We start from the raw sequence: 54,286 nt of genomic DNA, 5'->3' as shown, positions 1-54,286 counted from the left end.
AATGGGTTGGCGAGTCTGCTCAATATTCACGAGCTAGCATGCACCCTCATCATAGCTTTTAGGTTAAGGTCATTCGAAAGTCCAGCTTTTGGAACGCATGCTAAAGATAACAAGAGGGTGAAGTCATGGGGTGTTATTCTGTTATCAAAGGTGGAAAACTCACGCTGGGGACGCGACGACCCAAAGACCTCCCGAACATGTATAGGATGGCATGAGAGTCGTAGCCTGTAAATTAATTTGGAACACGTAGCTAGCTAAAATTATCACCAAAAGTGTATTTTAGTTGTGTGCTCTATTGCAATATTTTCGAAGCGTAGCTCTGTTTCTGTGAAAAATACGAACATGATTACCCTACGGCCAGGTCGCAGAGAGCTCTTGGGGTCGACCGACTGCTCTATCCGACCCGAGCTTGCTGCAAAATGATTTCTACTATTTAAAATAGAAGCGAGGACTAATTTCACGACGGACTCAGATCAAATCGAGCGACTGGGTGGTTCTTACTCTCGCCCTGTCTCGGTTGTCTGCGCCAGTGCTTGCCATAGAGATTTAGAGAAATCTTGGAGCGTGCAGTATAAGATACACCCTGGTTGAAAATTTGAAATAGTTACATGCAGAAGCTCATATTTCAGTCCAATTTACAGCTCAGCACTCTATTCGGAAAACTCAAAAAGTGGCGGCTCATTGCAGCACACTGCAAGTGAGACGACTGGCGGTAGCCATTGTCTCATAGACAGAGGAGGGGAAAAGGGAGACGGTTGAGGGGGAAGGTGAGCGATGAGATGGGAAGGAGAATAGAGGCAGGAAGAAAGAGGTCAAGTATGAAGGTCGAAGGCCAAAAACACACGCTCACACAAGGAAGAGAGGAGACAAAAGGAAAAGGGGAATGAGGATGAGAGGCTGAGGGAGCATGAAGAGAAAGATGAAGAGAAGTGGGGCAGGGAGGAGCAAGATCAGACGGAGGAGAGAGGAAAGAGGGGAGGAAGAGCACACAGAGGGAATATGAGACCAATGGGGAATGAGGAGATGGCACGGGGTGGGGCCAGGTAAGACGTAAAACATCGCAGGTCATAGGCCTCGGCTGCATGGACACAAGATCACACCTCCCCGACCACTCAAAATGAAGAGCCATATGCAGCTGCCACCAAAAAGAAAAGGTCAAAGGCCATGAACATAGAATCACTCCAACGAGAGAGAAGGGGGAAGAGGGGAGGAAAGATGAGTAGGATGGGTAGCGGGAAGAGGAAGGTGGACAAGAGAGTAGAGGAAGAGGGGAGGGAGGAATAAGGACACCGAGGAGATAGAAGGGGAGATGGCGAGGAGGAGCAGTCAAGGGTCCGAAGTCGAGATCAAAGGTAACGAACATATAATCCTATGAAGGTGGGGAAGGGGGGGCCACAAACATTAAATCATGCGAGGAAATGAGGAGTGAAAGGTTAGAAAAGGCAACATAGGAGAGATGGGACGGGAATGGGGTGAGATTAAAGAAAAGTGAGTGAGAGGCGGCGGGGGGGGGGGGGGGGGATGGGGGGGGGGGGGGGGGGGGCAGGTAGGAAGGAGATTTAGCATCAAAGGCCACGGATACAAGGACGCACTCCGCCGACCACTCAAAATGAAGGGCCCCAAGGGGGGAGGCACTCACTTTATCGAGTGACGTGTTAGCGAATGTCCACGTTTCACCGAATGACACTTTAGCGAAAATTCGGACGCTGCGAAGCGGCGTTTTCGGGTGGGCCAAGTGGGTTCACATTTTTGTAATGAGCCGCCGCAGACTCGCCGCGCGGCGGATGGGTTAACGCGCGCCCCCGTTATTCGCTAAAACGTCGATTCGCTCAAATGCCGCTGTTTGCTAAAACGTCATTCGCTCATCTAATATGGACCCTAATTATAATGAAACGAGGATAATCGCACACACATTGTTAGCCCCCGTTCACTTCTCGCCAAAGAGCCGTCGACACGAGAACATATTTGAGCTTGAGGCTTCGAAGCTCGCTCTGCGTGGACCACTCTTTGCCTACATTTGTTATCTGGACACATCACAATGGCACAGCACAGTCGCATAGCTACGGTACTACCGTTTCGATGTTAACAGTTCACTATCGTTACCGATATTACGGTCGAGGTCATCCACTGATCACTGCAAGACGTTCAAGATCGCCATCGTCCGCCATGATTGCACACTAGTACGGCATTACGGTTATGGCTGTACGGCTTAGACCAATTTCCAATTTCTCCAATCAATGTAATGTTTTATAACTCTTAAAAAAATCTTATTTTAGTACTGTCATATAAATTTCCACAGTTTATTCCTACTTGAAACTTCATGTTTAGTCGTTTACTCGTTTACGCACACTGTTGACAAGCCAAGATGCCAAGAGTGCAAGTAGCTCAAGCCAAGCAAGGTCGAAGCCAGGTTGACCACGTGACCGTATGTCAACGGACCGTCAAGGCCTGTTTCATCGGACCGCTCTGCCGATCTCTCGGCGTGGAGGAAACGTAAACAAAGGTATGTTTCATTTTCGTTGTTGTTACTACTTGTGCTGAACAATGGAGCGGGCGAAGCGTTCGCTATCAGAGCTATCCGATCGTTAAAAAAGACGTAGAGTAGCCGAAAGTGTTCGCAAGGAACTTGAAAGTTGCGGTACGAGCAGTGAGGAGTCTGTGGCAGAGGTCGGCATTTTAGGTCGCCCTCACTCACCCTCACCCTCACAGCCACACTCACCTAAGCCCCTCACTCACCCTCACCCTCACAGCTACACTCACCTTCAGCCCCTCACTCACCCTCACCCTCACAGTCACACTCACCTTCAGCCCTTCACTCACCCTCACTGAACCTCACGGCCCTCACGCACTCACCGCCCTCACGACCCTCACGCCCCTCACGGCCCTCACGCCCCTCACTCACTCATGGCCCTCACGCCACTCACCGCCCTCACGCCACTCACCGCCCTCACCGCCCTCATGGTCCTCACCGCTCTCACGGCCCTCACGCACTCATAGCCCTCACGCCACTCACCGCCCTCACCGCCCTCACGGCCCTGACGCCACTCACCGCCCTCACACCACTCACCGCCCTCGCGCCACTCACCGCCCTCCACCACTCACCGCCCTTGCGGCCCTCACACCCCTCACGCCCCTCGCGCACTCGTGGCCCTCACGCCACTCAGGCCAGCTCCAGATGGGGCTCTTTCGCCCAGAAACTTTACGTCGCAACACCAGCAACACGGGCCGCCCGCGACCACATGCAGCAACCAATTGCTGCAATTTACCATCGTCATCATAAAAATTTGATTTTTCTTGCACTGTTTAGACAGAATTACGCGTTATAAATGTGTTTTGATGCATTTAAACTTCGTTAAGAATACTAATGCACCTTTCTGAAACAATTTATTTCCAAAAAAAAAACGATCGATTTCAAACCAGAACCAAGTCTTTCGGTGTCATCATCAGCGGCACGAGGTATCACGTGAAAATTTTGCGTCCCTGATTGGATGAAGCCGCTTCAAACGTATTCGAATCGCTCCGAGTTGCTTGCTTATTTCGAGCCGGACCCGATCTCAGCAATTCGTGTCGATCTAGGAAAAGCTAGAGAACAACCCGCCATTAACACCAAAATTGCTGAGAAAGATGCTCGATCTGAAGGGGGCCTCACGCACTCACTGCCCTCACGGCCCTCACGCCTCTCATGCCACTCACTGCCCTCGCGCACTCATGGCCCTCACACCCCTCACGCACTCACCGCCCTCACACCACTCACGCACTCATGGCCCTCACGCCACTCACCGCCCTCACGCCCCTCACGCACTCATGGCCCTGATACCCCTTACCGCCCTCACCGCCCTCACGGCCCTCACCGCCCTCACGGCCCTCACGACCCTCACCGCCCTCACGGCCCTCACCGCCCTCACCGCCCTCACCGCCCTCACCGCCCTCACAGCCCTCACGGCCCTCACCGCCCTCACGGCCCTCACCGCCCTCACAGCCCTCACAGCCCTCACGGCCCTCACAGCCCTCACGGCCCTCACAGCCCCCACCGCCCTCACGGCCCTCACGGCCCTCACCGCCCTCACGGCCCTCACTCACCCTCACACTCATGAATTTTCCTGGTTCAGAAACTCACTCACCCTCACCTCACCTGTGAAGATGAGGGTGAGTGAGGGTGAGTGAGGGCCCTCATGAGTGAGGTTTGCCGAGGTATGGTCTGTGGACACTGAGGAAGCATACCCTCTTGCACCTGTACAACAGGCCGTGGCAGCACATGCAAGTTTTTCCGGAGAGTTTGAATACCAACGAGCTTCCGAGTGTGAATCTGAGTCGAGTGATACGAGTGGTGCACGAAATAACCTAATCTCAGAACACCTGTGTCAAAATCCCCGCTGCGAATTCCCCGCGTTACCTCCCCCTCTTCAAAATCCCCGGCCTTCAAAACCCCCTTTCCTTTATCCCCTTATCAGTTCCCCCGGGCCAGTGGTCCTTAGAAACCATTTGGAAAAGCGCTTTTATGGACACTTCATAAAGCTGAGCTGTGTTATGACCATCCTAGCCAGCCCCAAATTTTCTTTGACACACTGTGATCTTGCAGAATCTCTCTTGAGAGAGTTTGTTTCTGGAGCTGGTACCTTGTATGAGGGGGTTTATGTCTACAACATGCACTCCCTGATCCACCTGACAAGACGTTCGACAGTTCGGCCCTGTCAACACCTTCTCGGCCTTTCCCTTTGGGAACTTCCTTGGGAAGCTCAAGAAGTTGGTGAGGGGTCCTTCCTTGGCGCTGCAGCAGGTTATCAAGAGGCACTCAGAAGTGAATTCCACCACCGTGTCAAGTTCTGTGCAGCAGAAGTGTGCTCTGCTCAAGCAACAACCTGAGCCGCCAAGCTTCAAGAAAACCCAGTGCAGTGAGCTTGTTTTAGACGGAGCACATTTCTCTCTGAAGGCGTCCGACAACTGTGTTCAACTGAAGTATGGCAACATTGCTGTTGTTAGGAACTTGATTGAGTCAGATGGGAACTGTAGCATCTGCGGACAGTTTTTCCGAAATCTCGGCAACCTTTATACTTCAAAGCTGCCATCATCAGAGCTAGGAATTTTTAGAGCTACAGGGCTCTCCATGCAGTATTCAGTGGGGAGTGTGCAGGACATCAGGTGGAAGTGCGTCTGCTTGCAATATAACCAGGGACATGATTGTAAACCTGAGACTGGGGCAGAAAGGAGAACACAGCAGAAGGTAGAAAAAGAGGAGGCAATGTCTCAAACTCAGCTGCAAAGTTTATTTCGTACACGCCTTATATACCACAACTCCAACGCTGTCTCTACAAAAAAAAAAAAAAGATATATGACAAGAGGACAATGAAATTTGGGTAAACCTTCTCTTATCTCCCTTGACCTCTCCTGCAAAACACTCACACAAAGGGTCACATTCCAGCATAACCACCGCCATTCGGCGTTGGAGTTGTGGTATATAAGGCGTGTACGAAATAAACTTTGCAGCTGAGTTTGAGACGTTGCCTCCCCTTTTTCTACCTTCTGCTGTGTTCTCTTTTCTGCCCCAGTCTCAGGTTTACAATCATGTTCAACTTATACCAGCTCGCCTGCACTCTGACTATTTTTTCGATAACCAGGGCTATGCTGTTTTTTTATCTACTTCACTTGCAAGTGTGATCTATGTTTGCAACTATTGTACATTGGTTGTGCTTAATTCGAAAACTGTATTTTTAGTGACTTATGACTGGTCTTTAAGGTAATAACGGCTTTATTTGTTGATTTCAGGAAATGTACTCTCTTGTCCATTTTTTGGCGGAAAATGATGTCGCAGTTGTCCCTACCTGTTGGGTGTGCAATGGCTGCACGGCATGGCCACCCTACAAATCAAATCGGTTGATGATGGCAATTAGAGAGCGTGAAGAGCCCTCGACTGACTGGGCCACATTCTCCTGTCAGGTGATGGCATCATGTTGTAAGTATAGCAGGGTGTCTAGCAACCGGGAATTGTTAGGGAAATTTTAATTATTGGGAAAAATCAGGGATATTGTCAAAAATCAAGCCCAGTCATGGAAAATGAGCTGGAAATGCCATTGAGTGCCCTGAGCAAAGAGTTGAGAACCTTGGGGCAGAGAAATAGGCAATAAATTCTGCTTAGAGCGGAGCGCGGACTCTGCTCACCCAATGTAGAGTGTGCTAGAGCACTGCACGAGCCAGAATTTCTAGACCCGGCCCAGTAGAGGCGCGGCCCGGGTTTGGCCCGAGCCTAATAGAATATTTAATTTCCGGGCCCGGCCAGACTTGGCCTTGAAGAGACACTGCTCGGGCCCGGCCCGGACCCGACAGAATTTTAGACAGAAGCTTGAGCCCAGCACGAGCCCGACAAAATTTTTGTTTTCTTTAATATAAACCTGAGCTGGCCCAATCCTCACAGATTATATACATGAGCCCGAAAAAGTTGGCAGGCTTTAACCTAAAAGCTGTCTAACCATAAAGCGAGCATATTTGATTTAATGAACAAAAGTTTAGGGTGCATACAAGCTTGTGGTGGTTAAACATTTGACTGGTGTGCTCGGCTTTCTTGTTTCAGTGACATGTGAAGATGCAAAGTACAAAGAAAAAAAATTCGGAAGCGACGTCCGACCTAACATTGAATAATGAAGAGCGGGAGAAGAGAAAAAGGAAGAGACTGCAGCATACTCTTTCTTCATTTGAGGATGAGGACTTCTATGACCAAGATGTATGCACCTAAATTTCTGCAACACCTTTGTATTCGGGATTCATTTGCCCTCCTTTTTCATCAAGCTTGCCTCTTATGCAGGAACGACGTAACACTCAGCCAGCCCCTCAACTTCCAGAACGTGCACCAGAGCCCAAGCAAAAACGCACACGTGTATGTTTGCTTTTTGTTGCTGCAATTTCTTAACGCTTTCCAGCATTTAGATTTTTTATTTTATGTGATTAGCCTCAGCTTGGTTAGCCGCAATTGTGATAATGAATGGTATCCATATTGTTTATTGAGCACCTGCTGTTTTGGTGTTTCTTTTAGAGCGCAGCTCTTAGGCGCCCGTTTCCGGCTTGAGTGGTGTCGCCGTCGCCGTAACCGCGGCGACGTTTCGGCAAGGTTACGTTTCGGCACCATGCCAAATTGTCCTCGCGGGGTCACGTGACCCCCGTCAGGAGGGTCACGTGACCTCACGGTTACGGCGACACCGCTCAGAGGGAGGTGTGGCAGGGAGGAGGGGTATACCCTTTTCTCGGGACCCTTCCCTCCTCCTCTAGAGCTGCACTCTAATTTAGCGTTACAGGGAGTTGTAAACGGCTTTCATATTTTTATCTAGTCATTTTTAATTTTACAAAGCTGCTAGTTGTTTTATGCTTCCTCGCACAAGGACAGTTATAGCCTAAGGGATGGTGAAGTGGATATTTTTAATTTGACGGTGCATATGTTTGCTTTGTATTGCTGCAACCTCATGTTTGCATAATTCTGCTGTACTAGTCATTTTTATTTTACAATTTAATTTATTTTGTTTATTTATCTATGCTTTCTGGTCAAAGGATACATTAGAATGCTTGCTGTTTGTGCACTCTAACCCTAGCACTTTTTATGAACCTGTCCTCTGCTTTATATGTGGAATGGTTTGGGCAGCGTTAGGATTGACCACTTCTTAAAGAAAGGTGGTACATTTTGTTTTACACCACCGAGCACTCTTTGGTGTAAGGTACATTACCATATAGCTGAATGACACAATCAGCTATACACGTTTGCAAGCAGTCATGTTTCCAAAAGTAGTCTAGCCACCATGGGTAGGGAAACGTGCTCTCAGGGTACCAATCTGTCAATTAGCTTAGTGACGCTTTAGCAAGCCTTCATAATCGGATTATCTGGGGTGCACCCGAGCTGGAAGATGGCAGCGCGCAAGGGCCCGCCATTTTGCAGACTCTGTCTCATTTTTGTTAGTGAGAGAAAACAAAGGCTTCTTCAGTATCATCTAGGAAAACCACATGTCCAATATTATCTCCATTTAAATCTTTATGAAATGGATCAGCAAACTGCTAACCCTAGCTGACAATGTAGGCACAAACGACAGCGCAGTTGCTACTACGGCTTCAGTGCACCAAACATCAATTTACTATGTCAGGTGCATTGTTACGTTTTCTTTGTTTTTTCCATGCACAGTCAGTCCTTGACTTGAGCAATGTCTTCTCCAAAAGTTGGTTCAGCGGTGTCCACATGATTGGCACAGACCTGGATGTGCACGTTTCTCATGGTTCACCTCTGTTAAATAATAATGGCATTGTTTGCACAATGTTCACATACTCAATGGCTTATTTATGTACTATTTAGTAGACCTCGCTGCATACTAATGTTCCTGAGATATTTATTCCTTTGAGAAAACTTGGCTTTAGCGTAGGTTGCAGTGGTGCGGATGTCGTCCGACACGGAGCTGACAACACTCAGGCCAGTCTGTTTGCGTCGTCCTCGCAGGGGTAGCACATCATCATTTGTACCATGGGATTGGTCATGTCTCCTCCGTCTCTGCCATTGTTGCCTGTAGAAGCCAATGTTTCGGGTTTTATTTGGGCTATGTTTAAAGCAAAATTGCATAGGAAATATCCCACCAATGCATGAAATAAAATAGTTATTTTTATATTTCTTTTTAAATTTATTTTTTATTTTTATTTGAAGTCTTATAATTCCAAAAGTTTTGGAATTAAGCAGAGTTGCCCTTTAACAACAAATGGCTATAGCTAAACAGGGCACACAAGTGAGGAGCTTTTTTTTTTCTAAAAAGGCGAAAACCACATGAAGCAAAACAGATAAATTGGTATGTTTGCTTATCAGTATAGCTTTGAGCCATGTGCCGCAGCCACCTCTGCTGTGGTTTTTATAGCGTACTCTGACCGATTTCACTGTAGTAGCATTTGAGATCGATGGACCAACGAATATAGTTTGAATTCATACAAAAATTTGCTTGGTTTCAGTTTTCTGGATTTGGCTCTTTTAGATGAAAGGAAACTGTGTCCTGGTGAAGCATGTGACAGCAGCCCACATAAGCTCACTACAGTGGAGTTTTGTCCCATGCCTCGCTCCCGAGCTATCTGGCTCATTGACAGGGTGTCTAGCACCTTGGAAAAGCTGGAATTGTCAGGAAATTTCGGATCATCTGGAAAAGTCAGGGAATTGTCAGGGAGATAATCAAAAAGTTAGCTAAATCAGGGAAAATGGCCAGGGCGAGTAATGCGGTGGTGTGCGACGAAGCCAGGAGAGTCGTGCATTGACGTGACTGTGCTAAATACCATTGCCCGAAACTTTGTAAGTCTTTGACTTCTTGAGCAACATAAAGTCCGATTTCAATAAATTGTTTTAAATTGTGAGTGGTGTTCACTTATGAGGTGTTTAGTAGCAGTTCGTACCACATCTCCAAACTTCTGTAATGGACAGGGAATTTAAAACCTGGAAAAGCTGGGGAACTTAAAAGGAGGAATTTGCTAGACACCCTGGCTGATTTCATAGTTACCGATGTCTGCCAAGTTATGCTGAAGTAGGGCATGAAATTGTCTATATTTCACTGTGGTAGCTGACATTGTGTTGTAATTATATACTTTTGAAACAGGAGCTGTGCGCACCTGCTTTAAACAGAAGGCAGAAAACAATGAGCCAGCCATCATCGTGCAGGAAGCCGACGCCAAATGGGCTGCTGCTGAATCGGTCAGGCATGCACCAGCTAGGACCAAGAAAATGGTAATATGATATTTCTACTTTTGCTTAAACTCCCGAAAAATACTTTTGCATCCTAAAACAAGCCCAGATTTCAAACAAAGGCATTAGTCTACTTTACATAAAGACATTTTTAAGTATTAAGAAATTTATTTAGCCAATGAAAGAACACCATGTTATGACATTGTCTGCAATGAGCTTGACATTGTAGAAAATATGAGGCTCATTGACATTGCCCCTGGGTCCGGACAGTTCATCAAACGCCGTTTCATTGAACATTGTTTCATCGAAGCTGTTTCATTGAACGCAGTTTTATCGAACGCTGTTTCATTGAACGCCATTTCATCGAAGTTGTTTCATTGAACGTAGCCTATTTGAGCAGTAGAAATATTTTTCTTTTTAGTGCCGGGAGGATAGCAGTGTTTTAATATTTATTGTAACTTATAAACTTATATATATATAAAAGGAAGGAACCTTTTTTTGTCACCTTCTATTCTTTTTTTTTAGTAAATGATGACTTCTGTTAATGAGGCCAATAAGACACGGTAACACTAACGACACTTTTAAAAGCTGTGATCATCAGGTGCAGTGATGAATGCACGTCCATTCAAAAGCGTATATATATCTTTGTCCTTGAAGAGACCTATTCTGCTTCAAGACGAAGCCGTCCTTGAGGCAATGATCTGTCTCCGTGGCCCATGATACGGGGAAAAGAAAAGACGTGTCTCCTCTCTTTGTTAATTTATTATTTATATTTATTAGTAGAAGAACATCTATGTTCTTAAAAAGAAAGCTATTCTCTTAGGATAAAATGAAAACAAAGTTAAATCTACAGATACAAAATAAAAAAGGTGCTGCAGAAAATAGCTGTTTCCCTCTTAAGAAAGTGCCTTTCACGCATGAATAAATAGAAGGTTGAAGTGGGAAAAAGTGAGTGGCCGAGAACAGCCGCCTACCTTGCCAGAAAAGAATAAGTCGCATATCCACTGTCTTCTGTGGGTAGGTCACACTTTGCGGTAAAAGTCTAAACTGGATGAAAAGAATGGCTTGTGCATGCAAAGAAACTGTGGTGAAACTGCTAGGACAGATGTAGGCATTTCTTTTTTTATCTTGATGACACTCTCTGCCCTGAAATAGGCACCCATTTTCTGAATGCAACCAACTTTTTTGTGTTATTTTTTTGCAGGAGCAGTGTGCCTCTTCTCAGGAGTGACTGAGGGGCTGCCACAAGGGGAGAAGGCAAGCATGTTTCTGATTACAAGGATGGACAGTTGGGCTGGGCTAGTTGGTAAGAATTCATGTTAAAAAACGGTGCGAAAACCAGACAAAGGAAAAAGAACACACAGTGCCTTGTCCTGTGTGTTTTCTTATCCGTGCATTTTGCGCTGTTTTTCAGCATGTTTCTGCCTTGATTTTTCTGTTAGTTTTAAATGTAAGTAGTTGGTTACTTTGATCCCAGTTGGAAGCATGGAATTGGTTAACCGTGCTAAATGCATAGAATTGAAAAAAAAAAAAAAAAAAATTCATGCTACCTAAATTATTTAAAATGCTTTTTTTTTCTAATGATTTCTTTCTCCTTTTTTTACAGCCATCCCATGAGTAGAGTCCCTGTTGTTTGAATTTTTTATGTCAATTTGTAATATGCATATGTTACCTTTAATTTTTATTCATGCATACATTTTAGCCCCAGCTAGTGGTTTGTTTTATTTAATTTATGTACACATTAGTGTGGTATTTTTAGAAGATTTAAAATTTATGTTCTTTTTCTAGTCATTTTTGGTTTATTGCCTCCGTTATTTATTTATATGTCCTAGCCCAAGATCGGGTGTAATTTGAGATATATTTAGAATTTTATTTTAGGCTACTTGCTTTATGTTGCTGGGAGTTTTAATATTTTACATTTTTATTTTTATGCAGATCAGCCTTGTAATTTAGTGTGTTCTTTACAATTTTGTAGATCTAATAGCTTGTAAGAAACAGAAGAATTCTCTGGTACTTGTAATGTTGGTTTCGTTTTTGAAATAAATTTATTCCAATAACTTCTTGTTTTCTTCCGGAGTCCTGCTTCTAGGATTTCAAAATGCTGATTCATTAATGGCCTGTAATGCACATCCATTTACTCATATCAGGCACCAGCTCAAAAAATGACTTCATGACAACCATAAATGCAGTTTCCTGGCAGCGCTTGTCAATGTATTTTCGGATAACATTGTTCAGTACTGTCCAAGTAACACGTGCAGTAATATCTGGCCAGTGCCAGCATATTGTAAAAATGTTTACTGAAAGTTAACAGAATAAAAGCACTGAGAAAAAACAGATGACCGCTCTTTCATTTAGTTACGACGCTCGTTTTTTGGAAGCAAAGACTCGCGCACAGGTCAAGATTAACTGCAAAAGGAAGGCTTGATCAAAGGAACTTTAGGGAGATAAGGGATGAGTCAGTAACACTCCACCTTCGGTATCTAGTTGATCTCGACCTGTATGCGACTCTTTGCTCCTCAAAAAATAAACGTTGTTGCGAAATGAAAGAGTGGTCGTTTGTGTATGTTCTTCACATTTTTATTCCTTCACTTTTAAGTAAGCCGTAATGTCAGTGCAACATTTTGGTGTAACATTACTGGATGGTAGAATTCGTGGCCATTAACAACAACTAGCAACGTTAGCGACGACGTCCGAGTAACATCACTGATCTAGCATCCAGGTAACATAGAGAGCTATGTTACTGCAACGTTTTGATGTGACGTTACTGGAAGGTAGAACTGGTGGCCATTAGCAACGTTTGGCAACGTTATCTAACAACGTTCCAGTAACATTATTTGGGTAATGTCCAGGTAACGTATGCAGTTACGTTACTGTAACATTGTGCTGTAACGTTACTGGAGTGTAGAATCCGCGGTCGTTAGCAGCGTTCGGCAACGTTACCTGACAACATTCCAGTAACGTTGTAGCCACATTTTGTGCTACTTGGGGAATGTGAGGGGGCCCCTTGTTCGGGAATGCCCACTTCATCTGCCGGCGTCTTATTTATTTCTGCGCTCAAACTTTCGTGATGAGCAAAATTAGTACTAGATTTCGAAAGCAGTTAGTAGTTTGAGTAGAAGTTACCTGATAAACGTAGTTAAATTAAACTACTAATCACCCAAATAAAGTTGTAAATGAAAGTTACCAAGTTACTCGGAAAAGTAGTTAAACTACAGTAGATTGAGTACAGTAGTTGAACTACGTCCAAGTCTGGAAAGAATTGGCATCTTTTACTTTTGACATTGTTTATCTTGCCACAAAGGACAGAAAACACACCTGCTTCCTTCGAAATGTTGTGAATCCGCCGCGTAATCGCGAGGCAAAAATTAGAATATCCTTGATCTGCAGCCGCGAGCGGCGGCCATGAGAACCACTCGGCATGACGTCAATGGGGGTCTTGTAGAAAGATAGCAAGTGGTGCGAATACCTGCTCGATAAAAGGTAACTTTTCTATAAACCTTGTCGTTCCAGCATAAACATAAATACTTAAAAAAACCTGGTATCATCGACGAAACATTTATTACACGGAGTTTTAGTGGCGCCATCTATCCTAGGCCCACAAAACCGTCAGCTCTATCTGCTACCACCAAGGGCAAGGAGGATGGAAGGGTAGGAGAGGGCATCACGTCCGCCGCGTAGCCTCCACAAGCCATGCTCCCTTGACGCCTCGCCTCTTTCTCATTTCCCTCCTTACTCTCCTCACTTACCACGCCAACGTGACCACATCACGTGACCGTAGCTCGCCTTCGTCTTGCTATGGGGTACTAGAATACACCGCAGTCTAGCCTTCGATCTGATAAAACCTACCGGACGGAGCGCGCGCAAGCCTGCAAGGAGTCCTTCTACAATCAACCATCCATCTCACACGTGACATGTCACGCGCACCAACCGCCAGAGAGATCTGCGGTCACGCTGGGCACAAAATCGTTTAAACTTTTTATGACTAGGCTTCACCAATATTGCAACGTGCCCCCTCCTAGTACTTCTAACCTCCTTGGCTACCACGAACAGCTGCCGGAAGCCGGAGGGGGAGCCCAGTGTTGCCAGATGGCCCCACAAAAAACCGCCAAATCGCTCAAATATAGTCAAAGCCGTAAAAAAAATATAGCCAAAACTAAAAACAATTATTTTAAAGCCTTTGATAGGCAATTTTCACACACATACAAAACACGTTGCATTCTCTTTTTCAAACCTCAGATGCGCCACATTTTGTGTAAATTATGTCCCTTGTGAATTTTTCAAAAATAGGTTTCGGAAATATAAAAATCCGTGCAGCACTGACCCTTCCTTTGTAGGATTTCAGAAATAAAGAACACATAAAGACAGCTTTATTGTGAAGTCCGGGAGATATGATCATACAGTAAGCTGCGGACTTCTCATTTTTAGGAACTTGGGTGCCTAAGGATTCTCAAATATGGGCACCAAAGCAACGTTTGGAGAGTTCAGTCTATGTTCGGGTAGAAGACGCGCTACCGGGCCTGTGGTTATAGTACAATTTGTTTGGTTTGCTCCACTGCGCTGTGGGGGGACCGCTTGAACTCTGCAAGCATTGCTTCTCTGCGCATTGTGAGAACCCCGAAGTTTGTCCAAGTTTGAAATCAGTTTCTCCTTCCTCTCTCTCCTCTGGACTGGGCAAAAGAGGAACAATTTTCTTTAAAGCCGATAAAAAGTCCGTAAATTAACTAGTCGAACTTCAGAGTTCGACGTCGAACCTGAAGTTTTGACAAAAGTTCGCAGTATCCTTAGAAATAGCCCAAAATAGCCACATAATCAACAACGAAATTTCGAAGCCAACTAGAAAAAAATGTAGCCCAATTTGGCTATATATAGCGCAATCTGGCAACACTGAGGGGGACAGGGGCAGAGACGGACGGGAATGGCCGGACCCGGATGAGACTTTCCTCCTTTCACCATATTGTTCGCGCTGCGCCAGCACGTGGTCACGCGGTCGCAAGCGGATGAGTTCTCGCTGTTCACTGGTGGCTCTAGACAGAGAAAGCTTCACCGGAACACAGCGCGACGCCCATTGACGTCACAGCGCACTGACTCGGAAGTTGGTGAAGGAGTTGAGAGGTGCCGAAAACCTCAATCTTTGTCCATTTTTAAAATAAAAAAAAAACTAGGACATGCAGGCAAAAGCGTTTTTTTGTTTTGTTTGTTCTTCACTTCAGAAACGCCGAGACACCAATTCCGAAATTATTTAATCAAACCTCTAAAACTGTTGCACAGCTCCTTTAAAGTCGGTCAATACTGTTTTTTTTTTTTTTTTATTTTATTATTTGACCCTTACTTTATGATATTTTTCAATATTTTAGAATGAGGACAAATAAGAGAACGACACATGGTCAGGCCTCGATACCTCTGTGTGTCGCCTCCTGCTTCAATCCTAATTCTGAAAAAAAAAGAAAAAAAAGAGTGGTTATTCGGACTTTAGAATAATGTCAAAAAATAAGCCCTGCATTTATATATCCATGTTTAACAGCCACGCATTCTAACAGAAAGTCACCCGCGACATTTTTACAACCTACTTAAGGGTTTTTAAACAGAAGTATGGTTGCAGTTCTAGTCGCCTTTGTAAAAAAAGCCCGCAATAAAAGAATATAACGGCTCTCGATTACACTGCCGTATGCCCCCGTATGTATACAACGCTCTCACAAATCGCAAGCCAGGCAGGAACGTTTCGGAACCAGCGGCTCGCTGCTGACGAGGGAAACACTAGTCCTTTTTTAATTTATCTGATTTTGCGATAGAAATATACACTTAGAAGTAAGAACTGCAAACATTTTTTAGAATGCAAGTGAAAATCAACGGTGGTGGAAATGCTGTCAAAGGCTTCGCCCAAGTCACTGAAGCCAAAGAAGTAGTTAAGGCAGGAAAGTGCGTCCGCAGTGTCTCGAGAATTCGAATAAAATAAGATAGAGCTCAACGACCGCGATCGACCTATTTTACGCATACTCTCTCATTCCTATTTTAGTTTCCATTATAAGCAGTCTTTCTTTTCGTGATCCAGAAAATATAAAAGTGAGAAAGGCGGACAGCTCCAAAATGAGTGTACGATCGCAGAAACCACAGACTGAAAATGCAAAGAAATTCACTCTTAACTTACAAAAAACAAAACAAACAAACAAACAAAAAAAAAACCTTTAGATTTATTAAAATAAAAATACACACCAAAATACCAATACGTTCCAAACAAAATCATCATATACAGAATCCCGATTACAATTGATTCCCGGGGTCAATTACCGCTTAACGCCTACCTACTGATTCATTAATGGTGACAATAAATCCAGGCTCCATTGCTTTTGATACCAGATAAGTTTTGGCTTTTTTTTTACTTTGCCATTTATCTTTTCCTTAATCTCCGATGGTTTTCTCTATCATCGCCTAAACATAAAAATGCAACTTAGCTCTCGATAGGTAATGCGTGGTGTGTTTGCTCTATTCCAGAGTTCAATAAAAAACAATTTTAGCATGCTGTCCGCTATATCTATCTGGGGCTTGCATTCACCCGATCAAATTTAGACTTTCCCAGAAACATCCATCATTATTTAAAAATCGGCACATATGCAAGACATCAGTTGAGAACGGATTCGTTGACAAGCTGGATTTTTAAGCCGGAGGTTGCTCATGACGACTGGGACAAGAGTTGCCCGAATAAACGCAGACGTCGGAGGTTACTCTTTTCTTTTTCCCACTGGATAAATTGCCGTAACCAATGTCCTCTATGAAAAATTTCCTTATATTCCTTGTTATTTTCTTCACCCATATCAGCCAGCGATGACATAATAAAAGGGGGAATAGGTGGCGAGCTGTCAGTCATGTAGGCAGTATGCCACGCTTGAAGGAAAAGCCGAAGCCGGCAGTAACTGGGCGGTCTCTGACGTCCTTCTTCCGGTGTGTGGGGTGGTGACGCGGTTGGTGTTGACGACTGGGTGTGAATTTGGTTCCGCGGAATTGCATTGTCCAAAAGCGAACGCCCGATTCCCTTCTCCCCAACCTCTCCAGAGGGTGACCACCACCGTTCATGGCCGGTTCTTTTGTGAGTCTTCCGTACCAATAATGAGCTGCTCTGATTAAAATAGAGCGAACTGAACAGGGACAAAAGAAGGCACTCGTCGAAGTCGAAAACCTTCCTTCGAAGGCCAAAAGCGTTACACAGTCACGAATGCTTGCATGCATGCTCACACAGGTACACGACACAAAGCGTCAAAAGGAACGTTATTATCAGCCTTAGTTTTTTCGTGTACATGCGACCTCGCGTAAGCACTAGCATCTTTGAAAGGATCAGACTTGAAGGAGGCAAATAATAAAAAAAAAAGATTGTTTTGGTTGGCCCGAGAAGTACATTCGACCAACTTTTTCTAGCTACTGCATGTAGTGTACACTCGGTTCAAAGCTACTTGCTCGTTGGACCAGTTGTGCGTTTTTCTTTCGTCGCGCAATCACACACTCGCCCATACCCTCGCACAGAGAAAGTATTCGGTCAGGTGATGAAAGGTGGGCGGTTGGTTGGTGGGGCGAGCGCGGAACTCGTTGCACTGTCAGCTCAGGGACGGAGCGAGTATGTAGCATATTGCCGCGCGCAAGGCTGAGAGGGCGGCGCTCGGTCACGGTCCTCCAGAAAGTTCCCGTTTGTTCATGTGCCGCACGTAACTTCTATCATTTATCCCTGCTTTTGTTTTCTAGAAAGTGCGTGTTCATTCTCGCCCCGATCACGCGACGCTCGAACCGCTTTCGCCGAATCTTCGAGATGACGACCCACTCTGGATAAGAGGCCGCCCGCGACCTTGTCGAGTCAGTCTCGCCCCAGTGTTCGACTCTGCTGCCACGCCGACTTCGACGCCCGCGACGCTCTATTATTATCTTTTGTACTCTTTTATTTTTGGCACAAGTTCGCCATATTAAACGTTTATTTCTTCTTGTTTATTTGTTATTTTTGGTCACCACCCGTGACATTTTGGTGGAGGTGCGGGGTACACCCGGAATTTGGACCCTTGCCACCCAGGACCGTGCAGTCAAACAGGACGACGATGAACAACCAGTCGCCACAGACCTCGACCGCTCCATCCGTCGTCTTTATGCCCGTCGCCCCACGCAACCCGACGCCATTCCATGGTGAGGCCCATGAGGATGTGGAGGATTGGCTACAGCATTACGAACGAGTGGCCCGCCATAACCAGTGGATACCAGAGCAGTGCCTTCAGAACGTCTACTTCGCTCTGGAAGGCACGGCGCGCACCTGGTTCGAGAACCACGAAGCGTCCATTTCGACGTGGGAAGAGTTCCAGGCCGAGCTGCGACGCACCTTTGCCAACCAGCAGCGACGACAGCGTGCCGAAGAACTCCTCCAAGCAAGACACCAAGGGCCAAACGAGAGCGTCACAAGCTTCGTCGAAGACGTTCTCCGCCTCATGAACCGCGCCGACCCAAACGCTCCCGAAGAGAAAACGTTGCGGGTCCTAATGCGCGGCACCTTCCGGCAGCAGCGACGACGATGATGACGAGTGCTTTCTAGGGGCAGTGAACACCGATGACATGGCACGACGTCAACGAGACGATCCGGAGCTGCGAGCCTTAATCGAGCGCCTGGAAGGGCGCGGCGGTACCGTACCCCGTGTTTTTTCACGAGCCGTGCCGACCTTCGCCATTCGACAAGGTGTACTCTACAAAGAGAACTTCGGGGACAACAACTCGCCGTGGCTGCTGGTTATCCCGACCGACCTTCGAGGGGAGATCTTTCAAGCATGTCACGACGACCCGACATCCGGACACCTTGGATACAGCCGGACACTGGCCCGTATTCGTGAAAAGTATTACTGGCCCAAGCTCCCCAAGACCGTCCACCTGTACACACGATCATGCCACGAGTGCCAGCGACGCAAGAAACCTCCGACGAGGCCGGCCGGACTCCTGCAGCCTATTTCTCCTCCAACTGCACCCTTCCAGCAGATCGGAATGGATCTACTTGGTCCTTTTCCACCTTCGACGTCGGGGAACCGCTGGATCATCGTCGCCACAGATTATCTCACACGGTACGCCGAAACGAAAGCTCTTCCTTCGGGGACTGCTGTGGAAGTTGCCAAGTTTTTCATTGAGTCCATCGTCCTCCGGCACGGCGCTCCAGAAGTTCTGATTACAGATCGCGGATCATCGTTCATGGCACAACTGACCCAAGAAATCCTCCGACTCAGTCATACCAGCCATCGTCGTACAACTGCGTACCACCCGCAGACCAACGGGCTTACGGAGCGACTCAACAAGACAATCGCCGATATGATCTCTATGTACGTCGACGTAGAGCACAAGACGTGGGACGAGGTGCTACCCTATACGTCACGTTCGCCTACAATACGGCGGTTCAAGAGACCACTGGATTCACCCCTTTCCAGCTGGTACATGGTCGGAAGGTAACGACCATGCTGGACGCAATGCTGCCCCATGAGCCATCTGACAACGAGAGCGACGACGCCCAGGCGGTTGCTCAACGCGCCGAAGAAGTTCGCCAGCTCGCCCGACTCCTGATTCAAGACCAGCAACGCGTCGACGCCGGCCGCTACAACCTTCGTCGCAGGGACGTCCATTTCCAGCCCGGAGATAGGGTGTGGGTATGGACGCCCATCCGTCGCCGCGGCCTCAGTGAGAAATTGCTGAAACGGTACTTTGGACCATACAAGGTACTTCGTCGCCTCGGCGAGCTGAACTACGAGGTGATGCCCGACGGAACAAGAACATCGTCACGCCGCCCACCACGACCTGAGGTCGTCCACGTCGTGCGCCTGAAGCCGTACTACGCTCGATAGGAGTGTGGACCTTTTGTGCTCCAAAAGACTCTTTAGTTTATCGTCTTTTTTATTTTGACTTGTTTTACACTGCATCGGGGCGATGCACTTTTAAAGGGGGGAGTAATGCCGCGCGCAAGGCTGAGAGGGCGGCGCTCGGTCACGGTCCTCCAGAAAGTTCCCGTTTGTTCATGTGCCGCACGTAACTTCTATCATTTATCCCTGCTTTTGTTTTCTAGAAAGTGCGTGTTCATTCTCGCCCCGATCACGCGACGCTCGAACCGCTTTCGCCGAATCTTCGAGATAACGACGCACTCTGGATAAGAGGCCGCCCGCGACCTTGTCAAGTCAGTCTCGCCCCAGTGTTCGACCCTGCTGCCACGCCGACTTCGACGCCCGCGACGCTCTATTATTATCTTTTGTACTCTTTTATTTTTGGCACAAGTTCTCCACATTAAACGTTTATTTCTTCTTGTTTATTTGTTATTTTTGGTCACCACCCGTGACAATATAGTGAGCGACAGGTTAAAACCTCGCAGACATTCCGCCTCAAGTGCCAGCTTTCTGCCTTTGACAGCAGTTTGGCACACCTGCAGCGAAGTCCGAAGGCCTCAATGCTTGTACGGCCGTACTGCGCTGGCTGAATTTCTCATCCACCAAGGACACATCAGACGCCCCGCTTTTCAAACACCACACTGTTCGCATACATTCTCTCTGATGAACTGGTTTTGCCACTTTTTTTAAACACTTAATTATTCGTAGTCGAAACCATGAAGTTCAGTACTGCTATATAGAAGACTGGGCATGTTTAGTTTCTTTTTTTTTTTCGTTACGGGTTTCTATATGGAAAGCTACTTTTAAGATGGCTGCCACTCTCTCTCACCCCCCCCCCCCCCCCCCCTCCCCTGGACTTCGATTTACGCCCCTGGAGGACGCCACCGAAACATCTCGTCGTTAACAGACTCCAGGTAACGGGACCAGATTGATATGAACTGGCTGGTATTTGCTGGTGGTAACAGTTCACTATCGTATGCTAACTTGAAAAACCCATAAATTAAGAAAAAGACAACAGGACAATTCAAACTGGCAGTGAATTGAAAAGTTTTATGTCTACAGAATATACTAAAAACAAAATATATGGTGGGCAAGGAAAGCTCGCATTATGACAGATATGAAGAATATTCGCACGAATACATGACTAGATGGGTAACAATGCAAAAATAACCTCGCAGACTAGAAAATGAGTTACATCAGCTCTCCTACGGAAACTCTGGTTACATTTCGACCTGGACCGGAGGTCCCACTTCCAACAACTGGAAGCTCTGCGATGACATGGGACTTAGCTGAGCACTTAATTTTACAGTACACAGACACGCTGATCAAGGAAACACTGAATATGAAGGTGGACACAGCAATACACACGCCTATGAGGTCACTACGTGCCAGAACATCGTAAGGGTAGGTGTAGTCAAAACTCTGCGACGAAACCGTCTTCACTGACTTCTCCGGGCGCGCCACGTCGGAGTATGCCACAAACTCGCAGACGGACAAAGACACCGTACCGTGCAGGTGAAGGCTGACGTGGCGGCCATGAACGGCTGTTAGACAGGGAAGATATACGGACTGACCGGCATGAGTACCCTTGAAGACGCTGCAAACTGCGTTATGAGCGTAAGCCTTAGTGGAGTTACCGACGCGCACGGTGGCGTGGACAGCAGACGGCATCGTTGCGTCGAGGAAGTTCAGCTTGACCACGGTGATGGGGAGGAGATCTTCTAGATGTACAGCGAGCCATGGCGAATCCTCAACTTTGGTTGAGGCGCAGGTGCTCATGTTGCCATCCACTGCGAAGGAGGCCTCGCCGCCGACGTTGGAAGCCGAGGACTGGACAACAGGGAGACCGGCCGCCAGTGACGTCGGAGAGGCAGAACGGCAGGCTTCGGGGGTGCCAGAGGCCATCGTCATGGCAGCGACGGTGCTGGGGTCCTATTCCTGTTAGGTAGCTTGACGTCCGGGTCGGTAAAGCTTTCGTCGGCATTCGAAGGACGAACTTGCCGTTCTTGGGGATTTCGGGCGTAGGACAGGCATCCGTACACAGGACAACGAGGACGCAGGCCAGCAGCACGGGGAGCATCGTGCACGATCGATTGGCGAGGTGGTTCATGCCCGATGTTCAGCACGTCCCCAAGAACGAAATCTCCGCCGTAGGGTCGCGTCTCAAGTACTAGCTAATCAAAAGGATTCTTTCTTTTGTATACTTGTACCCGGATTCTGTACTTGCCTAAAGACATACAACAAATCCGTTGAGCTCCAAACATTTGCTTCCTTTGTTTTGAGGTCAATTTTGCTGTGTCACTATCTTTAGGTGACCTTGAAGCTCCTGCAAGGGGGTTCTTCTACAGTGAGGGAAAGTGACCCCAGATCTCTACAAGTAGCATTGTAGACATTTGAGGTGCACTAGAGTGGTGAACGCCAAAAGGAATTGTTTTCCCTTTGTGCCTTTATTTCAAAGTGCACATTTCTGCGCTTCTTCTCTCCGAATGACAAACTCAATCCTGCCCCTGAAAGTTCGGCTTCAATTTTGGAGTGTTTGTTTAATTTTCTAGACTATTTTCCGCGGGGTGAATTTTCAGCTGACGTTGCTCCTTCTGAATCTAGTGGATAATGCACCCGTAAATATTTTTGACGTGCAAACACGGCGCAATATGGCTGTCTATTAGAGCATACAGAAGAAAATATCTTACCATAAAAACAAGCTTCGATGAATTGCCCTTCCCGCTTTGGCGAACCCGTTGACGCCTATTTGACATATGACTACCTTATAACTAGTATTCCACCATCAATTTTCACACCTGTTAGTACTCCACTTTGTATTTTAGACCGACTGTATCAATGGGAGCTTTGAGTCCATCAAAAACACTGGCTGTGTGGCAAATTACACCACCTGGCACTGCTTGTTCTGCCGTATTTTCGCGATTGCTACGATTTCATTTGAGTATAGTGCGTTATTGTATGCGGAGCCCAGCGCTCTCAACGTGCGTTTTTTAAGTCAGGAATAAGCGCTATTAAGTCGATAAAAATACTAATGTATACAAAAAAGAAATTGCCAACTCTGACGGAGACGAAATAATGTGTAATATTTTTAATGAATCACGAAGGTTATATCTTTATGACATGTTCGGAAGAACGCATTTTTTTTTTCATTTTGATACGGCGTAAATAAATTCTGTAATTTAATGTAATTTAAAAAAAAAACAAAAAAAACATGACAGAAGTTTTCGCAACGTAAGCGGTGCGAGATAAAAGCTTACCAATACTAGTATAGTGTAGTTGGCGAAAGGTTGGCGCGACCATTTTTTCCCGGGGCAATCCGCATGATCGGATTCTCCCGTGCCAAGAAATACTAGTCTACTATTGTTTCTAAACTGCCGGCAAAAATATTAAAAAAAATTTAATTTGAAAACGAATTAAAAAATTTTAAGATGGCGTCTGTGAAGCTCCGTTGCAATGCCGTCAGGTCACGGGCCTCTAAGAAACAGCGCCAGTTCGTGGAGTATGGCTCGCTTGTGGAGTTACACTTGTTACACTAGCGCTCTTGACTGTCATTAAGCCGACGACAGTTGACTAATACCGGTGGTACACGGGCATACTTAACCGCAGTTATCTCACATTTAAAGGGACACTGACAGGATATCAATGCTCGCCAAGATTTTTGTTTGTACATGACACATAAGAGCCCTGCTAACCAGAACACAATTTGCAGCTCCAAATTCGTTTTCTCTCCGCCCGAAAACCGCTGCTCAAGAACTGGCCCGTTGAGTCGCGCTCACTCTCTTCTCAGTGGTCACGTGCCGCTTTCTATGGTTTAGACAGAACCAACGAAAATAATCGAAGCCGTGGGTCATCGATAGCACAGACTTCACATAAAAATGCAAAATAAATATTACCCCCCCCCCCCCTTTTTTTCGTGGCTCCTAAAAACTGCAAAAACGTTAACTAAAAGAAAACAAACACAACAACAAAAACACGCTGCACATTTACGTGATTTTCGCCAACTCTCTCCTTACCTATATTTCGTCTTTCTCCTCAGTCCAGTTTTGGTTTAGGTTTCGAGCAGTTGCGTTTTAGGGGTCTAGCCTTGTCCGTCCGTCCGTCCGTCCGTCCGTCCGTCCGGAGTCCGTGCTCATATAAAAATAAAAAATAAAAAATGTTTGCGCAGTTGACAGGATTCCAACCTGTGTGGGGAGACCCCAGTGGATTTCTAGTCCATCGCCTTAACCACTCGGCCACGACTGCGGGACGAGTAGGGGGCTCTGAGATGTGGTAGTAACTCAAGAACTGGGGATGTCATGGATGAAACGTTGCATGTAGCCGCTCAACGTCTATACAAGAGAGGGCGCTGCGGTCAAATGCTCAAATGTGTATATAACCACGTTCCATACCACACATTCTCTTTCTGACATGGACCGCTGACTTAAGCGATGGCAGCTTCTAGCGGATCCCACGACAGCTTCTAGCGGATCCAAGCTGATCCACTAGAAGAACCACTGGCTCTGCCTTTCACCGACCATAAAACAGTAATAATGAAGTCGAAACGCAACCCGGAACTCAGCACTACCTATGAGCAATAAAAAAAAGATCAGCACCATCAGCACTACCTATGAACAATAAAATCAGTATCATAGGCACCACCAGAGCTTCGCCCCAATCAACATCATTCACCACGTGGAGATGCGGTCATTTTTTGGACTTTATTAAAAATATACATGACGCTGTAGCAAAATATTGATTGGGTAGCATTCTGACACCAAAATAAATCGCCCGGCAAAAAAAAAAAAAAGTTGTTGGAAGTGTCAGTGTTTCTTTAAAGGGGCCATGAAACGATTTCTGGGCTGGGATAAATGATTTTAAGTTGGGACTTTACTAATAGCATATCGTTTAGTGGGTCAAAAGAAAGAAGGTAGAAAGTCAAAAGCAAGCTTTTCGGTACGAACATTTGAAAATATAGCGGACTATTTCGTACCTCCTTTGTTTCAAAAGCTCTCCGCCTTTTCACTATGATACACCCGCGCAACCTAAAGCACGTCAGCGGTGCCAACCTGACGTCAGCCGACCCCAGCTCACGCATTGGACACGAGAATTGTGGCACTTGGACGTATGCGCTCGTCAACAATCAATCCGTCGACGAATATTTGGATTCGCGTTCGTGGCCAATGAGTGCCCTGACGGAACTTATCGTCACTTGAGAATGACAAATTCTATGGTGCGCAGAACCCAGGAATCCAGGGGTGCTATGTTGCGCTTTTTGGACTCCCAAGAGACTAGGGAGAAGGAAGTGACGTCAACGATACAGCACACGCAGATTGGATGTTGACAGAAGAAAACAAAATCAACATCCAATCTGCATTTGCTGCGTTCTTGACGTCACTTCCTTCTCCCTAGTCTCCTGGGAGTCATAAAAGCGCAACATAGCACCCCTGAGTTCAATTCGTTCGAGCCCCACCCCTGCCCGTTTCGATCTGGATGAGCATCGTACCAGCGTGCGGTCGTGTATCACTACTGCGTGATGCACGTTAAAGACCCCAGGCTAGCGGCTGTACCGCACTGGCTAAATTTCTCATCTACAGCTGGGAGACTCGTTCGCCCCTGTGAGGCAGACCAAGTTCTAGGCTGTATAAACACACACACAACCCAATTTTTGAGTTCAATTCCCATTCCTGCCCGTTTCGATCTGGATGAGCATCGTACCGGCGTGCGGTCGTGTATCACTACTGCGTGATGCACGTTAAAGACCCCAGGCTAGCGGCTGTACCGCACTGGCTAAATTTCTCATCTACAGCTGGGAGACTCGTTCGCCCCTGTGAGGCAAACCAAGTTCTAGGCTGTATAAACACACACACAACCCAATTTTTGAGTTCAATTCCCATTCCTGCCCGTTTCGATCTGGATGAGCATCGTACCGGCGTGCGGTCGTGTATCACTACTGCGTGATGCACGTTAAAGACCCCAGGCTAGCGGCTGTACCGCACTGGCTAAATTTCTCATCTACAGCTGGGAGACTCGTTCGCCCCTGTGAGGCAGACCAAGTTCTAGGCTGTATAAACACACACACAACCCAATTTTTGAGTTCAATTCCCATTCCTGCCCGTTTCGATCTGGATGAGCATCGTACCAGCGTGCGGTCGTGTATCACTACTGCGTGATGCACGTTAAAGAACCCAGGCTAGCGGCTGTACCGCACTGGCTAAATTTCTCATCTACAGCTGGGAGACTCGTTCGCCCCTGTGAGGCAAACCAAGTTCTAGGCTGTATAAACACACACACAACCCAATTTTTGAGTTCAATTCCCATTCCTGCCCGTTTCGATCTGGATGAGCATCGTACCGGCGTGCGGTCGTGTATCACTACTGCGTGATGCACGTTAAAGACCCCAGGCTAGCGGCTGTACCGCACTGGCTAAATTTCTCATCTACAGCTGGGAGACTCGTTCGCCCCTGTGAGGCAGACCAAGTTCTAGGCTGTATAAACACACACACAACCCAATTTTTGAGTTCAATTCCCATTCCTGCCCGTTTCGATCTGGATGAGCATCGTACCAGCGTGCGGTCGTGTATCACTACTGCGTGATGCACGTTAAAGAACCCAGGCTAGCGGCTGTACCGCACTGGCTAAATTTCTCATCTACAGCTGGGAGACTCGTTCGCCCCTGTGAGGCAGACCAAGTTCTAGGCTGTATAAACACACACACAACCCAATTTTTGAGTTCAATTCCCATTCCTGCCCGTTTCGATCTGGATGAGCATCGTACCGGCGTGCGGTCGTGTATCACTACTGCGTGGTGCACGTTAAAGACCCCAGGCTAGCGGTTTGTACTGCACTGGCTAAATTTTCCATCCACAGCTGGGAGACTCGTCGCCCGATGAGGCGGACCAAGTTCTAGGCTGTATAAACATACACACAACCCAAAAAAAATTTTTTTTTTTTTTCTATGGTGTGCTTTAAAAACACGGTGGAAGCTTAGAGTCATCGCACCGGTGGCGAAGCTTGTCCGCGACGACGTGATTTCTCAATTCGCCTTTAAATCGAGGATTAAAGTTAAGTAGGAAGTAGAAAAATCGTTTCATGACCCTTCCAACTGCTGTGACGCGTCACCCCAGTTACGCCACTATACTCTCGGATAGCTATCTCAGAAGAAGTGAACAGTGTGCGTGCACTGCTTTGATGGATGCTCAAGCGCACGTGCGCTCGTAGCTTTAACTGCAGATCCGCAGACCGTTGTTCGCAAGTATCATGTGATAAATGTGGCTTAGACTAACTGCAGTGTAGTGTGCCCGCGTAACGAGGGTATTAATCGCGGTCGGGCGGAGTTACACGGCGGCTGCAACTGTCATTGAGCTGCTAACGATAATTGAGTTCAACGGAGCTGGCCTACAGCGCGAAACATATGTACGACGAAACCTTCCGATCCGACGTGCGGACTGCCTGAATGACCTTGGAGGGCGAGGGTTTTCGTAGCATCGGAGAGCGTTGAAAACACTCGCCTCCGACCGTCGTATTGCCTGGTCGGACGTCGGATCGGACGGTTTCGTCGTACATGTGTTTCGCGCTGTGCGTTTTTTGCACGTCGTATGAGCGCAGTCAAGTGTTAGCCGGGATCGCGTCGCCACCTACATGTCCCCTACCTCCTCGTTTTCCCCATTTTATTTTTTCCTGTTTTTATTTCGCAGTGACTATTTCGACGTCCACAGTTTACAGATCTCAAACATTATTTCAAAGTCTGTATTGTCACTTTCGTAAAATGTCAAAATAGTGTCTTTATTATTTCAACGTCGAGCGGGTTAACGACGGAACGATCGGGATGTTATGCCAAAAGGTTGTGAATGCAAACATTGCCTCCTTGATGTTTCTTGACCGATGCGAATGAACAAAGGTTCTGGCGCGGTTGTGCGAGATATATGCATTTTCCGATCAACGGTGAATTTTATGACACGACATTCGGGTCCTTTGTTGATATAAAACTCGTGAAATAAATCATGAAAAGCAACTGTGCCGCATTCTGTAATTTAAGGAACAACCAGGCAAACGTTACGCGCGACCTGATAATTGATGTACTCTGAGAAGTTTTTTTTGCAATCCACAAAAAGTCATAAACACTGCAGTCGATTGCAAATTTGTTTTCGGAGAAGGCGTGTTAAACCAAGACGCCGCCTGCAAGCAAAAGATTTGTATGACTGCCACTTCCGATCACTTTCCAGTCCGAACTTCGAAGTTCTAAGTATCTAAGTTAACGTCGCCCCAGCCCGAACTCCGAAGTTCTAAGTTTGAGATGTCAATATAAGGAAAAACAAATATTTTGACGAGCGACGTCAATGAGTGAAACGCCGAAAAGAGAAACGAACAAGATAAAAAAAAAAAAAAAAAGATAGAGAAAAAAGAGGAATTTTGGACCGGGGGGGTGGAGAGCAGCTGATCACGTGATCCTTTTTGTCACGTGCAAAAAAGGTTTTCCTTGCTTCACCATATGATGTACCACAGGAAAGGCGACAAGCGCGAGCTCCTTGCTCTATGGAACAGTCTCGGCGGCACAAGCTCTCGTGCGTTACGGCCAACGCTATGATCTCGCATTTCTAGGCTTCGCTGCGGTACAACGAAAGGTGGAACGGAGTACTGGGCGTCCGCGAGAAAACAGAACCCTGTTTTTCGCATTGCAAAAATAAACTATACTTCGTCTCACGTTAGTATGGACTATTGTTAGCCTGCGTGCTAAAAGCGCGAGATAGTTGCTTTGAATGAAGCCTCGGCAGCTGCACGAGCGCTCGTGCAGCGAGTGCTCTAGTCAAGGCAGTCACGGCTAGCCGCTCGCGCTAGCACAGCATTCGCGGTTAGTCCATGCTAAGATGAGACGAAGTATTAGCGGCGAGATGTTTGGGTGGCGCCCTGAAATGGTTACCTCTCGTGATGTCATTACCCTGTGAACAACAAGTTTGATGGTGCTTGAAATTAGCATGGTGGAAGCTGGAAATTATTGCGCTTTTAAACCAATACCGCCAACACCGTCAAAATCAAAGTTCTTACATCACTCTTATATCCGTCGATGAGGAATCATTTGCTGACGTCAAAGTCAGCATTCGACCAATCGTAGAGGCCCGACCACCGCGACGCTTTCGATCGGTCACGTCGCCAATAGACATCGCTGAGAGCTCAAACTCCGCCAGAACGTAGCCCCAGCCGTTCGAGACAGATGCCAAAGTTTCAGCACGAACCATCATCTTATTCAAAAGCTATAAATGATTTTCTGAAATTCGTAATGGGAAAACGGGGCCCATTTTCGCCCGTTTTCGGTTTCCGGAGTCATATAGAGCTCGATCGGCCGCCTTTTTTCCATTCAAATTTGCAGAAAATCGCTTATAACTTCTGCATGAGATAACGGTTTGTGCTGAAACTTTGGCATATTGCTCGAACGGCTGGGGCTGCGTTGTCACGGAGTTCATTAAGCTCTCCGCGATGTCTAGTTTATGTTTGCGATGCGAAAAACGAACGGGATCCGGTTTTTTCGCGGACGCCCGGTATAACAGATTGGGGCTCGCCCCCAAAGAGCTAGAGCTAGAGCCGACCGCCGCATCGCCGCCCATGGCCAGCGCTAGCGAAGCACTATATACTATTGCGGAAGATTGGGGGACATATCTAGAAAGTATCGTAGCAGCAAATCTTGTCGGAAGGGGTATAATTCGGGGCCAGAGCTGCAGCTAGAACGATCATGGCACGTCGCGGAAGATGCTCGGCGAGGACGGTCATTGCAATGTCGGTGCCGATAAGATGAAACGTTTCGATTATCATTTCTTTACTCTAAAAAAAAAAAAGAACAAGTTCATTTTATTGTGTTTTAAGCATTTATAATAAATGATAAGTGTGCATATAATTGATTTGCATCGCTCTTAAAAAAAAAAAAAAAAAAAAAAAAAAAAAAAAAAAAACAGATAATGTGACATTAGTTTTGGTTTCGTTTCGGTTTCAGCTGTGTGCCTTGACGCGTATGTCAACTGGGGTTGTTAGGAATATGTAACGTGTAACACCGGAGAACTTAGTTGAGCTCAATGACAGTTGGGAGATGTCAACCATCGTTAGCTTAATGACAGCTGAGAGCGCTAGTGCAACCAGGGCATATGTTTACCACTTTGTTAAAACACCTGAGACCGGGTGAAAAAATCTTCAAGCAACTAAAAGTAGAAGAGGCAAGGAAAGAAGGGGATCCGTACTAAATGGTCTCGGAGAAAATGGTCCCGGACAAAATGGTCCCAGTCAAATTGGCAACTGCCCTAACGCTCCCAAGCGCAAACCCGGACAAGATGGTCCCAGGCAAATTTTGAAGCATAGTTTTCTTGCTCTTCAAGGGTTAGCCGTTTGCCTGTGCATGCTGCAAATTGGACATGGAGAAAAACAAAAAAAAAACAAAAAAAAAAAACAACAAAGTTTTGACGAAGATTTAAGTTATAAAACGCTAACAATTTTAAAGTTTACATATTCGATTCAAAACACATTGCATGCCAGTAGCTGATTTATGAAAAAGAAGGAAAAGTGAACTATAGAAATAATATACACGTACATTTATCAAATAATGTGCCTATATTATTTTACATATTTAGCAAAAGAAGAATTAAAAACGTTGTTTGATAACTCGCCATCACACAAGAAATTGACGTTCGTGTTTATACAGCGTAAGGGCCTGCCTTTGAGGAGCGGCGACATTGGTCTACGCTGTAGATGAGCAATTTTGACAGTGCAGCACCACTGCTAGCCTGGGTTTTTTAAAGTGCATCACTCAGTAGAGATACACGACCGCACGCGCGCCATCAAAGATATGTAGTATGTGCATGATGCTAATGTCCGATTCATCATGTGCATGCGTTTGCTTGCCGGAAACTCCAGCAAACAATAGAGGGCGCGCTGCTGAGGCAAACTGGCGGACGAAAGGAGGAAGTTTTCGTTGTTCAGCACGCGGACCACCAGAAATTCCTGCACTGCAGCGTAAAATCAGTGTTACATTTGAAAGCAAAGCGATTTTTCGACGACAGAAACCTTTTTCTATAGTCAGTGCGTAGGAATGAGGCGGCGGAATCATAAGAATAATTACTGGAAACGATGTTTGTTTCTATGCTGCATACGAGAACTAAGCAGCGATAGCAGACGACAGAATCGAAACGACCTCCTCTCCTGAGCTTCTCGGCGCTGCCCCTACGCGGCGTTGATTTCGCTCGAGTCGCGAATACTAGGTTTTACATAAAGCCACAGTGCAGCCTACGCTACGAGCTGATAGGACCGATCAAGCAGTGCTGAAAACAAAACGTACTGATTGCGTTCGTACACTTTTTTTTTTGTGCACCGAAAAAAGCTCACCACAAAACCGGCGGAGAAAAGCTGACCGATTTTTTTAAATCTGGGGACTATTGCATCATGCGTAACTTATATCAATTTATTATTATTAAAAGTCGTCAGCTTTGAAAAAAAGAAAATGTTCTTTTTGTATTATTTGTTAAGCTTATTGGCTATATTGCTCCCAAATTAATTATTGCGGGCGAGTGTTTTTTTATACTTTACTCTCTAGGCAACAAAAGCCAAACTGAAAAATTTACGAACTTGAAGAACAAAAAAGTGTTTGAAAATTTAATAATGTGTGCCTAAAACCTAAAAAAGCAAAACTGTAAATGCGAAACATTCTGAAGTGCATGCACAACAACGCGGTGCCTGAAATTCTCTTTGAAGCATTTGTCAACCTTTGAAAACAGGAAAACAATCAGTGGGATATCGAGGCTCCCGGTCTTCCACGAACATGCACTTTTCTTGCCGTTCGGCTGGTGTTTCCACACGTTGCCTTTGTGCGATAGTGCCCTTCTACGGCAAGCCACCCAAGTCCTTCAGGGCTGCACACTGTCACCGTTGTTACCCGTGATCTATATAAGAACTAGTCTTCTGTAAGGTAGGGAATTGGGCGAGTTGGTAAACAGTTTACATGATGAGAACCGCTCAAACGAAGAAGACGAAGTGAGGACAAGAAATACGACTGGACGACGCTGTTCTCGCAACTAAAGTTTTATTAGTGAAATAACAAAGGAAACAGCGTAGCCGACACCTATTACATCAACAAACACCTACTCATCTATCAGGCACCACACAATCTTTCGAGCTGAAACGGTTCACCACACCGCTATTCATATTAGCTCGCAAAAAAACAAGCTCTTTAACGGACAAAGGTACCGATGGCGCACTGTCAAGCTGTCAATAAATTGTTGTCCTTTTTATGGGGCATCCAGACGAAGGAGAAATCCGCTTCTTTCCTTCGCGGAGCGCGCATCACGTGAGACATACGTCATTCCTTTTTGACGCCTCGCGCCGCCGTTCTCCTCCGCGGCGGAGGCGCGGAGGCTTCGTGCTGTCAGCACGAAAGCTCCGCAGGTGCACGCGGCGGAGCCGGGGACGGAATTTCCCGGGTTGTCGACGTCAAGACATCCGTCCGCGGAGTTCTCCTTCGTGTGGATACCCCTTTACGGGTATCCGATATTCTGATTTTATACTGCAGCGTCATTAATATACGAAAGGGGTGATTACTAATGTCAGGGGAATTAGTAAATATGCTCAATGAACTTAAAGAATATTACAAAAAAGAGGGGAATTATTTTTAAAGAAGTGACGAACTCTAGCTAATTGTGTTAAATTGCCACGCACGATGCAGAATCCGCTAAGCTAAGAAAGAACAAATTGGCGAGCTTTTCTCTGCATCCGCACAAAGGCCGGTGAGCTTTTCTCCCCACCTGCCGGTTTTGTGGTGAGCTTTTCTCCGCCGCCCGAGTCAAACAGGGCTACCGATGGAGCGCTGACACACGTGCCTTCAACGTACTTCGTTATGAAAAACGCTTCGGATATCTCCCTTGTAGTTTTGTTTCGGTTTCTGGTCAAAATAATTGTCTTATCAAACTTCTAAACACACCAACATGAGCTTCGTTTACTACCAGATTTCCTGGTGGTAATGATCTTGCATGTAATATCGTGTCCTGCGAGAACGCTTCCTTCCCATGGTGACCCTGACCATAGCAGACTGACTTTATCGTCCTGAAGGCGACAGTGGTGTGGCGAGACCAGGCGCCTACTTAGTCTGTTTCGCCGTACTTTTCAGTGGGTGGAAAAAGGTAGCTGTTGTGTACTTTCACACATGTGGGCCCATGGGAGCAAAAGTCTCGGCAAAAACAAAACAAATAAATCATTGTTTAAAACACGAGACTGTGGTGAGGGAAAAAATAGAAAAACTGTAAGTCGAAGAAAAAAGGTACAGCAGAAATCTCAAGCGCAGCTAAATCGTTTATTATATCGGGGGTACTTAAGGAGCGAGTCCTTATGTACCCCCGATAGCTACCAACACCTACTCTTCCGGAGATGCACTTCGTTCACAGTCCTTGATAGATATGGATCACCTACCTAATGACCTCTTAGAAGTGTCCTAATTCTCGATGCAATCATCACCAACTTCTCTTCCAGAAACATACTTTGAAACATAATAAGCCTTCAAGCCCTTCTTTCACATTGCAACAAATAAATAAATAAAAAAGACTTAAAAAAAATTATCTGGTCACTTTGCTCACAATGCACGTAAAAAAAAAAAAAAAAAAAAAAACTTAAAAAGACTTGAAGCTTAGGAGATACAATTTTATATATTTTTTATTCTTATTGTTGCTCTTACGACCGTCTTGATATCATTAGGCTCTGTGTAAAACTTTAGTTTTTGACCAACCTGCCGTACAATTTTTTTAGTATCCAAAATGTTTGGATATTTCCGAGTTTTAAAGCGTTTATTTTTACCACAGCCTCCTATATACTATGTTTTTACATTTAAATATTTTATGTTCTGCTAATCTAGCGTTTACAAGCCAGCGGTATTCCATAAACGACCCTTTCTTGCAACGGAACTGACAGGTCCCGATGTGCCTCGTGACACTTTTTGACCGGACCGAAACGAAGTCAGACGATTTAGTTTATAATCCGACCTAAAAACATATATTCCAAACTTTTTGGCGCAAGCATTTAAATATTGAGATTTGATGAAAAAAACAGTCACTTCACCTTTTTATTTATCTACTTTATGTTCATCTGCAAAACGAAGTTCTAGTTGTCTTTTTATGAAATCTTCATACCCAGTACTCTATAATCTATGTCATTTTTTATATAAAGATTAATCCAACGAGTATATAAATTCTGCGTGGTTTTCATCAATAAAGACTTGACCACTCCAGCTTTTACAGATTAAGTGGTCAAATCATTGCTTAAGCTCGTCGCAGTGGCTAAAACTTCGATATCGGCGGCGTAAAAAAAAGTCACTGTGGACGTCGAGTGGAGCAACACCGGCGATGCCAGTTTTATTTCAAGGTCACCTTTTTTATTTTGTCGACTCTCAGGTTAAACAATTTTTTTAGTGCAAAGGAACTCGGGGGGGGGGGGGGGGGGGGGGGGGTTGAGAAATCATTGCAGTCATTCTGCCAATGTTGAAGAAATCTTCATTAACCGGCGCGACATCCGTCAGCTGTGCTCGAGGGCGATGCTATCTGACACCAATTAGTTCTTTGCAACGCCAGAAAAATATTGCTTAGGGTAGTTTGTATAACAAGAACTGAACTTTCCACCAACTGAAAGTGTCGCCAGTAACTGCTAGAAGAAATCAAGTAACCTGGAGTCGAATGTATTGGCGTGGAGCAGTCTACCGCTAAATAGTATGACATCATGATCAGGGGCGGATTTACAGGGAGGGTCCGGATGTCTTGACCCCCCTCTTGATTTCTGCATGCGTAAAAATTTAGGACGTGGAAACGGCGGAGCGGGGGGGGGGGGGGGGGGGGGGGGCGTCCTAAACGTGTGGTACGCTGACCGACACCTGACCCCCCCTCTGGAAATTCCTGCATCTGCCCCTGAGATTCTTCCCGTGCCCTAAAGTTGAAAGGCATGCCAGCCTAGGCCTTCGTCCACGTTCGCGCTACCAAGATGAACACGCACAACTCAGCGACCGCTAAGTAGTTTCGCATATCGTTTATTCTTTTTGTGGTTGGTATTTACCGCTACATACTCCATTCAAAAAGGTAAATATGTGGTTAGCGTATTCAGCCTTAGGAAGTAGCATCTGTTAGTTCCACAAGCTGGGTGCATCACATACAGAAAAAAGAGTTTATGCATATTGTTTATTAGACGATACATAAACACGAATGGTTTTGAACTTGGTCACACAAATTGTGGGGGAAAACATCTACATATCTATACTGACAGTGTCAGTTGGCTGCAATAGAACAGTTTTATCAAGGTTATAATATATTGGGATAGTCTATCTGGGAAGCACTTCAACTTTCTTGCTCCATACACTTTCTCAAAAAGCAAGAGGGTAATAATTTTGCATGTGTCTACAGGTATCACGATCAATAAAAAACAAAAAACAAAACCACTAATCTGTCCAAGATGTGTCTGCAGAAAAAAAAAAAAGAGCTCAAGACTAGTTTTGTAAAACTGAGAATGTCACCAAGCCAAATAAAATCGGTACTTGATAAAATCCCGACACAATGAGTATGTACATGAGGTTGCAGTACATAACACCTCATAAAATCGATAAAAATATACTATAAATAATAACTTAATATATTCATGCACTAGACTAAAACAATATGGACACTTGTAGAAAAGAGAAGGGGGGGGGTGCAAAAATTCAACTGTTGTAATCCGACCCCTGTTAAGACAGTTTTATCAAGGTTGTAATATCTTGGGATAGTCTTTCTGGGAAGCATATCCCATGGCAATGCAATGAGCATTTTTCTGAACTTTCTTGCCCCATACACTTTCTCAAAAGAAAAAGGGTAATAATTTTGCAGGTGTCTACAGGTCTCACGAGAAATAAATAAAAACATAAAAAAAAGAACAAAAAAACACTAATCTGTCCACGCTTCGAGAATGTGCTTCCGTTCGGGCTCGAAATCGCTTCCGCCCGACGTGCACGAGATAACCGGGGCGGCGCAAGGTGCCGTTATGACAGCCATCGTGATGGGTGACTGAGCTCGCGCATATGCTACAGATAACATTTCGCAGCACCTTGCGCCAGTCCCTGCTATCTCGTGGGTGTCGAACGGAAGCGATCGAAAAAACATGACCGCGAACAAGAAAGGAAGCGCATGCACAAAGCGCGAGTCTTGAGAGCGGCAACGCGCCGTGAAAAGGCGTAGCCAGTCTTTTCGGCTGGCACTCTCGTGCCCCGCGAACGTTTGCTCCCGACGGTACATAACACTCCATAAAATCTATAAAAATATATTATAAATAATAACTGGACTGAACTATAAAAAAGACACTTGTAGGGAAAAAAAAGGGAGGGGGGGGGGGGGGGCAAAAAGGCAATCGTTGTCATCAGACCCCTGTCAAAGTGCTAAATTAAAGACGATTCTTAGGGCATTGCCCGGTTTAGAAAATTATAAAAGGTTAAAGGGCGAAGGTTATTATTGAGATGGCACCTGCACTGTCCGATGTGCAGTTCCAATGTTACACTGGGTCACCTACAAACAGAAGAGGAAGACTGTAAGATCCCACAAAAATATTCTACATGGTTTGTGATATTTTCATTTTTACATTCCGGTGCTTCAATTACATTAAACACTGGCGCCTACATCTCTCATGATGTAGACGCAAACTTGACGCAGATGGGCGACGTGTCTGTTTGCTCCTAACTCACAGGGACGGGATTTAGCTTTTTTTTGTCGATTTCATCACTTGCTTAGGTTCATCGCAGTAACTAAAACTTTGATGTCGGTGGCGGAAAGAAGTGACACTGCGGACGTCAGGTGGAGCAACACCGGCATGTCCAACTTCATTTCACGGCCACCCTTGTTGTCAAAATCGAGGTAAAATAAAGTTTTTGTGCAAAGGAACTTTGGAGGAATCAATGCAGCTCATTCTGCCAGTGCTGAACACAACTTCATTAACCGGCACGACATCCGTCAGCTGTGTCGATGCTATCTGAAGCTAATTTGAGTTCTTTGCAACGCCTAAAAAATATTGCCTATAACAGTTTGCATAATCAGTGATTTCGTATTAAAAGCTTTAATAAAACACTCCATCATTTGCTTCGCGAAATATTGGATCTATATTTTTAATTCTAATGTTAAACACGAGCAGAAATCGAAACCGAAATTTCGGCTCCGTCTGGCAACATTGGTCTCGGGACGCCAAGAACATGGCTATCACGTGGTGCGAGATGTCACGTGATCCTCTACGCGACGACGGGCGGGATCGGGCGTCAGGCCAAAGTGCCTTCTACACCGCACTCTTCACCACGTTTTGGTGTCAGCAGGGATGGGCAGTATTTCAAATACAAGTATTTGAAATGCGTATTTCAAATACTTTGTGTATTTTTCATTTGTATTTAAATACGAATTGGGTGATGTATTTGACGTGTGTAGTTAAATACTAAAACGTGGGTATTTTACATACAATTGTAATTAAATACAATTTTGTGGGCGAAAATACATCCCTCAAATTTATTGTCACTCTCCAGAGCACGAACAAAACTACGTTCTGCACCGAATGCAGCGTCTCTTAATCAAGTTTAGTGACTTTGTGATTACGGTGCTATGCTCTGTTTCACCTTATGATGTACCGCAGGAAAGGTTACAAGCGCGAGCTCTTTGCTCTGGGGCACATCTCGACAGCACAAGCTCTCGTGACTTAAGAGCAGCTGCCAACGCTATGCGCTCGCGCTTCTAGCCTTCGCTGCGCTACAACATAGCGTGAAACAAAGTATAGTCCAGGGCAAGAATGGTGACGAAATCGACGTTCACAGGCAGACTGGCTAAATAAGTGCCTGTGACAACTTGTGATGCTTTCCAGCCTGATTTCCATCCACATTTTTGCCTGGAACATTCTAAATGCGCGGGTCGTCCAGATTTTCGTAACTGGTGCGAGTTGCAACAATAAAAAATTCTCTAGCTAGTGCTGCGCGTCTTGGTCGTCTCGGTTCTTTGTTGCTCTATACCAAAATGTAATCGACAAAAAGCTGCTTCAAGAACTGTACTTTTTTCACCTATTACGTCCTAGCTCATTACATTTTTTTAAAATTATATTTCTATTACGTTACTAGAGTCTCGCACACTAACTCCCGAGTGTGCGATGCAAAATTAAAATTAGATACCCACTGGAAAAGTATTTGGAGGAGACCAAATACATTTGGTTTTATCTGTATCTTGTAATTAAATGCTTTTTTGGAAATGTAATTAGATTTGTATTTAAATACATTTTTGGCGAAGTATTTTGTATTTGCATTTCGATACATATTTGCATGTATTTTGCCCACCCCTGCCTGTCAGATATTCGACGACGTCTTCACAACTGCGACATTAGTCTGCGCACGTAGTGTCCGTAGTGTGGAAGAAACTCCGAGGGACTATAATCAAACAGTGAGACGACGACGGTGGTTATGGCGCGGGGGATGGCAGTAACGGTGGGACCACGGCGTGGCGGCCTGATGGCTCCCAAGAAGCGCGTTGCGCAGGCGCGTTAAGCACGGTCCAAACCAACGCGTCTTTATGCGCGCGTAGGCCATGCGCTTACCGGAAGTTGCGTATTTCGTGGCGTGTTTGGTGGTTAGGACGGTGCTGCTTCGGGCGAGCGGTGAGCATCTGCGCCAGACGGCGAAGAAACATTCTTATGCGCGCCCGGAAGGCGGACGGAATCAGCGTGACGTCACGAAATCCGCAGTTTCCGGGAGCCGCACGGCCTACGCGCGCAGATCGGTTTGGATCGCGCTTTACGCCAGTCACGTGGACACCGCTGAGCGCCGAGAGGAAACGTTGCTGACGCCACCCGTTACGCGGGACCAGAGATTTAAAATAAAGCAAAAGGGGGCAATGTTGATTACGTTAAGCTCAAAGTTGGCTACGACCACGCCATAGCCTTGACTGAGTTGTTGGTTGCGCGTCAATACGACCGCTCGAGTCAGTCGATTTCCGCAAATTGGCGCGTTGCCAAGTTTGCCGGACCGCTTAAGAAACATTTCGACAAAACTACTACGTCGTAATATTTGGCGTGTGGTCTTCCTAGGCGATACTAGGGGACTGCATTGTTTTTTTGAAAAACGAAAATGAAGCGGAGTTGACCTTGAACAAGAACTACGAGCTCTCTACCAATTGAAACTTTACATGTGGGAATTAACTAATGCCATAGACATTTAATAAAATATGCTATGTCATTGCTTTGGACATAAGATTGTTTTGAGGGAAAGGGGTACAAGGAACCAAGAACATTCTTCAACCTGTGCAGTACAGTCGAGCGCGTGTGGGTTGAGGGGCAATCGGTCACTATTCAGTTAAGGAGTTTAAAACTGAATTTTAAAACAGCGATACACCAAGACTGACTTGTTTTACCACTTTTTAGCTTAGCACAACCGTCACCTACATCTTGAAGGACATGGCACCCGATGTACACGGCATGTCACACCTTTGCAAAACCATAGAGAAACGTAACTTCAAAGAAGCATGTATACCATTGTGGCGAAGCGCAGCGAGTTAATTGTCTCTCCCACGTTTTTCTCGCACGGAGAGACGTTTAGCAGCATCAGGGTCTTGCTGTTCCCTCCCAGGCTGTCCATCAAGAGGAAGGTCAGCTTGGAGTTGCGGTATGGCACGTGCTTCGCCTGCAGTCGCCAGGGAAGGAGAACGACCAACGCTCAAAACAACGACCTTACCGCCACACTTACACTACGGTTCACTTAAAAAAAAAAAAAAGGACACCCAGAGCAACCCGTCAATGGGTGCGTTAAGTTCACGCCCTAGAGTGCACAAGTTTGGTGCTTTATTTCATTTCATTTATTTATCCTTAAGGGCCCGGGTGGGGCATTACATAAGGGAGAGAGTAAAAATAACAATAGTAGACGAGAACTAAAATACACTTTGACACTTTAAAACGACAAAAATAGGAAAGGGAGAGAGTAAAAATAACAATAGTAAAAACACAAAGTACTGATATGGTTTAGTCGGGAATGGTTAGTAGTTGTGTAAAGAGACTTCCTGGCGAAACTTTGATAGTAGAGAGAAGCACCATAAAAGACTATAACTCAAGCGCTATGTGCACCCCCGTTTTCTTTAAGCATTAGCTTCTCTCTGGCGCTCCCATGATGACAGTTCCGCCTAAATTAAGTTTTGGCTTGTTTCATAACACAGTTGACCAAATAAAGGCAGTCTTTCTCTCCTTCCACATTAGCAGAGAAAATACCGAGTGAAGGAAGCCGCTCATCCTGGACGAGTGTTCTGTGGGAGAGGCTCCTCTTCACTTTACGTTGCAACACACTACAATATAGCAGTATATTCCTATGGGTGATGTTCGCGTCCTAACTGCACTTGGAGCAAGGGAAAACCCTTGAGAGCAGACTTAACGCGCTCATTTTCTTGCAGTTTTTTTTCAAAAATGTTGCCTTTCTGCAGCCAACTCATTTTGAGAAAGGAGGTTGCTTAAAAGAGACAGATTGCCGACCTTCTGGGAGAGTGCCAGGATCACGTTGCCCAGGTTCGAGAGGGAGCGGTTGATGTGCTGAGTCTCCCGGAGCCTGGCACCCTCCGCCTTGGACTCGTCCAGTCGCTCGCTGCCACACAGGTCCACCAGGTTTAGCAGGCCTGCAAACACACATATCAGCATTGAAGATTATTGCTATGTGGCAGCAGACATCAGCAGGCCCCAAACTTCAGCAACTATCTCACCTAATTTGTGGCACTTTTTGGAAAGCATTTCATTTGCAGTGAAAAAGTGTGAACTGCACAATAAAAAAGAAGTCATCTGGAACTGGTTAGACGAATGCTACAAACAGGACGGACGTGCACACTAGTCAACGGGAATAAAAGTTTCAAGAAGCAGTAGTGGTTGCAAGATGGAGATTGTATGAATAATAGAAAAAAAACTGTTGAACTTTGTTTAGCAGCTTTTCTTAGACGCGCTAACAACTTAACAGTTAGGGCAGTTAAACGAAGTTTAATAGCCCCAGAAGGAAGTTGGCTCTGCCAAAAACTAAACACCTTTGTGTACTAGTAAACAAAAACAAAAAAAAAGTGAAAGCCGTTTACAACTCCCTGTAACACCGAATTAGAGCGCAGCTCTTGAGGAGGAGGAGGGAAGGGTACAGGGGAGTGAAGTGACCTGGGGGTCACGTGACGATGCCGATGATGTCATCAGTGACGTCACTGATGACGTCATCCGTGATGTCACTGATGACGTCATCCGTGATGATGACGATGACGATGACGTCATCAGTGACGTCACTGATGACGTCATCAGTGATGATGTCGATGCGGATGCCGGTGAGGTCATCAATGACGTCACTGATGACGTCATCATTGACGATGACGATGCGGACTCCGATGACGTCATCAGCAATGATGACGATGCGGATGTCGGTGACGTCATCAGTGACGTCACCGATGACGATGCCGTCGACGTCATCAGTGATGATGACGATGACGATGCTGATGGCGGTGAGGTCACCAGTGACGTCACTGATGACGTCATCAGTGATGATGACGATGCCGGTGACGTCAGTGACGATGACGTCATCGGGGAGGTCACGCGACCTCGGCGGGGGGTCACGTGACCCTGGGGGGTGGTCACGTGACCCTGGGGGAGGGGTCACGTGACCTTGGGGGCCACGTGACCTTGGGATGACCTTGGTTACGCCGACGGCGCTCAAGCCGGGAACAGGCCCCTAAGAGCTGCACTCTAAAAAAAACAGCCTCGAAGAAAACATGTTACTGCCTAGTGAGTTAGGCAAACCAGCCATAGCTAGCTATAAGGGCGAGGCTGTAACAAAAGAAAAATGAACTGTGCCCACCACTGAAAAGCAGAAGCGAGGCATTTGCGCCTCCCATACATGGTCGACAAGGCAGGGGGGAACACCCACCTCGGCTACCCACACCGGTCCGGCTGTTGGTCCCCGTGATGCGGAGCTGGAAGACCGAGTGAGAGCGGGAGGAGTGCTCGTTGCACTGGGTGGAACCGACAGCCCGATGCTTCCGAGCCCGCCGGAGCAGCTCGTGGATCTACACAGGCGTTGCAGAAGTCCCATCATAAAATCTGCCGTAACTGAGTTCCGACAATAAATATCTCGCGTCTCAGAACCCCATGTCAGACAATGAAGTGACCACAGGGAACTACCCGCTTACTCCTACTAGAAAGCAGTTAGCACACTTTTATGTGCGCTATGCGAGACTAGGCCAGACGTATCAAACCGTCTCTGATTTGTGTTACCGCTAAAGTTGAGAAGCTTTAGAACTGTTTCAGGCAGAGAGACTTAAGCCGCAGTCCATACTGCTAAGGCATCGTACAAAATACGCTGTCTGCGTACACTGTCTGAGGAGCGTTTATTCCTTGTATGGATAGTCATGTTACATTAGTCATACAAAAACTTTCTGCAGACATGTTGAAGCATACATATGCATGAAGCAAACATGCTTTGAACATGCTTGAGGTGTGTCACCAGATAATTCTGACATGTCTGCAGTGATCACCGTCTGTTGAATGATGTATGAGCAGTGTAACTAGGGTTTCAAGGTTCACGAGACTAAATAGAGGAGACTCGCCAACACCAGAGCCTATATCCAAAACAAAATTTGCCAAGCTTCCCTGAAGACCACCAAAAAAACAAACTTCACGGGTGACCTTGGTCAAGCAAAGGCAATACTTGCCTGCTCTGTAGAAGTAACTGTCGTTCTGGTGGCGTTGGTCACCATCGTGGAGCCGTCCTTGTGCTTTATCTGGCAGCTGGCCTGGTTGCTCCGGGGGTGCGTCGACAGGAGATCCCGCACATTCTCGTTGTATATCTCCAGGTACGACGCCACCATCGTAAACTATAGAAGACGTACAAGGAACACTTATCAGGTCCTATGCTCCGAACCGTGCAGCTCATTGTAAAGAGCCTGGGAGTAAAGAGTGAAGGATCGTTTGGCTGTGCCAAGATATTCGATAGAGAGTTTTCAGATCACACCAAACTACGGCGTACGCAGGTGTGGAACATTGAACGAAAGCCAAAAGAACGCTTCCCCCACACGTGGCGATCCTGACGACCCAAACCATCATTAGGAGTCCCAATTTGGCCTTACGGTTCCACAAATGCAACAGAAATCCATAAATTGGCCCACCCATATATTCTTCACAATTAATTATGAATTTACATAAAGGAAGGCCCTATTTAAACATGCACGATAACTTTGTGCGCTATACTACGTTCCTCCTGGATATGCACAGCAGAAAATGCTAGAAGGCCAAGCCAATTGCTTGGACACTGCGCTGTTGCACAAGACTTTTGCGTAGCCAAGGTGCATTCTCGCGCAAGAAACTGGTGCTCTTAGCCTTCACTGCAATATCGCTAAAAAAAAAACTAAAAAAAAACGAGGAAAGCATTTGATATCCGAAAGAGAACTAGCAATGCTCGACTGCACTAGGGTTCAAGATGCTTGGTTATGGCGCTTGGGCTTTGCCACACATCGAACAGTGGAAGTTGGACGGAAGTGCATCATTGCCTCGTTTAAATTTTTTTTGGGACTCGTCACCGTTACAGCACCGCGGTCAGACACCAACTGTTATGAACACCATGGCGTCACCATCAATATTACATGCCACGGACACGAAAACACACAATACTTGGTCCTACAATTGCTAAGCACGTAGAACCACTTGCCTCCCAGTGCTGGGTCCTCTGGAGCTTCTGCGCAGACATAAAGACCTGCTGGAGGGCCCTGGGGATCAGCCCCAGCTGCGAGTCGTTCGGAGAGCCCAAATCCAGCTCTGGCGGACCCTCCATCGTGAAGGTCTTCCCGGATCCGGTCTGGCCGTAGGCGAAGATGCACACGTTGTAGCCGTCCAGCGCAGACTGTACGACGTGCGCCACCTCTTCGTAGACCTCCGCTTGTGTCGCGGAACCCGGGAAGACCCGGTCGAAGGGGAATGCCATCACCATCTGTTTGGAGAAAGGAAGCTCAACCGGTCGGTCACGCAAATACGCTACTCGGCATTTTTATGGAAAATTAGGCTTTGTTTTATCAAAGACGAGCTAAAAAGAAATATGAAAAGATGCGGGAGCTCAAGATTGAGGAGTAACTCAACTCAAGTAGGAAAAAACCTGTAAAAAGTTTAAACGAGAGGTGGGAGTCTGTCAGCAACAAGACATTATACTCTTTCGTGTATTTGATTCATGATCTCAGCACAAGCTTAGCGCACAACTTTTTTGATCTAGGTAACATGATATCAAAACTATCGCATCTTACAACCACTAGTGGCAACTTGGAGGAGCTCCAATTTGTTACAATGCATGGTTAATAAATGCAGCAAGTGTCATAGAAAGAACTATAGGAATCCAATACTCTGTCTCGGCATAATGCGGAACCTGCCCATAGCAGCTTTATTGAGTATGTCGAGATATACAAAATACTTTCTCCTAGAGATTGCTCTTTGAAATTCTGTCATTTCATGCCTTTAGTACCTAGCTGTGCCAGCTCTTTCCCTTCCCCTTTCCCTTTATGTTCACTGGTAGACTGCCCACATTAATAATTGTGTATTCCAGAGATTTCACTAGAACATACCAGTGGTGCACTCACCTCCGTGTCGGGCTTGACCAGCTCCACAGTCTTCTCGTCTGGGAACGATATGTGACTCGGGCGCTCGCCCTCCCTCTCTTCCGACGGAAGCATCTGCCGCACCCGGCAGAAGACACGTATGTTTCCCTGAGGGGAAACGCAAGATTCCAATATGATGCAATAGTCAGTGTACGCCATGACGAATGCAGATAGTGCACAAAGCTATGCCTCTGCCTCTAACAACAAACGGCCCGGCACGCAAACTGCCCAACAGATTAGCTGAGCGACATTCACGAGGGAACAGCTCTCCGATCGTTACGCTGCAACCATGACGACTCCCGACGCGACAGGTTTACAAAACAAAGATTCAAAAGTTCTCAAACAACTTGCAATAGTGAGCACTCTTCATTACGAGTTACCTGAAGGAATAATCTATGGTGAGGTGCGAACGCTTCTTAACATAAAAGAACCACCCCATTAGTGAAGTCGCTTTCAGAAAACTCACTACATTAGCACCTCAAATACCAATACCAGTATAATTATCTACTGAGAGCCGAAGAGCCTCTTCTTGAGAGCCGAAAAACCCCTTTTATGAACAAGGTCCGCGGAAGAGGACCTTGTAAATAAAAAAGGGAGCGCTTCGGTATGCATCCATGAATGGCCGAGATTTTTGAATATAGTGCTGAAACTAACTTGAGGGTGGAAATGGCTGAAAAAATTCGTGAGCCTGTTGAACTCTGGGCTTCTAGAAACCCAGTGAGAGCACTAGCTATAGAGGTTTCATTCCATCCAGTTTTCTGAGATCACTGATGTGCATCCACTGTTCGTAGAAGGGCGCGTCGAAGTGGATGAAAAATTTATGGTGCTTCATGTGCTGGATTTGTTGCGACAATCTATATCTGCGGAATCGAGCAGGAGCAAAAAAAGCTTCATCTCGGCAAAAAACCCGAACCTCATAGCTCGGAGTTATCAAGCCGCAGTGCAACCCACCTTCAATTCCTGCAGCGTGTTATGCAGGTCACGACGTATCATATCGGCGTCCTGCAGCTCCTGGCCCTTCTCTGCCTCCCTTTCCTGGCTCTGACGAAGAGAGTCTGCAAGCTGTGCACATTTCTCTTGCTCGTCTTGAAGCAGCAACTGCAAGCAGACGCATCTCATCAGCACAGTGGTTGCACCAGTACGGGGCAGTGACACGCACAGAAGAAACTACAGATTTGTAGCAAACACCCGTGGAGGCAGAGTGAACGAGAAGAGGCATCAAGAAAACTGCTCCGAGTGTATCACGAGCATCCACACCTTGACTGCGACAATGTTACGAGGGCCTCAAATACCAAACCCATGTTTGTGGGCTTTATAGCGCAACAGCTACGGGGCCCATCCTGCACCAAACTAAATTTTAAAGATTAAGCCAATGTAGCTAATATGTAAAAAAAAATTCTATTTATGTAGGATAAGATCTCGTATATGAGGCCTGAATTGGCAATAAAGGGTAAGACACTGTCAAATGGGATGAGAGGATAATCTGAGTAAAAGGGTGGGATCGAATGTAATTTGGAAGCGAAAAAATTCAGAAAATAGAAACGACGTTTGGTGTCGAAATCTGAACAGACCCATAGAACATTTATCAGGGCAATATCATCACCTCAGTGCTCAAAACTGGATGAACCTCTCTACAATGAAGATGCTTGTGAGATGTAAGAGCGGCCAATGCGAAAATAACATAACAAAACTTTATGAAATTGGTTTCTGCGAGTGAAGAGCTCTCCAACAGCCCAAGGGCTTTGTTAAATAAAGTTTGTTTTTACATTGCATTTTCCACTCCGACTGCCGTACACGGAGACATGATGACTTTATTAGAGGTTGGATGTCTTGGTAAGGCCAACTGGCGTGGGATGGTGGAATATTACCCGAGGATGTGGCGAGTCTGTTTTCCTCTTCATTTCCTTTTATTTTCATGTGACTGGAAACCCAACAAAATTGTATTTTGAGAGCTCCGTGCATATCATTATTAAGTTTATTTCACAGTTGCTGCACAAGCATATTTTTAGAAACTTTTAAGCAGCATAGTGCAATAATATCACTTTGGGAGTCTACAAATAAGACTGCTTGCTTTATTCTAGCCTGGAGAATTTAATCTATAGCCATAGAAATTGCATAAAGTTATGATGTGAATATACTTGCACAGGTATTCAGAGGTTTCACTCCTGAAAATCGAATTAGAATGCACGGCACTGCCAACGAATGATGAAGTCTTAGCTATATTTGTGTAGAAATGGGCATGACCTTCATATTTCTTCTCTAGCTCAGATGATTACTGCTGAATGACAAGGATTGAAACACTATGAATACTAAACTTAGTAAAGGTCCGGTCCCAGACAACTGGCAATATGTCCCAGGGGGCAACACAGTGTACATTCTGCAAGAGATTAGCATCGTTCAGGCAAATGTAAAATAAGGGACAGAAGCGTCGGACATGAAAACTGAAGGACCTCACAAGACTGCTTGTTTTCAAAAAGGCGACAAAATCTAGATCCTTGTAAAGAATGGAAAGTCGGATGATTACGGGTGATTGAGTTTTTTGTCGAAAAATATTATGCAATGCAGCATACGGTGACGGATTTCATAACCATGGTGGTCTTGGAGGATCTCATACCTGCATGCCATATTGTAGGCCCTCTCCAAGTAAAAAAAGACTGCTTATTTACGAATGCTTCGCGTATGACTTTCTATGCGCACCAAATGGTCCAAGGTCGATAGTCCTTGGCGGAAGCCACACTGGTTTAAATGCAACATTTTATTTTCCAGTATGTACATTAGCCATGTGTTTATCAGTCTTTTCTGTTTTTACAAGGCAGCTGGTTTGAAACAATTGGACGGAAACTAGAAGGTAGAGAGGGATTTCTACCAGGCTTCAGGAGAGGTATAATGTGTGCTTGGTTCCAAGCCACAAGAAAACACGCCCTTTCCCACAAAAAACCGAAGAAATTAAGGAATTTGAGGGATTCAAAAGAGAGGTTACGCAGCATTTCGTAATGCAGTCCATCAGGTCCAGGAGCAGATAGCTTTTTGACGTGAAGGGCCATCTAGCTCACTGTGTAAAAGGCTGATTTTATGATGCCGTGTTTGAACCAGTTGTAATTATATTGCGTTGCTTTGCACGGTATTTAAAGGACTTTAAAGAATCAATATAGCTAGAGAAGCAGGACAGAATAAAACTACTCCCAAAGAACATTATCCAATTTTCTCCATGATGCAGTGGAAGGGTTGATATTGGATATTTAACTCGGCAGTCCCCTTTAATTTTCCGGAATCTAGCCCAGACCTGTTTAGCGGGAAAAAACTGCTCAAAGAAAACACTTTTCCTCCAGGTTTTCCGTTTCGCTTGCTTATGAGTCCACCGTGCTCTTGCTTCGTTTTTTAAACTCCACCAGGTTTCTTGAGGTGGAATACCGCCTGAACTTTTCTCACCCTATTTCTCTCTTCGCGTAGAGACACATCACTTATTTAACCAAGGTTTTCCCTTACGGGTTAAAGTACCGGTAGTTTGAGGAATTGATTTCTGAGCAGCGTTTATTATCTGCTCTGTCACACAGAATGTGGCCTCATACGAAGTCATGGAGGAAAACACTGATGTATCCAGCTTGGTGTTACAACTAAAAGACAGCAATCTGCCTTGTCCACCTTCCACCGAGGCATTCGTTCTAAAAAAAAGGTTGGAAGACAAATGTCCCTTTCTAAAACAATAGGAAAGTGGTCACTTCCAAAGGCGGTATTAAGAACCTGCCAAGAAAAACAAGGCAGTAATGAAGGTGATTCAATAGATAAATCGATAGATGTAAATGAATTGTGAGCTGAACTAAAAAACATGTAGACTTCCATTAAAAAGACACAGTTGAGATAATAAAAAACGTTAAATTTCTCTGCCTCGAGAGTCGAGATGAGTACTGCCACACATTAAAATTACTTAAAAGAAGAAAAGGTTGATAAAGTTGTTCCACACGCCTTTGGAGCTCAGAGAAGCAGGAGAAAATTTGGAGGCAAATAAATAGGAATAACCGTTATAAGGCGATCTAAAACTAAGCGTACCGCTACGGCTTCTAGTAGTGTGCAGAGTGGGACCTCAAAGCAGGCAACCCCGCTCACACAATTACTGCCAAGCCCCCGAAATCGGAATTTAGACGATCTTTACGAAAATCTTGAAGACGCCTTAAAATCTGTGCATGTTGTGCATGAAGATGGGTATCTTGTAAAGCAAGGACAATATGCCGAAAATCGTTCAAAATAATTAATGTCCTCAATATATGGTAAAAGACCGCGACAGTTCTACTGCATAAAATGCAACTTCTTTATTTATCTAAAAGGTAAAATGTGAAATTAAAATTTGAGAGGCCACGAAAACATCGAGAATACTAAAATAACGGTTATTTGGGAGGGACCACTGTCTTTTTTTTTTCTTTGAGCCTCGGAGTCTGCCACTCCATGTCATCCTGGTCGGATGCAAGAGCGGATGACTCGGAGCCCTCATCCATCGACTGCGCTTGTGGAGAGAAGACCTATCAAACCGAGGCTATTTAGAACAGTAAATGAAAAGCATTGCAAGAGAGTCCCATGGTAATGTAACGGATATTGCTCTTGAAGGTGGATCGTTTGTGCCCGTTTTTCACGACGTGAAAAATCACTCGAATACATTCAGTGTGCAGCAAAGTTATGGCAAAAATTACGCTCTAGTCACATAAATTCGCCCCTATAGACAGAAGGCAATTCATTCAACCCATTTTTTTTTAATATCTCGAGGATGCTTTAGAACAGGGACTGAAAAAAAAAACTTTTCGTATTGAGCGAACTCCCAATAATCTTGAGTGAATAGAATGCACTCCCCCGTCTTAATATTTGTACAATTACAATTTAAAACGGTGCAAGTATTTGTAATGATACAATACATCCAGTAGGAAGCGGACAGCTTAGTCATGCGAAAAAAACACCCTTAACCAGAAGCAATGAAGCAAAGAAGAGCGTCTGGGTGTGTGAGGAATCATCATTCTCGAGTAAGCGATGACAGAAATGAAACCTCCAGGGGCATTTCTTGACATTAGTACATTTCTGAGACAGAATACCTCGGGTACTCGGCAAAACAACCCGCAAGCAGAAAAACGGAGATCTCAGACCTGCATTGCCGAGTGTTCCACCTGTAGCCCTGTATAGTTCCCGATAACGTCAAACACCATCTCCTGTAGGGACTGCTTCTCTCTCTGGCAGAACCCGAACTTGGTCATGGTGCTCTCCAGCTCAGCGGTGAACTCTGCCACCTCGCTTGTCTTGAGCCTGCCAAGATAAAAAGGACAGACACCTCCGACATTGTACAACTACACCATTGTGTTCCACATTCCTTCACATTAGCGATTCATTGCACTGTTGGACATAGTTATTTTTGACAGTGTCACAAGCTCAGAGGCAGATAACCAGGATCAGGGGAAAAACGGAACATCAGCTTATTACTTTGTTCTTCGCATGCCTTAAGGCAACAAAGTGCACTGGGTAGGGAAGTTGAACGAGATGCGTATTATTTCATCGTGAAGTAAAGTCGGATTTCACTCCTTTCGATAAAAACGGCGTTAAATTGCTGCAGCTGTATCCAACGTACCGAATTTTACCAAGATTGTGAAAGCATAGAAATAAATGACAGAAACTGGGGCCTTCCCAAGTGTCACTACCGGGAATGAACTTTTCTCTGTTACAAAGGGACCTTTTACAACAGCAACATTAGCACACACAGTGAAATTATAAGAACGGAGCCTGTTTATTAAGCACTTTCGAATTCTTACCTGAGCTGCTCCTTGAGGGAGTCGTTCTCGAGGGTCAGACCCTTGAACTGCTCTAGCTGCACTTGCAGCTCCGTGTTGTCCCTCAGGAGCACTTCCACCTGAAGTCAGAGGGGAGACAAGACTTGTAAGGCAGCACACAGAAAATTGATGTGGAAGTCTAGTTGCAATGGGCAAACAGCCACAGACAAGCAAGGTGTACAAGGTCGAGTACCGAAAGATGAGCCCTTCAACCTTCCGGAAAAGACTTATCTATCGGGTCAAGGAAAGAGGCGTTACTCAATTAAGAATTAAAACCTTGAGACAACGAAACAAAAAAGGGCCCTTTTTGTTCTCTTGTCTCAGGTTTTAATTCTTAAAACCCTTTTAAAGAAAAGAAAAAAACCAAAATGTCTCAGATAAGCCCTTTGTTTTTGTTAAAACTTTTTAACCAAAAGGTTTTAATTATCCAAAAGGCCTCAGATAAGCCATTTTTGTTTCCTTGTCTCAAGGTTTTAATTCATAATTATGATTGTTCACCAGCTGACCTGCGTTTTGACGATTATTTCAGCTTTTCCTAAGTTTGAGCAATAATGGCTAAAGGTTAAATCTCCAGTGAAAATGCTGTCATTCCGCATTCTGCATTTAGGCAAGTTTGGAGCTTTAGCCTTTACGGGAACAAAGCAAAAAGAAAATCCCTCCCAATGAAAAATACTAAGAGATGACAGCAAAAGAATGCATCACTAAAAGTCATGCAACAAATTAAGCGTTGTCATACTAGATGAATATTGCTTTAACAACGAGCCTGCTTTATCCAGTTGGCATCATTCCCGATTTGAAGGGATCAATTACTAAAGAAAAAGGTATAGAATGCACTGAAAGGTGTACCCAAGTGCTCAGAACCTCAAAAGGTTTTGAAAGTTAAAGTACAACTTCAGCAAAAGTCAAATTTGAACTGTGTGTCAGAATCACCACCTACACTGCGTTCACTCTTAAGCTCAGACCGCAGCCAAGCCACAGGTGTGAACTAGCCAATGCCCCTTGCTTTGAGGCATGTTTTTGTAGAGCGAACGCTCATCCTGCGGAAAAACGTTTCCAAGACGATCTTGTGCTCTCACACTTGTGGCCTTGACTGCAGTCTCAGCTCAAGAGTAAACAAAGTACAGTATGTGCATCATTGTTCATAAGGTCCGTAGGCTTCCGCACTCTTTATCTTATCGATACAGGGGTAGGTTTTCTGCACCAATAATCAATGGAAATGGGAGTTCTCCAAGATATAAAAGCTAAAGTAACCCCGGAAAAGTACAGCATAACGGAAAGTCACCAATATGCTACCAACCTGCAGTTCTTTTTCCTTGTGAAGGATCTGCAGCTCGTGCTTGTCCTCGGCCAGAGAGCTTACCAGCTCCGTCAAGTCCTTGATCCTCCCCTGTAGGTCCCACGGCTTGCGTTTGCCCGCTACAGACGGTGCCGGGGCGGCAGAGCTGCCGGAGCCTTCTATCTTAGGAGCCGAGGGGGCTACGGATATCCCTCTGTGCTTGGTAGCCAAGGAAACGACGTTGGAGCTTGAAGCACCGGCCTTGAGGGCTGCATAAGCAACAAGGGCTGCTGTTCAACATCTTGCAGCTGAAGAACTGTTTACGCTTTTCTGCATTTCACCAATTAATAAAAAATATCGGTTTACGACGTTCTGGTATGAAAATGTGAGCTCGTGCTCAAGTGAGCACGGCCACTCCCTCTTTCAAAGAAGCTAGATCCTGCCGACTCTACTGAGCTTCGGTGACCTAGATCGATCGACCCCCCCCCCCCCCCCCCCCCAACACTTGAAATGTCCCTTTTGTACCCAATGCTGCTCACATTTAACCCCCAAGTCCGCTCAAAGAAGCTTCGCTCTTCTTTCTATTAAATGCAGCTGTTTTACCCTGGGGATCCTCATACAGTTTTCTACTAGACGGCACCAGTTATTTCTATTTCGAGCATGGTGGATTACAAGAGGCACTGGCACTATGGTGCCGGAAACGCGTCTCCAACTGGTGTTTACCGCGTCCAAAAAAGTGTTATCTTGATTTCCGCCTCATGACGTCATAGAAGTGTCATGCTGTCTCCGACCGCGATTCTGGCGGTGTCACAGCAGCGGGGGTGGATGTGGCAGACGCCTGTCGGTGTAGGTCGCTTTCCAGCTTGACAGTCCACAGAAGCTTCGGCTACCACTAGTTGGCACGCCGCAATGGCAGCAAAACTCGCAATTGCTTGAGCTTTTTGCCGGAACTTCTGCTGCCAGCTGGCAGCCATGAGGATCGGGACATCCGACAGCATGACGGTCGTGCTTTTCTGACATTTGTTGCCACTTCGAGACCAATTTCGATGCATAGGTGGAGTAGGACGCTATAACACCAGTCGGAGACTTGTTCAGGACAGCGCACTGTCACGAGGGTGTGGCTCTCGTCTGGCAAATTTTCAAGCACAGAATGAGACGATTTATTCTAGATTACAGGTGTTACGGTTGGTTCAGCATTTCTGGCAGATTCAGGTTCTAATAGTGGTCATGATTAGGTATGTACTAGCATAAAAGATAACTGACCATCTTTCGTTTGAAGATGAAGCTGAATTCTTTGCAAGCGGAACAATTTGCAACATAAAAATGTCTGTTCTAGATACCCTTACGCACACGCACCATTTCTCCTGTTTACACAGAGTAGCTTCTTATCTTTCTGATGTTGGACATTCAGACATATATCATCCTCCAATGCCAATGGTACCCTATTGCAGTCAACATGCCAGCTCAGAGAAAAACAGACATGCCATTGCATTAAAATGCGAGCTGCGATTACCCCTGGACCTACTGCTCGGGAGGGTGCCTAAAGAATGCAAGGGCACCCTTGATATCTGCAAACGAGACTCGCCACACGTCAAACCGATCAGAAACGGCTTGGAATCTATAAAGTACCTCAGGTGCAAGCGCGTCTTAGCCCTACAGTTACAGCAGTAAAGATGCGCACTGACCATTCCTGGGTGACGCCAGTTTCAGTGGGGCTCTGCTGACCGGGCAGGCGGATCTCGATCGCCGGAGGAGCTTCTTGGCGACCATTACTTGTTTTGCCTCAGTGGCGGCTGAGGTGGCAGCAACCGCCCCCTGTAGCTTTGGCTGAAGGTCAGGTGGCATTGCCTAAATGGGGAAATACGTTATATATATTCTAACTTCCAGGCCATCACTGAGTTACAGGTGAGAATGCTGCCGTTGTCCGTGCAATGATTGGTGGTATTCTCCTACCCAGCAGGGGTAGGAGAATACTTTATGGAAGAAGCTTGCCCAAAATTATTCCGAACTTTGAGAGATTGTAGAGTGGTTGATGAAGATAAAACTACCAAGGCCCCCCCCCCCCCCCGCCCCCCTCTAGCCAAGATATAAAAAAATGCATGTTTGATTATGTTGACAGAAATTGATAAGCACAAAATGCTTGATGGCCTTGCACTTATTGGCGTTAGTCTGCGGGGTGGGGTCTCCTGTGAAGGCTCTTCCTGTTGCTTCTGACACTTCTTAAATTTTCGATAAGCTCTCCTCTCTTTCCACCGTGCCTTCGCAGCCATGGCTATACGGTGGAAGAGAGGCGTCTGAACTGCACCGCTTCGCTGCAAAGCAAGTGTGTCGTGGGCAAATGCTGTCCCTCGCTAGCTCAGTCGATAATGTACATGGCTCACAATCTCAAGGTGGCGCGTTTAAATTCTGCCGGGGGACTGAAGTCTTTCATATGGTTCCCTATGGGCGTAACGCTTTCAGTGTCTGTTTTTAGTTACAGCCAAGCGTTGCAGATGCATTAAATTCAAATCTGAGGGCTTTACATGGCCAACTAACAAAGGGTTATCTGGCACACCCAAGTGGAGTACTAAGGATTAACTACGACCATTTGGGGAGATTTTGAAGCTTGCAGGTGAAATACGGGGTACACAGCACCTTCTCCAGAACAGGTCTCAATCAGATTGTGGAACTCGCCACCAGGTTATTTATAGGCTGAAACCTTACCTAGGTGCCATCGTGGCAGCTCACATTCCACCGACACCTATACGAGTGGCGTGTGTTAAAGAGACGATTGTTTCCAACAATTATTTTCATAATGAACAAATTAGCAGTTTGTTTTAATTGGCATTTTATGCAACTAGCTACTTTTTTAGCAGGACGGATATATTATATAGTGGAGAAGGCAGAACCCGGAGATCAAATTAATGCAAGTTAACAAGAATGACCTCTAACTTTTTTAAAAGAACAACACCGTCTCACCAGCGTCTCCTTGAGACTCTCCGAACGCTTCAAACTAGGACAGTCCAGACGATTTGTGCGGGTCGGTGCCCTCAACATCCTTTTCGGGATTGCTC

General features: G+C 45.7%; 2 protein-coding genes across 5 annotated transcripts; one reads left to right on the top strand and one right to left on the bottom strand.

Moving 5' to 3' along the window:
* Positions 1-2,391: 2,391 nt before the first annotated feature.
* On the top strand, positions 2,392-11,092 carry LOC120851107. 4 transcript variants are annotated; one of them, XR_005797856.2, is made up of 6 exons: positions 2,392-2,503; positions 5,764-5,950; positions 6,566-6,715; positions 6,797-6,868; positions 9,594-9,721; positions 10,884-11,092. XR_005797856.2 is itself a non-coding variant. In XM_040223661.3 (4 exons), the coding sequence occupies exons 1-4, from the start codon at positions 6,578-6,580 to the stop codon at positions 10,912-10,914; spliced, it is 369 nt and encodes a 122-aa protein (XP_040079595.1). In that variant the 5' UTR covers positions 6,462-6,577; the 3' UTR covers positions 10,915-11,092. The 4 variants fall into 4 exon arrangements, 1 of the variants encoding a protein (XP_040079595.1); XR_006077283.1 differs by lacking the exon at positions 2,392-2,503 and adding an exon at positions 4,714-4,892; XM_040223661.3 differs by lacking the exons at positions 2,392-2,503; positions 5,764-5,950 and having other exon boundaries at positions 6,462-6,715.
* A 3,971-nt stretch (positions 11,093-15,063) lies between these two features.
* LOC8024413 (kinesin-like protein KIFC1) lies at positions 15,064-50,553 on the bottom strand. Its single transcript, XM_040223659.2, has 13 exons — positions 50,464-50,553; positions 49,940-50,037; positions 49,283-49,439; positions 45,108-45,254; positions 44,139-44,264; positions 43,223-43,501; positions 42,231-42,392; positions 41,447-41,585; positions 40,033-40,172; positions 39,047-39,196; positions 23,702-23,735; positions 21,129-21,344; positions 15,064-15,110 (listed from the first exon to the last, which is right to left on the bottom strand). Exons 1-13 carry the CDS (start codon positions 50,551-50,553, stop codon positions 15,064-15,066), a joined length of 1,785 nt encoding a protein of 594 aa, XP_040079593.2.
* Positions 50,554-54,286: the final 3,733 nt, after the last annotated feature.

The sequence above is a fragment of the Ixodes scapularis genome, unplaced genomic scaffold (assembly GCF_016920785.2).
Source record: "Ixodes scapularis isolate PalLabHiFi unplaced genomic scaffold, ASM1692078v2 ptg001708l_1___fragment_3__unscaffolded, whole genome shotgun sequence".
Classification (NCBI taxonomy): Eukaryota; Metazoa; Arthropoda; class Arachnida; order Ixodida; family Ixodidae; genus Ixodes; species Ixodes scapularis.
This window is presented reverse-complemented; position numbering and strand designations above follow the sequence as displayed.

What these genes read in the sequence shown, in the direction of transcription:
- LOC120851107 (XM_040223661.3), top strand. Translation starts at nt 6,578, where the DNA reads ATGCAAAGTACAAAGAAAAAAAATTCGGAAGCGACGTCCGACCTAACA. An exon ending in CCAAGCAAAAACGCACACGT is followed by an intron (nt 6,869 to 9,593) that starts GTATGTTTGCTT and finishes CTTTTGAAACAG; the next exon opens with GAGCTGTGCGCACCTGCTTT. An exon ending in CAGCTAGGACCAAGAAAATG is followed by an intron (nt 9,722 to 10,883) that starts GTAATATGATAT and finishes ATTTTTTTGCAG; the next exon opens with GAGCAGTGTGCCTCTTCTCA.
- LOC8024413 (XM_040223659.2), bottom strand. Translation starts at nt 50,553, where the DNA reads ATGCGGAATGACAGCATTTTCACTGGAGATTTAACCTTTAGCCATTAT. An exon ending in TCCCTCAAGGAGCAGCTCAG is followed by an intron (nt 49,440 to 49,939) that starts GTAAGAATTCGA and finishes TTATCTTGGCAG; the next exon opens with GCTCAAGACAAGCGAGGTGG. An exon ending in CAGTTACTTCTACAGAGCAG is followed by an intron (nt 41,586 to 42,230) that starts GCAAGTATTGCC and finishes ACGCCTGTGTAG; the next exon opens with ATCCACGAGCTGCTCCGGCG.